Source organism: Balaenoptera ricei, chromosome 19, assembly GCF_028023285.1.
Source record: "Balaenoptera ricei isolate mBalRic1 chromosome 19, mBalRic1.hap2, whole genome shotgun sequence".
NCBI classification, from domain to species: Eukaryota; Metazoa; Chordata; class Mammalia; order Artiodactyla; family Balaenopteridae; genus Balaenoptera; species Balaenoptera ricei.
In genome coordinates, this window is record NC_082657.1 from 5,277,993 (window position 1) to 5,350,081 (window position 72,089).

Consider the following 72,089-nt stretch of genomic DNA (forward strand, 5'->3'; position numbering starts at 1 on the left):
TGAGGAACCATGTGTTTTCCAAATTAGCTGCACCATTTCACAATCCAACCAACAGTGGATAAGGTTTACAGTTTCACTACCTCCCTGCCAACATTTGTTATTTTCTGTTGTTTTTTAAATAATAGTAGCCATCCTAATGGATGTGAGGTGGTATCTCATTGTAGAATGTTTTTAAGATGGGAAATCGACAAGTAAAACTATCAACTGGGTACTGGGATATTTAGAGGCTGAAATATTTTGCATTAAGTGATATCTCAATTAGTTTGAGGGAAGACAGGTGTCAGTTCGGACTCCCATGTCCTCTACTGAGGAAATATATGTATGGTGGAATCTTCACATTTCTAGAATAGCAGAGGAGGAGGGTGTGGGTGAATAAACTTTTTGTTTATGTGGATTTTTCCTTAGGAAAAGATCCAAGGGAACAAAACAGGAAAATCAAAAAGTGGGGGAAATGGACAATCCCTCAATCACACAGAAAGATTAGAATATACCCTTATTTGTGATTGCTAGATTTGAGAATCCAAAAAATTTAAAGGAGTTTCAACAAATGGACAATATATTCAAACTTGTGTCAAAAAATATATATATAAAGAACATTTTTCAGCAGTTGTTAGACCACAAAGTTTCAAACACTAAAAAAAATTTTTAATTAGACAGATAATATTTTATCATCAAATAATACCACTTGGAAAACTGTACATTCAGAAATTTTAAAATATTGAAAACCTTAAAGAGTCACTATTTGTTTAGATAATTAGAATTTATGTATATGAAAAGATAAGAAAATTCTTGTGTCAACCTTGTGATATTTATTTAATGAAAAAAATTATTTAGAGGAAATAAGATAGCTGCAAATTCACATATTAGAAGTTCACTGGACAATCCATGTCCTATGGGTCCAATTCAAGAATTTTTAAAGAAAGGTATACTGTAAACCCAACAAAAGGCAAAAATGAAAATTATATTAAATATAACAAAATGTTCTTTTGAAATATTAGCTTTAAAATGTGCAAAAGGCTTCCCTGGTGGCGCAGTGGTTAAGAATCCTCCTGCCAGTGCAGGGGACATGGGTTCGAACCCTGGTCCGGGAAGATCCCACATGCCGCGGAGCAACTAAGTCCATGTACCACAACTACTGAGCCTGTGCACCACAACTACTGAGCCCACGTGCCACAACTACCAAAGCCTGCACACCTAGAGCCCATGCTCCACAACAAGAGAAGCCACCGCAATGAGAAGCCCGCACACCGCAAGGAAGAGTAGCCCCTGCTCACTGCAACTAGAGAAAGCCCATGTGCAGCAATGAAGACCCAACGCAGCCAAAAGTAAATAAATTTATTTTAAAAAATAATAAAATAAAATAAAATGTGCAAAGACACACTTGAACAATACTAATCATAGTAGATGACTATTGATAGAGATTTTCAAAACCTGTAGAGATTACTAAGAACAACTTTATATTAATTAATTTGAAAATTGAGAAGAATGATTTCTACAAATATAGATCACTAAAACTGAATTAAGAAGAATTAGAAATGAGAGAAACATAAATAACTTCAAAACTTTGAAATATTCAACAAGACTGATTGCTTTACAGGAAAATTTCCCACATTTGCAAGGTACTGGCAGTTCTCTTCATTTACAAACTTTTTTCAATACAGAAGATATGAAAATGTGTAATACTGCTATTATATCCCTCATGTTAAGACATCAAAAAAAAAGCAGTTTGACTTCTGAAGTTTGATGCAAAATGGATCATTAAAATACACAATGTGACTGATATATGTTATTCTAGTAATACATGATATTTTAATATGTGTGGTACTACACAGCCTGCTGTGGTGTGAACCATGAGAACACTGACTTCCATTATGCCAATAGCTTCAGAGAAGCACTTGAAACACTTCAACACTCAGTTACATTTATAGAAATCTACAACACAACATTGTAAATCAACTATACTTCAATAAAATTTAAAATAAAGTAAAATAAAATAAACATACACCCAGCATATAGGATCAGGAGGAAAATTAATCTGATCTATAGTATCCATCAACAATGAATATAGAACTCTATATTGATGGTCAAATGTTGAGAGTGTTATGGACTTATATACACTACCAAATGTGAAGTAGCTAGCTAGTGGGAAGCAGCCGCATAGCACAGGGAGATCAGCTCGGTGCTTTGTGACCACCTAGAGGGATGGGATAGGGAGGGTGGGAGGGAGACGCAAGAGGGAGGAGACATGGGGATATATGTATATGTATAGCTGATTCACTTGTTATAAACCAGAAACTAACACACCATTGTAAAGCAATTATACTCCAAGAAAGATGTTAAAAAAAAAATGTTAACAAGCATTTCTGTTTAGGTCAGGAATAAATCGAGAATTGATCTCTGAATATCACTTCTACTCAAGAGTATAGTAGAATTTGCAGCCATTTACAGCCAGTAGGTCAGAAGCATGGGAGGCCTAGGACCTGTGATTGGCATCTGAAGTGGGGGTAAAGGTTGTGCAACTGAGTCCTTAATTCTTTGGAGTCTGTACTTACTCCAAGTAGTTGGTATCAAAATTCAATTGTAGGACACCCAGCTGGTGTCCGAAGAGCTGGAGAATTGCTTGGTGTGGGGAAAACCCCCATACGTTTGTTGTCAGAAGTGCTGTAAGTGAAACAGCTCACCCTATCACTGATCATCAAAAAAGATCTTACGGGACTTCCCTGGAGGGCCAGTGGTTAAGACTCTGCACTTCCATTGCAGGGGGCATGGGTTCAATCCCTGGTCAGGGAATTAAGATCCCAAATGCTGCATGGCACAGCAAAAAAAAAAAAATCAAATCAAAATGAATTAAATACTTAAGTGTCAGACCTGAAACTGTAAGACCCCTAGAAGAAAACAGGGGAAAAGCTTCTTGACAACGGCCTGTGGAATATTTTTTTTTTAATTTGACACCAAAGCTAATTAGACAAATGTGACCACATCAAACTAAAAAGTTTCTGCACAGCAAAACAATCAATCAAGAGTGAAAAGGCAGGGACTTCCCTAGTGGCGCAGTGGTTAAGAATCCACCTGCCAATGCAGGAGACACGGTTTCCAACCCTGGTCTGGGAAGATCCCACATGTTGCAGAGCAACTAAGCCCATGCACCACAACTACTGAGCCTGCGCTCTAGAGCCCACGAGCCACAACAACTGAGCCCGTGTGCCACAACTACTGAGCCTGTGTGCCACAACTACTGAAGCCCACACACCTAGAGCCTGTGCTCTGCAACAAGAGAAGCCACCACAATGAGAAGCCCACGTAGCGCAACAAAGAGTAGCCCCCGCTCACCACAGCTAGAGAAAGCCTGTATGCAGCAACAAAGACCCAACGCAGCCAAATAAATAAAATAAATAAATTTATTTTAAAAAAAAGAGTGAAAAGGCAGGGACTTCCCTGGTGGTCCAGTGGCTAAGACTCCACGCTCCTAATGCTCCTAAAGGAGGCCCAGGTTCGATACGTGGTCAGGGAACTAGATCCTGCATGCCACAACTAAGACCCGGTGCAGCCAAATAAATAAATAAATATTTTTTAAAATAATAATAAAAAAAGAGTGAAAAGGCAATCTACAGAATGGGAGAAAATATTTGCAAACCATGTATTTGATAGGGGGTTAATATCCAAAATATGTAAGGAACTCAACTCAATAGCAAAACCCCCCAAATAATCCAATTAAAAAATGGGCAAAGGACCTAAACAGACATTTCTCAAAAGAAGACATACAAATGGTCAGTAGGTATATGAAAAGTTACCCAACATCACTAATCAGGGAAAAACAAATCGAAGCCACCATGCTATATCATTTCATACTTGTTAGAATGCTTATTATTTATTTTTTTAAATAAATAAATTTATTTATATATTTATTTATTTATTTTTGGCTGCATTGGGTCTTCGTTGTTGCACGCGGGCTTTCTCTAGTTGCAGAGAGCGGGGGCTACTCTTCGTTGTGGTGTGTGAGCTCCTCATTGTGGTAGCTTCTCTTGATGTGGAGCAAGGGCTCTAGGCACACGGGCTTCAGTAGTTGTGGCACGTGGGCTCAGTAGTTGTGGCTCGCGGGCTCTAGAGTGCAGGCTCAGTAGTTGTGGTGCACAGGCTTAGTTGCTCTGCGGCACGTGGGATCTTCCCAGACCAGGGCTCAAACCCATGTCCCCTGCATTGGCAGGCGGATTCTTAACCACTGCACCACCAGGAAGTCCCTAGGATAATTCTTAAAGAGACAAATGATAACAAATGTTGCCAAGGATGTTTGAGAAAAGGGAACAGTGGTACAGCCACTATAGAAAACAGTATGGTGGGTTCTCCAAAAATTATAAATAGAACTACCATATGACCCAGCAATCCCACTGCTGGTTATATATCCAAAGGAAATAAAATCAGGATCTCACAGAAGTACCAGTACTCCTATGTTCATTGCAGCATTATTCACAGTAATCAATGTATAGAAACAAATTAAATGAGCATCAACACAAGAATGGATAAAGAAAATGTTTTATAAACATACAATGCAATCTTATTCAGTCTTAACAAAGAAGGAAATCCTGTTATTGTTCAACAACATGGATAGCCCTGGAGGACTCTATGCTAAGTGAAACAAGACCGATGGAGAAAAATACTGTATGATCTCACTTTTATGTGGAACCTAAAATAGTCAAACTCATAGAATTAGAGTAGCATGTTGGTTGCCAGGGGTTAGCGGGAGAGGGAAATGGGGAGATGGTGTTCAAAGGGTACAAAGTTTCAGTTACACAAGATAAGTTCTGGAGATCTACGATATGGCATACTACTTATAGCTAACAATACGGTACATGGTAGTACTCATGTTACGTGTTCTTACCTCAAAAAAAGTGCCCCTCCCAAACTTATTGCTAGACTCAACTGGTGACACTAGGCAATTCTATCAAATGTATGAAGAAGAATAACAGCATTTCATGAAGAAATATACAATTTCTTCCAGAAAATAGACCATGAATATTTTAAACTCAATTTCTAAGACTACTATTACCATGGTAACAAAAATAAAGACATTTGAAGAAAGCAGTAACTACTAACTAAATCCCACATAAAAATATGCAAAAATTCTTACAAAATATTAGTGATAGAAATTAGCAATATATAGAAAGAGGGACTCCCCTGGTGGTCCAGTGGCTAAGACTCCAAACTCCCAATTCAGGGGACCCAGGTTCGATCCCTGGTCAGGACACTAGATCCCACATGCTGCAACTAAAGATCCCGTGTGCCACAACTAAGACCTGGTACAGCCAAATAAATAAATATTTAAAACAAACAAACAATATACAGAAAGAACTGTACACGATGACCAAAAGGGGTTCACTTGAGGGATGCAAGGCTGTTTTAATGTTTAAAAAACAATCAACATAAATCACAGTAGCAACAGATTACAGTGGAAAAATCATAGCATCCTATCAATTGATGCAGAAAAAGCATTTGACAATATTCAACACTCACTTTGAGCTTTGAGAGAAACAGGAATAGAGGGAAATTTCCTCAACTCAATAAAGAACACCTAAGAAAGCTTACCTTACAACAAACATCATTCTTAATGGTGAAAGACTGAATGCTTCCCCCACAGAGACTGGGGATAAGACAAGGACGTCCGCTCTTACCACTGTTAGTCAACATGCAATTAGAAGTTACAGCCAATGAAATAAGGGAATAAAAGGAAATAGAAGTGATAAACATCAGAAAGAAGATATACTAGTGTATCCATCAGCAGGAGGTATCGTTGTGGTGGTGGGTTGAATAATCACCTCCTGCCACCAAAGGATAGCCACATCCCCACCCCTGTAACCTTCAAGTGTTAAGGATCTTGAGATGAGAGATTATCCTGGATTATCCGATAAACATGGTATAATCACAAGGGGTTGAATAAGAAGGATGCAGTTGGACTTAGTCACAGAGAAGCTGCTACTGTGGTGGAAGCAGGACGGAGATAAAAGATATTAAGATGGTACCTGGCTGACTTTGACGATGGATGAAGTGACAAAGCATATAAGCAGTCTGCAGAATTTGCAAAGTGCAAGGAAATAAGTTCCTCCCTGGAATGTCAGGGTTACGGTTCTGTTAACATACCCATTTTAGACGTCTGACCTGAACTGAAAGAGAATAAATTTTATTGTTTTAATCCACCTAGTTTGTGGTAATTTCTTACCGCCTGATGAAATAAAATGTATATTTTAAGGCAAGACAAGAAAAAAATTAACATAAAATTCTCTGTTCGGGCCTCCTCCCTCCCAAATGTGCAGCGTGCACCTGCATTACACATTAACCACAACTCCTCAAACTGGGAGTGCCTGCCCAACCAACCGGAAAGGTCAAATTTTTTTCCTTTCTTTTGACACTAGCAATTTAACTTCTTAAAAGAATAGCGTTCTTTCCCAACTCTGTAGGGGGTCATGGTGACTTGCTGCTCGCGTTGTATGTACTTACCTGGACTACGTATCCTTGGTGAACTTTATGTAAAATATCAGTATGTCATTTTGATGCACGATCCTTTGTCTCGAAAATGTGTACGACTGTACCTTGAACGCTAACAGCTGGAACAGTTCTCAGAGCTTTCTGAGAATCTGCTTCCTGGATTATAGCCCTCAATTTGGCGTGAATAAAATTCCCCTTTTTTTTTCTTCTTGATAGATAATTGAATTTTCGTCAACAAGCCGCATTAGGAAACTAATGAAATGATATATACAGACAAGTCCAAGTCCAAGGAATCTACGAAAACCTCTAGAATAAGTGAGACTAGTAAGTTCTGAGGATAAAAGATCAACATTCAAAAATCTATTGTATTTCTATATAGTAGCAATTAACACATGGAAACAAGTTAAAAATAACATGTCCGATTATTCAAAAAAGAAAAAGTAGAAATGTGTTAATCAAACAAAACGTTGACGAGATTTTGATGCTGAAATCCATAAAATACTGGTGAAAGAAACCAAAGATCAGACAAATAAATAGACATACTACAGCCATTTATTGGAAGGCATAACATAGAAATGATGTCAAATGATCGCAAACTCATAGGCTTAATGCATTTTCTATCAAGATATTTTGTAGGCACAAACAAGATTTTTCTAAAACTTATATGGAAAGGCAAAGGAACTAGAATAGCTAAAATATCTGAAGAAGAATAAATTGGTTGGAATCACTCATTCAATTAAAAACTTCTAATAAGATAAAAAGTAATCAAGACTGATATTTGTGAAGTGAGACATACAGAATGATGGAACAAAACAGAGAACCCAGAAACAGCCCCACACAATTACTTCCAACTGAGTTTTGACAAAGGTACCAAGAAAACTGAATGAAGCAAGAATCTGAAAAAATTATACCATATCAACTGATCTTCCATACTAGGAAAAAAAAATGAAATAATCTCCACCAAAACTTCACACCTGTACAAATATTAGCTCAAAATTGGTCATAGCTTTAAATGTGAAATGTAAAACCATACTACTTTAAACTATAAGAGATTTAGAAAAGAAACCATAGGATAACATCCTCAGGATCTATCTATATATCTACCTAAGTTTTAACATATTTTGACTTGTAATTTTATTCTGCAGTATGCAATATTTCAGACTAAACTTGAGACTTAGTTATTCCTCATGTGAATGCTCTCATGTGGATTCTGTTGTGAAAAGTCTTGAAGAAATTTTAAATATTCATTACGTTTGTAAGGTTTCTTTCCATTATGAATTCTTTGGTGAATCCTGAGGGGACACTTGCTTAAAGGCCTTTCCACATTCAGTAAATTTCCCTGGTTTCTCTCAGGTATAAATCCTCTCATGACATCAAAGCCATGAACGTTTAATAAAAAGCCTTCCCACATTCATTACATGTGTAAGGCTGCTCTCCAGTAGGAATCTTGCGATGTTCTGTAGTTTTGATCTACGGATAAGAGCCTTTATACACACATTATGTTCTTGTGGCTTCATCAAAGATGTATATTCTGATGTCTAGTCAGTTGCGAAGTCTGTACAAGTCCTCTGTCCTATATGTTACCCTGATGTAATTTCTCTTTAGTGTGGACTCTCTAGTGTCAATCCATGCTTGAACTTGTATTATTTTGCCACACTCGTTACATTGGTCAGGTTACTCTCTAGCATGAATTCTCCGATGACTTACGAGGCTTGAGTTTTGAGTGAAGACCTTGCCACACTCACTGCATTGGTAAGGTTTCTCTCCAGTGTGGATTTTCTTATGTCTGTTGAAGTTTGAGCAATGAATAAAGGATTTGCCGCACTGATTACATTTGTAAGGTTTCTCTCCGGTATGAATCCGGCGATGACTAGGAAGGCTTGAACTCTGACTGAAGACCTTGCCACACTCGTTACATTTGTAAGGTTTCTCTCTAGTATGGGTGACCTGATGGTAAGTAAGACTTGAATACACACCAAATGCTTTGCCGCACTCGTTACATTTGTACGGCTTCTCCCCAGTATGAATTCTCCGATGACTGACGAGGCTTGAGTTTTGAGTGAAGACTTTCCCACACTCACTACATTTGTAGGGTTTCTCTCCAGTGTGCATGACCTGATGTCGAGTGAGGTGGGAGCTCTGATTAAAGGCTTTGCCACATTTATTACATTTGTACGGTTTCTCTCCAGTATGAATCCTGCGATGATTAGTAAGGCTTGAACTCTGACTAAAGACTTTGCCACACTCATTACATTTGTAAGGTTTCTCTCTAGTATGGACGACCTGATGATAAATAAGACTTGAATACACACTGAAGGCTTTGTCACACTCGCCACACTGGTAGGGTTTCTCTCCGGTATGAATTCTGCGATGACGTACGAGGTGTGAACTGTAACTGAAGCCCTTACCACATTCCTCACACTTGTGATGTTTCCCTTTCGTGTGGATTCTTTGATGTCTAGTGAGATGTGAGCTCTGATTAAAGGCTTTGCCGCATACATTACATTTGTAAGGTTTCACACCTGTGTGGATTACCTGATGGTTAGTGAGTTGTGAGTCATGATTAACTGCTTTGTCATACTCATCACATTTGTAAGGTTTTTCCCTAATGTATGCTTTCTGGTCTTGTGTGAGTAATGAAGAATGCCAGAAATCATTCCCATATTCATTAAAAATGTTGGTTTGGACACTCGGAAGAATTCTCTGAAGTATTGAAAATGAGGAACCACTGTTGTTAGACTTCTCAACTTGATGATACTCATAAAATTGCCCTTCAGTTGGAAATAGCTGCAGTTCAGCCAGATGTGACTGAAAGCTTAATCCGAGCCTGTTTTCAATAGGCTTGTTTCCTTCATCTCTTCTACCATGTTGATCTCTTCTACCAGTGAGATGTTTTTTATGGGTGACAGGCACTCCTCTGTAATTTCTTTTGTCACTTCTCCACTGGTACTCAAAGTCACGCATATTTCTCTGGATTTCCCTATAGCCATAGTCCTCAGTCTCACAGCTTTCGTGTCTTTCCAACAACACTGTTTGCAACATTTCCCCTGTATGACTGTTCTCTTTTGGTGCTGATTCCTTGATCACACATTTAAGAGAGGTATCTACAAGACATAAAGAATCGTATGTCTCCTATTAATTACAGTTTGGAAAGAAATATTTCATATTGAAGAACATAATATTATACCAGAAGTACTACATATTTTGAACAGTTAAGAAATGTTGCAACCATGATCTTCAGTTTTTAGGAACACAAAGGGAATGAGATTCTTTTATAAAGAAAGGGTGGGACTTCCCTGGTGGCGCAGTGGTTAGGAAGCTGCCTGCCAATGCAGGGGACACGGTTCGATCCCTGGTTCGGGAAGATCCCACATGCCACAGAGCAACTAAGTCCATGCACCACAACTACTGAGTCCGAATTCTAGAGCCCACAAGCCACAACTACTGAGCCCATGTGCCACAACTACTGAAGCCCGCGTGCCTAGAGCCCATGCTCCACAACAAGAGAAGCCACCACAATGAGAAGCCCGCGCGCCGCAACGAAGAGTAGCCCCCGCTCACCGCAACTAGAGAAAGCCCACGTGCAGCAACGAAGACCCAACGCAGCCAAAAATGAATAAATCAGGAAAAAAAAAAAAGAGAGAAAGGGTGATTACATGTATTTCAAATTAATTTTAGGGAAGCCTACTTTAAAAAATCACTGGCTGAAACACCCACAGTGTACCCATGTTAGCCCTGAAAGAAGGGGTATTTTTGTACCATGACCCCAAAGCACATACCACTTCACAGAAAACATATGGCGGTTTCAGATTTGAAGAGATAAAGATATTACACATATCTACTGCATATCGATTGTGCACCAATAAATGCTAAAGCACAGTACTCTAATGGTAAATAAGCCATAACAATTTTAACTAATGAGTAATATAAATAAATGGCAATTTAGAAGTGGAAATGAAGTTTAATAAAACGATGTTATAAAAATACAGTAATTCTCTGAATACCAGTTATAAAAGTCGTAGAACTATATTTACTCAGAATGGCCATTCTGCAACACTAACCAGTGATGTGAGTCAGTTATACTGCATGATACCCACTGAAAAGCCATCATCTATAAGTCATAATTAAAATTAGCAAACAGTGATAAAACATGATGGAAAAGAATGTATATATGTGTAGGCATAACTCAGTCACTCTGCTGGACAGCAGTAATTAACACAACATTGTAAATCAACTATACTTCAATTAAAAAAGAAAGAAAATTAGTAAATAAAACATTCTAGTAACCTATGATAAAATCAGGGTATAAATAATAAGTAACCACCATTACACAAAACTATTGTTTGTGAAATTCTCAACAAATCCTTCTGAAGAAAAAAAAAAGCAAGGGCTTCTGTTCCAGAACCAACACAAAACGAGAACTGAAATTTACATTAAGACCACTGACTTTTTGAAAGAGAAAGACAAATACCATGTGCTATCACTCATATGTGGAATATAAAATATGGCGCATGGGACTTCCCTGGCGGTCCAGTGGTTAGGACTCTGTGCTTTCACTGCCGAGGGTGAGGGTTCAATCCCTGGTTGGGGAACTAAGATCCTGCAAGCCACATGGCAAAAAAAAAAAAAAAAAAAAAAAAAAGGCACAAATGAAACAGAAACAGACTCACAGACATAGAGAACAGACATGTGGTTGCCAAGAGGGAGGGTGAGTGGGGGAGATATGGATTGGGAGTTTGGGATTAGCAGATGCAAACTACTATATACAGAATGAATAGACAACAAAGTCCTACTGTACAGCACAGGGAACTATATTCAATATTGTGTGATAAATCATAATGGAAAAGAATATAAAAAAGGATATATATATATGTATAACTGAATCACTTTGCTGTACAGCAGAAATTAACACAACACTGTAAATAAACTATACTTCAATGTTTTTGGCCAAGCGGCTTGCGGGATCTTAGTTCCCCGACCAGGGATTGAACCTGGGCCCTCAGCATTGAGAGTGCAGAGTCCTAACCACTGGACCTTCAGGGAATTCCCAACTATACTTCAATTTTTAAAAAGTTTTTTAAAAAAGACACTGTTAAGAAAATGAAAACACCAGCTACAGACTAGGGGAAAATATTTGCATGATAGATATCTCATCATGGACTTGTGTCCAGGTTATACAAAGAACTCTCAAAACTAAGAAAACAAACAATGTGTTTTGAAAAATAAGCAAGGGAACTATATTCAATAACCTGGGGTAAACCATAATGGAAAACAATGTGAAAAAGAATGTATATATATGTATAACTGAATCACTCTGCTGAACAGCAGAAATGAACACAACATTGTAAATCAAGTACACTTCAATTAAAAAAAAAAGAGAATAAAAAAAAAGTTAAAAAGCGTAGAGGCTAGGGAGTAATGGCATGTGGGCAGTGTTTGTACTTGCCAATCTGTGGGAAGATAAATGTATTCGGACACTTAAAACGTTGACTTAGGAAAAAAGAGAAACTGACTTAGCAAGTAGCATAATATTGTCCCATTCTTAACTATAGGACATGGGGCAAAAAGGAAGAGATCTAAAAGGGAGGGAGTGCAGGGACTTCCCTGGTGGTCCAGTGGGTAAGACTCTGCGCTCCCAATGCAGGGGGCCTGGGTTCGATCCCTGGTCAGGGAAGTAGATCCCGCATGCATGCCGCAACTAAGGAGCCCGCATGCCGCAACTAAGACCCGGCGCAGCCATCAATCAGTCAATCAATGGGAGGGAGTACAATGATGAGGGAAGAAACCAGGTCTAGAAACACAGAGTAGAATAACTGCTGCCTGGGGTTGGGGGTTATGGAAATGGGGAGAGGTTGATAAAAGGGCACACAATTTCCGTCATAAGATGAATAAGGTCTGAAAATTTCATGTAAAACGTGATGACTATAGTGGATAATACTATAAAACTGAAATGTGCTACGAGAGTAGAACTTAAGTGTTCTCCCCAAGAAAAAAAAAAAAAAAAGTAAGTATGTGAGGTAACGTATGTTAATTAACTTGATGGGAATCCTTTCACAATGTATATGTATATCAAATCATTGCGTTGTACGCTTTAAATATATTACAATTTTATTTGACAACTATACCTCAATAAAGCTAAACAAACAATTTAAAAAATTCACCCACTGATTGTCTCCTTCTGAACGCACAGAGCGTAGTATAATATGCAGACATCTAGCTCTCTTCCAAGAACTACTGAATCAAAAGCACAGGGGTAGAAAAGAGGGAACTGGATATTTTAAGTTTGCCATAAGATTTTAAGCATTTTTAAGCTCTGGAATCACCCTTTATCATGAAATGGGAAGATCATACGAAGAAAGGACAAGTTCAAAGTCCTCATGCTACATTATGAAGCTTTTCATTTCTGAGTCAACAGGGCTTTGATCTCAGGCAGGCAGTGTAGGGGTTCCCAAGAGACACACAAAGGAAAATGCAAAGATACCCAAGGACAGGTCCTGACTTCTGGAGGGAAGTTATCCTCACCCAGGGAGAGCAGGTTCCTGTAGGTCTCCAACATCACGTCCCTGTACAAGGCCCTCTGACCAGGGTCCAGGCATTCCCACTCCTCCTGAGAGAATTCTATGGCCACATCCTTGAATGTCAACTGTGCCTGAAATGAAAACACATTTCACCAACAGGCCATGAGGAGAGTCCTTATTTTCACACAAAATGAGAAGAGGAGAGAGAGGGGAAAGGATCGATTTGACTGAAGTGAGTATTGTTACAGATCCACTTACGGTATTTTTGAGCAAGTTATGTGTCCCTAATTTTGGTTTATTATACTTTTCCATAAGAGGTTATGATAGCCTCTAAATCAGTGTGGATTTCCCATTTTTGTGGACAATACAAGAAACACATACACACAATCAACACAGGATGATCTGTATAGAAATGTGAGATACGCTCCTCACACCAAGTAATATTCAATGTCTAGAGGAACAAGAGCAGGAATGACATCTTCAAAGATGACAATGTCTATAGTGGCTTTAAAGAAACTGTGATGACAGCAACAGTAATCTCAAAAAGTGTTTGAATACTTCTCATGTGCTACGCATTCCTCTAAATACTCTGCATGTACTAACTTGTATAATAACATAATACCAAATTTAAAAATATCTGACCCAGCGATTCCACTACTGGGCATATACCCTGAGAAAACCATAATTCAAAAAGACACATGCACCCCAATGTTCACAGCAGCACTATTTACAATAACCAGGTCATGGAAGCAACCTAAATGTCCATCGGCAGAGGAATGGATAAAGAAGATGTGGTACATATATACAATGGGATATTACTCAGCCATAAAAAGGAACGAAATTGGGTCACTTGTAGAGACATGGATGGACCTAGAGACTGTCATACAGCGTGAAGTAAGTCAGAAAGAGAAAAACAAGTATCATATATTAACGTATATATGTGGAATCTAGAAAAATGGTATAGATGATCTTATTTGCAAAGCAGAAATAGGGACACAGATGTAGAAAACAAATGTATGGATACCAAGGGGGAAAAGGGGGAGAGTGTGAAGAATTGGGAGATTGGGATTAACACATATACACTACTGATACTACATATAAAATAGATAACTAATGAGAACATACTGTATAGCACAGGAAACTCTACTTAATGCACTGTGGTGGCCTAAATGGGAAGGAAATCCAAAAAAGAGGGGATATATGTATATGTACAGCTGATTCATTTTGCTGTACAGTAGAAACTAACACAACATTGTAAACCAACTCTACTTCAATAAAAATTAATTTAAAAAACTTAAAAAAAAAGATTTGAAAAGAATCTAAAAAAGAGTGGATATATGTATAACTGATTCACTTTTCTGCACACCTGAAAGTAACACAACATTGTAAATCAACTATATTCCAATAAAATTAAAATATTAAAATAAATAAATAAACAAAACAGAAACAGACTCACAGACATAGAAAACAAACTTAAGGTTACCAAGGGGAAAGGTGGGGTGGGGGTGGGGATAAATTAGCAGTTTGGGATTAACATACACACACTACTGTATATAAAATAGATAAACAACAAGGACCTACTGTATAGCACAGGGAACTTTACTCAGTAGTCTGTAATAACCTATACGGGAAAAGAATCTGAAAAAGAATGGATATATGTATATGTATAACTGATTCACTTTGCCGCACACCTGAAACTAACACAACATTGTAAATCAACTATACTCCAATAAAAATTATTTTAAAAATATATAAATAAGTAAAATTTAAAAAAAACATAATAAAAAGATCTGGTCGGAGAGAGGGGAGGGATAAATTGGGAGTTTGGGATTGACAATGCACACAGTGCTATGTTTAAAATAGATAACCAGGGACTTCCCTGGTGGCGCAGTGGTTAAGAATCCACCTGCCAATGCAGGGGACACGGGTTCAAGCCCTGGTCCAGGAAGATCCCACATGCCGTGGAACAACTAAGCCTGTGAGCCACAACTACTGAGCCCGTGCGCCTAGAGCCCGTGCTCCGCAACAAGAGAGGCCACCGCAATGAGAAGCCCGCGCACCACAAAGAAGAGTAGTCCGCACTCGCTGCAACTAGAGAAAAGCCCATGCACAGCAACAAAGACCCAACGCAGCCAAAAATAAATAAATAAATACATAAATTTAAAAAAATTAAAAATAAAATAAAATAGATAACCAACAAGAACCTACTGTATAGCACAAGCAACCCTGCCCAATACTCTGTAATCACCTAAATGGGAAAAGAATTTGAAAAAGAACAGATACCTGTGTATGTATAACTGAATCACTTTGCTGTACACTTGAAACTAACACAACATTGTTAATCAACTATACTCCAATATAAAATTTAAAACAATATTTTTAAATTAAAAAAAAAAAAAAAGATCTGGTCCCATCCATCTTAAGGTAGAGACAGCTGTGTCACAGACATTCTAAGAAATTTGCCTCAGGTCAAACTGCTAAAGATGGTAGAACAAACATATAAACCCAGGTGTTTAGATTCTGCATTTAAACGTAAAGAATTTAAGTCATATAAAAGCATCAAAGGTACATTGACAGAGGGTTCCCTGAGGAAACTTGAAACAAGTTCAAGGCTAACAACCTAGAACTACATAAAATGTCATCATGCAGACATGCACACACACGCACATACATGTTACTCGTTTTATAACTATTTAACTCATTAATGTCATAGTGTAGAAAAAATTTAACACAATGAAAAATACTTAAGATATAATTTCAACAACTAAATAATATATAACTTACTTATTTATTTATTTATTTTTAATTTTTTTGGCTGCGCCACGCAGCTTGTGGGATCTTAGTTCCCCGACCAGGGACTGAACCTGTGCCCCCCGCAGTGGAAGCGCGGAGTCTTAACCACTGGACCGCCAGGGAATCCCATACCTAACTTATTTAGAAATAACGGTATGTATTTTATAAAAACCACGGGCTTGTGCATCCAAGCACTCATGCAGACACATATACACACTTAAATTTACTGAAATAAGAGTTGTCTCTTGATGACCACAATGGAGCTTCTTCAAGTTCCACGTCACTGGGTCATCATGAGACAGAATCTAAGTGGAGATGACAGGCCCTGAGGGAAGGACCCGGGTGACTGTGACGGTACAGGTGTCAGGCGGGATACTTCAGAGTCAGACAAGATCGGCGAGTCCAAAGAAGGGCATTTCAGGAAGGTCAGAGAAATCAACTGACAATATGACTTTACCTGAGAAAGAGCCATTCCAGACTCCTCTTTCTTTCCTCTTCCTCGTCTTCCGGGCTTCTTCCTCAGGCAATATGAGTCTTTGAAGTCGACCTTGAAAGTGGAAAAGATGCTGTTGAATGCTTGGAATCAACACTCCCCCTTCCTGAGTCACCACCACACACACAGGGAAGACCTCAGCATGTAGAACAGACAGTCCCCTGCTGCCCACTGTCCCAGGAGGGGCTCAGGACAGTAAACTCCCACACAGAGTCCAACACAGGAGTTTCCCCACCCTTTCCTTCAGATCAGGCTCCCCTCCTGGTGAGGCCCTCACGTACACAGCAGCAGCGGGCACCTCAGCTGGACCCGACGACCCCCTGCAGGTCACAGACCAGCCCTGGTCCATCCCCACGCAGAGCAGAGCCCCCTTGCCTCCCCCAGAGGCTAATCTCAGCCTCAGGAATGGAAGATACAGAGCCCTGGCGCTCAGCGCAGGACACAGACCAGGATCATCTGGGGGCACTTTAAAACACTTCTGGGGCTATGCCCCACCCAACTAAATCTGAGGACACTCTTTGATGGGGGAAGGGTACAAAACACGTATGTGCAAAATGCCTCATCCATCTAACGTGAAGCCGGAGCTGAGCACCGCTCAGAGGGGGCAAGCCGAGCCCGTCTCCCACCTTCTTTCTGTCTCTTTTCGACCCGTGGTGAACTGCTGTCACCAGGACCCAGCCGTGGAAGGGGAAGGGGCAGAAGAAAACACGTCAAGCACGCATCATGGACCAGAGGTGGGGGGGAGGGTGTGGCTGGCATGTTAAATGGGAGGGGGGTGGTCAGAGAAGGCTCCACTCAGATGCTGACATCAGACCAAAGGCCTGGGGGAGGAAGCGTGTTTGCCACCTGCGTCTCCTGAGCCCGATAGTTCTAGGCAGAGAGACACCCCCGTGAGGGCCCTGAGAGTACAGACTTCATCCCTGGAGAGGGAAAGAGGGCTGGGTGGCTGGAGCAGGGTGAGGAGGAGGAGGCGGGCAGGAGGGGAGGTCCGAGAGGCACGGCGGGAAGCTGATGAGGAAGGGCCTTGGTCTCCAAACACGTTTCTCCCATCTCTCAAAAGAATTTTAGAAACTATGTATTGTTCCTCTCACTTTAAGTAAACATCTAATATTTCTTTTATCTTATACATTAAAACACTTACAAAGAATGTAATACATACTTCAGATCATGCCGAGATATTCACAGGGTCGCCCCTAACTGAGATGTGGAGGACGGCAGGGGGAACAGGGCTGGGGGAGGTCAAGACCAGTTTCGGACAAATTAAGCTGGAGATGCCTGTTAGACGTCCCCAGCAGAGATGTCGAGGAGACAGCTGGACACAGGACTGACAGTTTAAGGCAGAAGTCTGGATGGAGAGGATAAATTGCAAGACACGTAGGTGGTGCTGAAAGCCATATGACGAGATGATGAGGAAAGGCAGCGGGTATAGACAGAGAAGAGGTTCCAGGACTCAGCCTTGGGATGCACCCACATTCAGAGACCAGGGAGGTGAGGAATTCAGCAGAGGGAACTAAGAAGTGAACAGGGAGGGGAGAAGAAAATAAAACAAATAGGTAGACAGGCTTATAAAGGTTAGTGGGACGTCCTCAAAACCATGGAAAAAAAGTGTTTCAAGGAAGAGGGAGTGAGGACCTGTGCCACCTGCTGCTGACAGGAAAAGCAAATGTGCGCAGGAAGTTAAATACTGGATTTAGAAACGAGGTCATACACTGTTGGTGGGAATGTAAACTGGTGCAGCTACTATAGAAAACAGTACGGAGGTTCCTCAAAAACTAAAAAATAGAGTTGTCATATGATCCAGCAATCCCACTTCTGGGCATATATCCAGACAAAACTACAAGTCAAAAAGATACATGCTGGGGCTTCCCTGGTGGCGCAGTGGTTGAGAGTCTGCCTGCCAATGCAGGGGACATAGGTTCGAGCCCTGGTCTGGGAAGATCCCACATGCCGCGGAGCAACTGGGCCCGTGAGCCACAACTACTGAGCCTGTGCGTCTGGAGCCTGTGCTCCGCAACAAGAGAGGCCGCGACAGTGAGAGGCCCGCGCACCGCGATGAAGAGTGGCCCCCACTTGCCGCAACTAGAGAAAGCCCTCGCACAGCAATGAAGACCCAACACAGCCATAAATTAATTAATTAATTAATTTTTTAAAAATATTAAAAAAAAAAAGATACATGCACCTCTATGTTCATAGCAGTATTATTCACAGTAACCAAGACATGAAAACAATCTAAGTGTTCTTTGACAGATGAATGGATAAAGAAGATATGGTGTACACACACACACACACATACACACACACACACTCACACACAATGGAATACTACTCAGCCATAAAAAAAAATGAAATACTGCCATTTGCGGTAACAGGGATGGACCTAGAGATTGTCATGTTGAGTGAAGTAAGTCAGAGAAAGACAATATATGATATCACTTATATGTGGGATCTAAAATATGACACAAGGGGCTTCCCTGGTGGCACAGTGGTTAAGAATCCACCTGCCAATGCAGGGGACATGGGCTCGAGCCCTGGTCCGGGAAGATCTCACATGCAGCGGAGCAGCTAAGCCCGTGCGCCGCAACTACTGAGCCTGCGCTCTAGAGCCTACGAGCCACAACTACTGAAGCCTGTGCGCCCAGGGCCTGTGCTCTGCAACAAGAGAAGCCACCGCAATGAGAAGCCTGCGCACCACAACAAAGAGTAGCCACCCACTTACCAGAACTAGAGAAAGCCCGTGCACAGCAACGAAGACCCAACACAGCCAAAAATAAATAAATAAATTTATATTAAAAAAAAAGAATCCACCTGCCAATGCAGGGGACACAGGTTCGAGCCCTGGTCCGGGAAGATCCCACATGCCGTGGAGCAAATAAGCCCGTGCACCACAACTACTGAGCCTGTGCTCTAGAGCTCACGAGCCACAACAACTGAGCCCGTGTGCCTAGAGCCCGTGCTCCGCAACAAGAGAAGCCACCGCAATGAGAAGCCCGCGCACTGCGATGAAGAGTGGCCCCCGTTCACTGCAACCAGAGAAAGCCCGCACGCAGCAACAAAGACCCAATGCAGCCAAAAATAAATAAATAAGTTATAAATAAATAAATAAATAAATAAAATACGACACAAACTTATCTACAGAACAGAAACAGAATCATGGAGAACAGACTGGTGGTTGCCAAGGGGAACTATATTCAATATCCTGTATTAAACCATAACAGAAAAGAACATGAAAAAGTATATATATGTATATATATATATAAATGAATCACTTTGCTCTACAGCAGAAATTAACACAACATTGTAAATCAACTACACTTCAATAAAATAAATTAAAAAAAAAAAAGAAACGAGGAGGTCATCAGTGACTCTGAAGAAGAAAGTGTCAGTGACACGGAGGATGCGAAAGCTTAATTGGATGAGGTTCAAGTGAAGAACTGAAGAATATAAACAAGTTTTTAGGGCCTTGTGCTCTGAAACAGAGCACAGAAAAGGGGTACTTACTAGAGAGGGAAATGTAGTTAATAGAGAATGTCTTGTTTTAAAGACGGAAGAAAGGAGTGAATAAAAACTTTGGGGAGGGTGTTTAAGATGGACAATACCACCATTACAAATGACCAAAACACTGGGGTTAACACATACACACTACTATGTCTAAAATAGATAACCAACAAGGACGTACTGTATAGCACAGGGAACTCTATTCACTATCTTGTACAAGATAGTGAATAGAGTTATTCTTTTCTATAACAGAAAAGAATCTGAAAGAGAATATATATATATATATATATATATATATATGAATAACTGAATCACTTTGCTGTACACCTGAAACTAATACAACATTGTTAATCAACTATACATCAATAAAAAAACACAAACAAAAAAACAGTACAAAAACAACAACAACAAACGACCAAAACAATTGCTGAGATAGGCAAACTGAAGATGCAGTGGAGGAAGGATGCCATACTGTCTGGAGACTGTGAGTGGGGCTGGCAACTGGGGCACAACTGCCAGGTCAGACACACCAAGTGCTACCTGTATGCCCTCTGGCGTGGCCTTCATTCTGGGGGCCTGATTAGCCTTCATCACAAGTGAGGGGGGAGCTGACCAGGAGCAGAGGGGGAGGGTGGTCAAGCTGAGAGTCCTTCACTCAGATCACTCTCCTCCCTCTCAAAAGGTGGCAAGGGCAAGTGCAAGTTCCGCCAGGATCGCAGTGAGCTGATCCACAGGTGGCTGCCACAGGAGGAGAGGAGAGATGCACGTTAGCAAAGAAAGAGGCTCTGCTCGGCAGAAAGAGAAGAGGCCTCCTGGCTGCCCAGACTCCGCAATGGAGGAAGGATCCTGGTGTGTAAATTCTCACTTTGCTATGACATTGGCTTAAATGGTCACAGCCCCCAATCCCAGGGTCTTGGGACTGTGCAAACTGAGGGTTGGACAGCAGGAAGTGTGTGTGTCTGAACAGAACATTAGAGAGGAAGGCGGAAGGCCTGAAGGGAGGGGACACAGGAGAGGCACAAATAGACAAACCATGTTTCCAACCTCAGGTCACTCACCTGCGGAAGCATCACCTTCGCTGTTCTAGAGAAGAGAGCAAAGGGAGAGGGAGAAGGGTGCACTGAGGGCAAGTGTGTTGGTCGGAAAGAAGATACCCTTTCTCTGAATATGAGCCCACCGGCTCACCCTGTTCTATACTAGTCACTGCTGAAGAGAGGGTCCCCCCGTGAGGATGAACAGAGCTTCCCCTTGTCCAATTCCCGAGTCTCCCTGCCACTACCAGGGCTGTCGCCCCCGAAAGCCAGCACTCCCCATCCTCTCCCCAGCTGCCTACCCAGGACCTCGCGCTCCCCCTCGTTGAAGGTATATCCTTGTTGCAGAGTGAGTTTGGAACATCTGGCCTCTGTGCTCCCCCAGGTGCACGGTGACGCTGCGTGGCTGGGTGGGTGGTGGTACGTGTGACCAGCAGAGAGTAATCCCCACTGGCCCAGCAGCAAGGAAGCTAGGCTGTATCTTTTCAAGGAGAGTGTGACCTAGACCTAGAGATCCTCATACTAAGTGAAGTAAAGCCAGACAGAGAAAGACAAATATCATATCGGTTATATGCGGAAGCTAAAAAAAAAAAAGAAATCGATTATATGTGGAATCTAAAAAAAAAAGAAAAATATACAAATGAACTGATTTACAAAACAAATAGACCCACACAGAAAACAAACTTATGGTTACTGAAGGGGAGAGGAGGGGGGAGGGATAAATTAGGAGTTTGGGATTAAAATATTCACTACTGCATATAAAACAGACGACCAATAAGGACCCACTATATAGTACAGGGAACTATACTCTATATTTTGTAGTAACCTATAAGGGAAAAGAATCCGAAAAAGTATATATATATATATTCTTATATATATATATTCTATATATATATGTATAAAACTGAATCACTGTGCTGTATACCTGAAACTAACACAACTATAAATCAACTATAGTTCAAAAAAAACCCAAAAAGAGTCCCAAGGAGGAGCCTTTCTGCTTCAGGTGTTTCGCTGGGGTGTCGCTGCCCTCTGATTTTTCACAGATCTTTCCCTGCATCATGGCCCCCTTGTAAGCTCTCTTTTCGTGTTTTGCCTACCCACTCCCAGTAAGTTCTCCCTAATGGAAACCATCTGCCAGCTGAGCTGTTGCCCTTCTGGAATCAGACGCTCTTACAAACTCCCATGGGGTCTCACAGCCTCCCCAGATACTCCGTGATGGACCCCGCTCCTGCTATGAAATCCCACAAGCCCCAATAACTCATGAACTCACAACGGAATAACACATAGAGAGACACCCAAGGACCTACTGAAACAAGACATCATGTCTTCATTCATAATGACTCCACCCCAAACACTGGCACGACCAAAATCTACCAAAGAAAAAGAGATGTCTACAAGGATGCACATGCCCCACTGAGACGCCAACATCTTCCAGAAACACTCCGAATTCTCACGTGAGTCTTCCAAAATGCGTCTGAAACCTTTTAGCCTTGCGACTCAAAATAACCCCAGATACCAAAGGTACCCCCCAAATATGCTCTGAGACGTTCCCTATAAATCCTCTGGGTTGGGCAGTGATTCCTGCAAACCCCACGGAAGTCACCGTGTGGAGTGGGTGTTGGGGGGCGCCCGCTAGATCCAGCCCCTCAGGACCAAGGCACCCGTCCTCCTGCACCCACAGCTCCCTGTGGGCTCAGCACAGGCCTTGGTTCTAACGTTGCGGGATATCGTTTCTCTCGGCCGAATCCCACTTCCGTCATTCCTCAAGCGTGCCCATGAGTTTCCCCGTTAAACCCACATATGCAAATCTCAGTCTTCGCATCTGTGTCCCAGTGAACCTGACCTAAGACAGTGGCACCCCAAAACGCGGCCCCGTAACTACCCATTAACCCATTTCCACGTGCTCTTCGCAGATCTTAGACTACCTTGCCAACGCTTCCACACACCCCTTTAATCCCGCAAACACACTTCGGACAGATGCACACACTATTCATTGGGCTTATCGAGAGGCCCACTCTAGCTTCCACGGCCCTTCTGTAGAGGCCTACGGACTCCCCTCCGCTTCCCCCCTTTTCTACTCCGCCTCCACACGAACAAACTGGACTGAAAATCACAGGGACCTCTGGACACAGACAGTGCAATACTGCATGCAAACTGCAAACAGAAGGACACTGGGCCTTCAGTATGGAGGCCAAGAAGTGAGCCCTGCTGGGAACACCTGCCCGCAACCGGGGACAACACGCATTCCGGTTTAAAAACTGTTGAGGGAATTCCCTGGTGGTCCAGTGGTTAGGGCTCCGAGCTCTCACTGCCGAGGGTCCAGGTTCGCTGCCTGGTCGGTCGAGAACTAAGATCCCACAAGCCGAGGGGTGTGGCCAAAAAAACCCCCCAAAAACCCACAGCTGAAAATTGGCTGTAGTGAGTTCAGTGAGGACGTCACAGAGAGAGAGACAAGCCCCAGATCTCTTCGAAGAGGCTACCATTGTCTCGTCTTCTCCCACTCACAGCAACTTACAAGAGTCCCTACCTCTTAAGCGGGTGCCTCTTTCATGTCCCCTTAGATTCCTGACCTTCTCCCCACCTTTGCTGAAGGGAAATTAGCGTCCCTGACTCTGAGAAGGTGAGCTGGTGGAAGGCAAAGCTCCTGCCCAAGATGGTAACTGGTCCCTGGTGACACGCACAGTCTGGAAGCCCTGGGGGTTAAAGTAAGACAATGACACAGCAGGCCGAACGTGGGGACACCTCAGCACACTGGGTGAGGGCACCAGGTACTCAGGGATTTGCTCCTTTTTGAGTAAAATAAGGAAGCACAGGAGGTTTAGATTAACTGGTGTTGAAATTTCCAGAAGCAACATGGCACCCATCCTCATCCCTGCCTCTTGATCTATGCTGAGGAGTACTCAGCCCAACCCACAGCCCGAGCGTCGAAGCCCAACCCCAACGTAAGAGGCAGCAGCTGTTCTGTAAGCAAGATAGACTCTGTGCCCTCCAATGCAGGGGAAACGGGAACAACTGAAAATAATCAACAGAGAAGAGCATTTCTGTTATGAGTGACCGATCTGGAGACAATAAAACCAGCGTTAACGTGACAGATATTGACTGGTGAAGGGAACCTCACATGAATGGCCTGGAGGGGTGGCGACACATCTCTAAGCCTAGACCTAAAGGAGGAGAAAGGGCCAGAGCCAGGACGATTTAGGGACACAGGGTAAGAGCAGGGACTTAAGACAGAAAAGGTTTTGGTGTCTGGGACCAGAGAAACGGCAAATGTGACTGCAGCAGAATGAACCGTGAGAACAGGGTCAGCGCCCAGGATGAGGCTGGAGACCCTGGCGGGGCCCTGAGGAGGACACAGGGCTGAGCAGCCACAGGGAGGAGTCGGGATTTTGTCCTGATGATGAGGAGAGCTAATGGAGGATTCAATGCCAGGTAGTGGCATGATTTACCTACAGACTTACCCCTGATAACTCTAAGACAGGGATAAGCCCTCGACAGATGGTCTCGCTGTCTGAGCCCGTGCCCCTGCTTCCAACCTTCTCCCCTCCGCCCTCGTTTTGGAGGATTAGGACCCATTAAAAAAATTCTCATGGCGACTGGGCACTCCATCCAAGAACTGCCACAGGCAGACACACGGTGAATCTTACTAACCATTTCAGGGGTTGGTATCACTCAGATTCAGAGCTGCTGCTTTAGCCCATCATCTCCTCGTTGAGGTGGGCTCACGGGGCCCCGGAGAGGGGGTCATTTCATCAAGTTACTCTGAGAAGGTCTGAGCTGAGTAAGCAGAACCAGACGGAACTGAATTGTGAAAAGGTGGCCTGGAGGGGCCAGTGGGCAGAGTTTAGCCTTATCAATCTCCCTTAAAAATTCCGGGACTGGGACTTCCCTGGTGGCGCAGTGGTTGAGAATCTGCCTGACAATGCAGCGGACACGGGTTCAGGCGCTGGTCTGGGAGGATCGCACATGCCACGGAGCAACTAAGCCCGTGCGCCACAGCTACTGAGCGTGTGTTCTAGAGCCCACGAGCCACAACTACTGAGCCTGCGCTCTAGAGCCCGTGCTCCACAACAAGAGAAGCCACTGCAATGAAAAGCCAGAGCACTGCAACTTAGAGTAGCCCCCACTCACGTAACTAGAGAAAGCCCGCGCGCAGCAATGAGGACGCAACGCAGCCATAAATAAATAAATAAATAAATTTAAATTAAAAAAAAAAATTCTGGGACTTCCCTGGCGGTCCAGTGGTTAAGAGTTCACCTTCCAACGCAGGGGGTGCAGGTTCGATCCCTGGTCGGGGAGTCGGGATCCCACATGCTTCGCGGCCAAAAAACCAAATCATAAAACAGAACCAATATTGTAACAAATTCAATAAAGACTTTAAAAATGGTCCACATCCAAAAATCTTAAAAAAAAAAAATTCCAGGACCATCTTTCACATGCCTGAGCAAAGGCAACTTCTATTTCAAGGTTTGATCACATTGATCTCAAGCAATGAACTCCTCTTTTCCAGAAAAATCACAGTAAAACATTTATAAAGTACATAATTCTGAACATAGCAATTGCTGCTGACAGCACTGCTAGAGGGTCACCTACAGAAATAAGCTCTGAGCAAATTTCTCCATCATGAACTGCTGGGCTCTGTTGGAAGAAGGTTCCAGGTCAATCCAGACCATCCTTCAACATTTGCAGAGAGCGGACAAGCGGGACTTGAGGGAAACATCTACTTGGTAGCTCACAGCTCACTATTTTAATAGGTCACATAAAAATTTAAAAAATGGAATTTTACGGTAGCAGGTTAAACTAGGTTTAGACTGTTAAGACAAAAGATCATTGACACCCTTACCAAAGTATACATTGGAAGAAGCTAAATTTATTTACTAGAGTCCAAAGAATGTTTCCAACAAAGAGCAGAGAGCCTGCAGGCCTCAGTCTGTACTGGACACAATTTAAAAGGGAAATAGTGTAAAAATTGAAGGAAAAAAAAAAAATCTAATGAATTATGTAGTCAAATTTTTTAAAAATGAAAGTATGTCATATTTTGAAAAGAATGCCATGAGCTGCTTATAGAAGGCCACCAGAGCTTATGTCAGAAGTTAAAAATTATTTATAGAAAAGTGTAAACTGAATAAACAAAGATTTCTTTCAAGCTTCAAAAAAAGCAATGTATTAACTGTAAAGGAATTAGGAAGAAAAAAGTAAATCTATTATGAAAAACAGCACTTTTAATGTTCCTTTAAAAAGGCACCATGGGGACTTCCCTGGTGGTCCAGTGGTTAAGACTCCACGCTTCCAATGCTGGGGGCACGGGTTCGATCCTCGGTCGGGGAAACAATATCCCACATGCTGTGTGGTGCGGCCAAAAATAAAAAAATTAAATAAAAGCTTTAAAATACAAAAAATAAAATAAAAAGGCACCATGTAGGGAATTCCTTGGCAGTCCAGTGGTTAGGACTCTGCGCTTTCACTGCAGGGGGCATGGGTTTGATCCCTGGTCGGGGAACTAAGATCCCGAAAGCTGCGAGGTGCAGCCAAAAACAAACAAACAAAGGGCACCACATAGGGACAGTCATTTCTTGCCCTCCTTTCTCATCTCCCTGACCCTCTACCCCATGCTAGGAAAAGGGAAGAGGGTGACCCACAACCGAGTCAAATCACTGCTCCGTCAACTGCAAATGGAAGTTATCTTCTGATACAAATAATTACAAAATGCACAAGCCTTTTAGAAAGGAGTTTTGCAAATGTCATTTTCATGCATATTTTAACCACATTTTCAATGCAGTATATTAGAAGTCACAAATAAATATATCTCGCCACTTCATCACCCACATCCAATCAGCTCACCACTCATCTGGCTCCTTCTCTTCACAGCTACCTGTTTCCCTCTCCCATTATTTCTGTTGGCTGTTCTGTGTTTCCCTCTTAGGTTTCTGCTCATTTTGGTCTCCTCCCCTGTCCTGCCGTTTCTCCCCTTCTCTGTCTTATTCCTCCTCTCACACCTGTTCTACTCCATTTTTGCAACTTGTTTCCCCTCTTGTTGCTTTCTACCCAGTCTCCCTGGATAGTCTCAAATCTTCATGTATTTTTGCCTCTTTCTTTTCCCCCATCTTTGCTCTCTGTTATGTTCGCTCTTTTCCTGTTACACCCGACACGTCCCCACCCTCTGGCACCCCCGGCTTGCTCTGCTTCTCTTGTCCCCCGTTGCCCCTTCTTTCTGTACCAGCTCAAAGTTGCTGTCTGCCCAACTCTTTTATCCTTTTTCCCCACTCTGGGTAAAATGCCCCGCGTCCCCCTTTATTATCCGCGCTCGTCTTGCTGATCAAGGGCCTCCTCTCCCTATTTTGCTCCCCTTCATCTCCCTAGAGGACCCTCCACACACACTCTAAATAATCTGTATCTTCTTTCCTCCCCCTGCTACTTTCTCAGCTTGTTCTTTCACTCCGTGAAACAGAATAAGGAAAACCTCATCAATCTGGAGGCTTTAAGGGAAAGCCCTCAGGCACTACCACTAGAAGTCAATTACAAACGCCAACAGGAAGACATCAATTACAGATCTCAAACAAGAATTATTCTCCTAGCCGCCCAGCAACAAACCCAGCCAATGGGAAACGCCTCGTGAACTCCAAACTCTCCGCTTCCCTCCAAGGGACTTTTGTTCAAAACAACCACTCCCAACTTCCTCCTTTTTCTCTATAAAGCAACATTCCTCTCCTTGACTTGTTGGACTTGCCTATGGTGTTTTGCTACCGTCTGCCTGTCATGTATTGCAATTCCTTAATAAACCCATTCTGCTGATAAAATAATTGGCTGTTCTATTTTTTAGGGCAGTAACTCTGTCTCTTTGCAAGTTCATCCATCTATCCTTCACTTTGCCATCTATTTATGGTTCTCCCTCATTCCTCTTTTCTCATTTTCCTCATTCTCTCAGTGGGTCTGTGCCTCGTTCACCCAGGAATGGGATGTGTGGATGAAGAATGCCTCCTGCCATACCATTAAACAAAGGACGTTGCAGCCATCAAGCCAAGAGCCACTGCAGCCACCCCGACTGTACTCCCTAAGGGGATTCAGGGTGGAGAAAAGCAGGATGCCGGCCCTAGATAACTAAGGTGCGTACCAAAGGAATGATTTCAGTGAGCCCAGACTCGCATCTTCCCATACACAGAAAAGCACTAAATTCATTAACTGGAGATGTCTGGTTTTCTTAAATTAACTAATCTTTTGATGTTCTCACTACCTGGTTTTTGTTGCAAAACTCCTATATACCCTGGCTCCTCCCTTACCTCTTGGGAGCGGTCCCTCAGAGCGATCTGAGAGGCTGTCTTCTGGGCTTAAGTCCTCAGATCTGTCTGCCAAATAAAACATAATTCTCACCTTCTAGGTGGTGTTTTTTTTTTTTTTTTCAGTCAACAGATGGGATTAGATGCCCGCCTATTAATTCCACATTAATAGAGCACATTATCCAGTGGGGTAGAATTCGGGACAGAAAAACTCTGGGTGACTCAAGACAGGCCCTTTTTTAGCCTCTTCCCCCAACGTAAGGTGAGAAGAGGCGGTGACTAACAAGGGGAGGCCTGGGGAGCGGAAAGACCCGGCTGAGGAGTGTGCGAAGTGAAGGGAAGTGGGTGTGTTTAGGAACCGGGGCGGACTCTCCAGAATCCCAGGACCATAAAGAGGACGCGGCCTCTTCTGCAGCGGGGCAGTTGGTGCTGCCCTCCAGGGGCCGAGAGGGCGAGTCTGAGGGGTGCGCAAGGCAGGGATTCAGCTCGCGCATTTCAAAAAGAAAGAGAAGCGGCACCTCCCCACCCCCACCCCCTCCCCCCTCTCACTGGCGACGTCTGCATTTACTTTGGGTGGAGGAGGAGTGCCAGGATTTTAAGATCCTGATAGACCCTCAGACCCAGGTATGGAAGACGGGGTAACGCAAAGCGCAGGTTTAAACAAGAAAGATGAAACTCACGATCCCGTAGGGCGACCTTCGCTCCGCAGTAACCGCTTCCGGGGTCTGCAGGAAACTGCGCATGAGCGCCAAGGGAAGAGGCGGGGCAACTTGGAGGCGGGGCCTGGGCTGGGCGGGAACGTAGAGACGTAAAAGAGGCCGGGCTTGGGCGGGCCCAAAGCAGGGGCGGGGCCAGGGTTTCGCTTTCAGTGCCTCTGGGTTTTCAGGGTTTGGAAGTGCTTGCGTGTTTCTTCTGTGTAGCCCTGTTGCTTCCTGCTTACTTTAAGTTACTGTTGAAACAGCAGGACACTGTCGGGCCCTACCGGGTACAGATCCTTTCTATGTCCCCCTTCTTGTTTATCGTAAATAGGCTTCAGCCTCCTAGACCTTCCCTCAGTACCAAAAGGCAGATTCACATAGTTGCTAATCAGAGAAGTAAGGGAATGCAGAAGCAAAGCAGGAGCAATCAAGAAATAATACTGCAGAGATTAAAGCAGGATCCTGGTTCCTTCTGAAGGAATATATATATAACAATATTTTTGAGTTCTGCAGGAACTCAGGCCCCACTCAGGTGGAGGATGGTAACTTAAGGCTAAGCGCAAGATTCCTGGACCCCGCCCTGTTACCTCACCACCAACCAATCAGAAGAAAGTCACACACCCTGCAGCCCTCACTCCAAATTTTGCCTATTAAAAACTTCTCCCTGAAAACCACTGGGGAGTTGTTTTTTTTTGCACATTAGCCACCCTTTCTCCTTGCTTGGCACTGCGGTAAAACTTTCTCTCCTCCAAACCCTGACGTTTCAGTTTGGCCTCCCTGTGCATCGGGCACACGAACTTGAGTTTGGTAACACTATCTCCCACAGTTTTAAGGTAAAAGCTACAGTTGTGCGGGCCACATATGTTGGAACCTAAGATGTCTTCCTCTTCGCAGTTGAAAACGGCTTAAATCAAAAACTATTTTTGTGAGCATGTTGGAGTCCTGCTAGTGAGGCTGAAGCAACACTGTGGTCTGGGGAACTGATGTGGAGTTAAAGTGGAGCAGGACCCTATGGGGCCCTCCTGGGTACACGTCCTTTCTGTGTCCCTGGTTCTTGTTTGTAGAAAATAGTCATCATTCAGCCTCCTTGACCTTCCCTGAGTTCCAAAGGGCAGATTCAAACAGTTGCTAATTAGGGAAGGGAGGGAATGCAGAAACAGGGAGGAGCAGTCAAGAAACAATAGTGCAGGGCTTCCCTGGTGGCGCAGTGGTTAAGAATCCGACTGCCAACACAGGGGACACAGGTTCAAGCCCTGGTCCGGGAAGATCCCACAGGCCGTGGAGCAACTAAGCCCGTGTGCCACAACTACTGAGCCTGCGCTCTAGAGCCCACGAGCCACAACTACTGAGCTTGCGTGCCTCAACTACTGAAGCCTGCGCGCCTAGAGCCCGTGCTCCACAACGAGACGCCACCGCAACAAAAAGCCGGCGCACCACAACGAAGAGTAGCCCCCGCTCGCCGCAACTAGAGAAAGCCCACGCGCAGCAACACAGACCCAACGCAGCCAAAAATAATAAATAAATAAATTTGTTTTAAAAAAAAAAAGAAAAAGAAACAATAGTGCAGCCTTGGGGCAGGGTCCTGGCTCCTCCTCAAGGAACATATATAATAATATCTTTGAGTTCTTGTGCAGGAACTAAGGCCCCCACCCAGGTGGAGGATGGTAACTTCAGGCTGAGCACAGGATTCCTAGAGCACCAACCCTGTTATCTCACCACCAACCAATCAGAAGAAAGTCACACACCCTGCAGCCATCACCCCAAATTCTGCCTATAAAAACTTCTCCCCCAAAACCATCAGGGAGTTCGAGGATTCTGAGCATGAGAATTCCGTCCTCTTTGTATTGGTGCCTTTACAATAAATGCCGCATTTTCCTTCACCACATCCTGGTGTCAGTAGATTGGTCAGTAGATTGGCAGCTGTGCTCAGGTGAGCAGACCCAAGTTTGGTTAGGTAACAACAGGAGAAAAAGAAATAAATTTTAACTCGAGCACATGGAGGTTTCATAGGGACCTAAGAAGGGGCCAAAGCAGGCAGCTTTTATACTTTTTAGACAAAGAAAAAAGATTTGCGAGGAATTGGCAGGACAAAGAAACTTACGCTTTGGGTGCTCAATTAGTGAAGAATCTAAACAGAATTTGAGCTTGGGGTAGTAAATTAAAGAAGTAGTAAGGTTTATACAGGCATCTCGCCCGAATTTGCCATCTCTGGCCATAAGGGTTGTCCTACCTCCAGATGCGTGGAATGAACCTTTCACATGAAAGATTTATTTCCTGGTTTCAGGAGATAGAAAAGGCGGGTCAAAGTGTCTCCCTTGCATTGGCCGTTTCTTAAGTAGCTTTAATTCAAAATAATCAATACACCATTGAGGCACATTTTGGGGTGGCCCACCCTGGGCCCCAACATCTTGTCATATCAAAACACAGATGCCAATTATTAAAGATTTAAAAATATGAAGGGAGGGGCTTCCCTGGTGGCGCAGTGGTTGAGAGTCTGCCTGCCAATGCAGGGGACACGGGTTCGAGCCCTGGTCTGGGAAGATCCCACATGCCGCGGAGTGACTAGGCCCGTGAGCCACAACTGCTGAGCCTGCGCGTCTGGAGCCCGTGCTCCGCAACAAGAGAGGCCGCGATAGTGAGAGGCCCACGCACCGTGAGGAAGAGTGGCCCCCGCTTGCCACAACTAGAGAAAGCCCTCGCACAGAAACGAAGACCCAACAAAGCCATAAATAAATAAATAAAATAAATTTAAAAAAAAATATGAAGGGAGTTCCCTGGTGGCCTAGTGGTTAGGATTCCAGGCTTTCACTGAGTGGCCCAGGTTCAATCCCCGGTTGGGGAACTGAGATCCTGCAAGCTGCACAGCACAGCCAAAAAAGAAAGAAAGAAAGAAAGAAAAACATAAGGAACTAAGTTTTTGTTGTTGTTGTTTGTTTGTTTTTATTTTTGGCCACGCTGAGCAGCTTGTGGGATCCCCGACCAGGGATCGAACTCATGCAGTGAAAGCACGGAGTCCTAACCACTGGACCACCAGGGAATTCCCACAAGGAACTATTTTGACCTAATGATTATATGTTGATTATTATATGATTACAATATTAAACCTTGTTTAATTATTATATTATTATTATATTGAAACAGGAGGGAAGGAGGCAGGGAACAACCTTTGAAAGAATGACACAGCCCGAGGACAGGACATAAACTGATTAGAACCAAATGGGTCCAAAATGGTGGACAAGCCTACTTCCACTAGACCTTGAACCTCAGTATACATTCACATCAGCAAGCTAAATGACACACCCACAGGCGCCATGACAGTTCCAAGACCCACCATAAGGATCAGAAAGTGGGTGGTGGCCTAATTGCTGGAAATCCCCGCCTCTTCCCAAAATAGCTGGAATACTCCTCCCACTCATTAGCCTATGAAATTACCCACCCCTATAAAAACTGACAACCCCGTACGTACCCTGGTGCCTTTTCTCGCGTTCTGAGATGGCCCACACTCTGTCTGTGGAAGGTGCTTCTCTCTAAATAAATCCACTTCTTACCCATCACTTTGTCTCACACTGAGTTCTTTCTCACTGAATTCTGTGGGATCTCAGTTGGAAGACTGTGGGTTTTAGCCGGGTTCGAGTCCTGGCACGTGGGTTCAAGTCCCAATCTCAGGTGCCTGGTTTCAATACGACTATAATATTAAACCCTGTGACATAAAAATAGAGAATATACATTTTCTAGCACAGATGAAACAACTAAAATAGTTACCACTGCCAAAAAGAAAACAAATTTGAACTTAGATAAGGAGAGATTTTGTTTGAAAGGATGTACTAGAGAGAATGCTCCAACCTTATGATCTGCAAAAGTCTCAAAAGCCAGACAGACAAGAGCTTTTCTTTATAAGGAAGGATAAACAAGGCTAGAAAAACAAAAAAACAAAAAACAGGTGAGAGTGGGACTTACCTGGCGGTCCAGTGGTTAAGACTCCACGCTTCCACTGCAGGGGGCGCCCGCTCGATCCCTAGTCAGGGAACTAAGATCTACAAGCCACGCGGCAAGGCCAAAACAAAACAAAACAAAACAAAAAAAACAGGTGAGAATAGATGAGGATGTTGCATTACCTGTAATTGATCTGGGAATGTTTTACCCTGAAGTTGCCTACTCTTGGGCTGTTGTCATGGAAGGGTTGTTCACAGTGCTCAAAAGTGATCCAAAATTCAGGGCACTGGGGAGAGGAGAGGATCTTAAGTAAAGTTTGACTAAATCCTATTAACAAGCATTGTTCTGTAGGGGAGGAAAAATTCTCCTTTACCATCTTTGGATCTCTGACCTAAGAATTAAACTGCTATAAGACAGATTAACAGGAGAAACACATAAAAGTTTTATTAAATTCTCACTCTACGTGGGATCCTTCACAAGAGTGAAGACCCAAAGAAGTGACCACAGCAGGAAGCTTTTATACCTTTTAGACAAAAAACAATCAATTTGTGAAGAATTGACAAAACAAAGGGTTTGGGCTAGGGGCAGTAAGCGGTAAAGAAGAAAATAGAAAGATACGGATTCGTTTAACAAGATTTGTTTGTACAGATTTCTTGGCCCCAAATTTCCTGTCTCTGGTGATAAGAATGTCTTTCTTCCTCCTGGTACGAGGAGGGCACATTTTACATGGGAGATCCTGCTTTCAGGAAGACAATGGACGGTCAGAATGTCTTTCTTTCACTGGCTGTTCTTAAGTGCATTTAATTCAAAATAATCGACATGCTGAAGTGGCATTTTTTGGACTTATACATAGTTTGGTTTTCTTTAGTTCCTATTGATCAGTGGGGACAAACAATTCAGTAAATATTGATGAGACAAAGAATGGTGATTTGAAGGGTCTGTATCTGCCTCGTTCCTAGGTAAACAAGGGGACTCTCATGAGTCTTACTGAAGTCAAATGGGGAAGGGTAGTTCTTTGCAGTAAGCTGTTTCCTACATGTGGGTGGGGGTGAGTGGTTCTTTAACCTTAGCCATTTCCCAAAATTATACAGTTGGAGAAAAGTTCAACAGTGTCACCACATATTAATTCAACAAATTCAACACTGACACCAAGTAAAATTCCAGAAATAATAAGTACACATGCTATATCTGAACAACAGAACATTAGAAACTTTAAACTAATGATAATAATAACAAATTTGCCCAAGAACTTTGGTCTATATGCCCTTTGAATAGCATCGAAGGGTCCTGTGTCTTCATTGTGTTCTTGTTGTGTCCCTGTCTGATTGGAAAAACACATTCCTGTGTTTCTCTTTTATTCACACACAATACTTCTGACACTTTTTTAGAAATTTATTTATTTATTATTTATTTATTTATTTTTGGCTGCATTGGGTCTTCGTTGCTGCGCACGGGCTTTCTCTAGTTGTGGCAAGTTGGGGGCTACTCTTCGTTTTGGTGCGCAGGCTTCTCACTGCGGTGGCTTCTCTTGTTGCGGAGCACAAGCTCTAGGCACGCGGGCTTCAATAGTTGTGGCTCGCGGGCTCTAGAGCGCAGGCTCAGTAGTTGTGGCGCATGGGCTTAGTTGCTCCGCGGCATGTGGGATTTTCCCAGACCAGGGCTCGAACCCGTGTCCCCTGCATTGGCAAGTAGGTTCTTAACCACTGCGCCACCAGGGAAGTCCCTGACACTTCTAACATAGTGTTTTCCCCACCAAACAATCCTCTGACACCAGCTGGGTGTCCTACAATTCAACTCAATTTTGACGCTATCTACCTGGAGATAGCGTTGGATCCCACAGGTTAAGGGCTCAGTCCTACAAGACTGCCCCTCCTCCACTGCAGAGGCCAATTACAAGTCCAGATTGTCATCTGTGTTTCTGGCTGACCAGGTATAAATTGAAGGCTCCTATGACCCCCTCCTCTAGTTCAATTAATTTGCTAGAGTGGTTCACAGAACTCAGGAAAATAGTTTACTTGCTAGATTGCTGGCTTATTATAAAAGGATATAACTCGGGTACAGCTAAATGGAAGAATGCATGGAGCAAGGTATGTGGAAAGGGACTTGGTGCTTCCATACACTTTCTGGGTGTGCCTCCCTCCCAGCACCTCCACGTGTTCACCAGCCAAGAAGCTCTCAGAACCCCATACTTTGGGGATTTTTATGGTGGCTTCATCACATAGGCATGATGGATCATTAACTCCATTTTCAGCCCTCCTCTCTGTGGAGAATGGGGGCAGGAGGTGAGGGAGGTATGGAAAGTTCCCACCTTCTAATCATAGATTGGTCTTTCTGGTGACCAGCTTCCGTCTAGGAACCCACCAAGATTTGTCTCATTAGAACAAAAGAGATTCCTATCACCCGGGAAATTCTAAAGGATTTTGGAGCTCTATGGCAGGAATCAAAGACCAAATATTAGAACTAAAGATGCTCCTAGTACTCTTTTATCACTTAGGAAATTTCAAGAGTTTCAAGGGCTCTGTGCCAGGAACCAAGGGCAGAGACCAGTAAATGTATTTTCTATGATTTCACACTATCACACATAAGACATCATTGTCTGTTATAACACAACATTGTAAATCAACTATACTTCAATAAAATAAATAGAAAGGAAAGACATCATTATCTGTTGGAAGACATGGCTCTAAATCACCAAAGTCAGAGGTCTCTGTGACTGTTAAGTTGAACAAGAACCTAGGGGCTGGGTGGGGGAGGGAAGTATTGGGAGTTTGGGATTAGCAGATGCAAACTATTATATATAGGATGGATAAACAATAAGGTCCTACTGTATAGCACAGGGAACTATGTTCAATGTCCTGTGATAAACCATAATGGAAAAGAATATGAAAAAGAATATATATATATACACAACACATATATCTGAGTCACTTTGCTGTACAGAAGAAATTAACACAACACTGTAAATCAACTATACTTCAATAAAATAAAATAAAATAAACCTAGGAACTATAATAAGAAAAATATTTTTTCCCTTTGTCATTTTTCTGCTGATCATGGGGGAAAAAAATCTGAAGACAGCATCATGAACTTTATGGTCACGATTAGATTACAAGCAATATAAAAAAACAGGGGCTTCCCTGGTGGCGCAGGGGTTGAGAATCTGCCTGCCAATGCAGGGAACACGGCTTCGAACCCTGGTCTGGGAAGATCCCACATGCCGCGGAGGAACTAGGCCCGTGAGCCACAACTACTGAGCCTGCGCGACTGGAGCCTGTGCTCCGCAACAAGAGAGGCCGCGATAGTGAGAGGCCCGTGCACCGTGATGAAGAGTGGCCCCCTTTTGCCACAACCAGAGAAAGCCCTCGCACAGAAACGAAGACCCAACACAGCCAAAAATAAATTAAAAAAAAAAAAAAGTTACTCTTTAAAAAAAAACACCAAAAAAAAACAAAGTCACTGGGAGAAGGCAGGATCTCACCTGGGCACAGGTCTTTGGGCCGTAGCTTCTCCAAGGAACTTAGGAAGGGACTTCCTTGGGCCACCAAGCCCCCAAAGGGCATCTGGCACATACACCCGCACATGCGTCCAGGAACTTTATGTAGCCCCGCCCCTCGTGGGACCAGACTCCGCCCCCTGGCGTCATTCCCCAAGGCGCCTGCGCTGCTGTAGGTTCTGCCCAGATTGTATACCTCTGCTCAGAAGTCTTGTCTTAGTACCCCTTACCCAGGATCCAAACTTGCAGCAACAACTTGGTCCCTCTATCGACTCAGGGCTCTGATCACCCAACCAGAATGCAATCTGACCCAAGCCCACGGGAAGAAGCTGCAGGGTTCAGCCCGGTCCGGACGTAAATCTGTAGCACAAACCAGTCCTACCACCATCCCGCGCTGTACTTGATCTCCTCTCCCCCACCCTCACCCTTTCTGCCTCTTCTTTCCTGCCTAAACCCTCTGGCATGGACACACAGGAAAGCCGGCAGCCCCTCGGGGCCTGAATCCAGCGCGTCCTACAATCCGTGTGTCTCCGGAACAGCACCAGGGCTGGCCACACAGATTTACCCTGCACTGCATAAGCGTACAAGGCGCCCACAGGCCCTAGCTAGAGCTGCTCCCCCCACAAACTTCCTAGGTTTCTACTTCACACTTCTGGCCTAACACAGTTGTGCACACAAAGCTCAGCTGCCTGCAGAAGCTGCACCCAGGAGGCGATCTCCTCTGCCTAGCTGGGGTCTCTGGCCCTAACAGAATCCTCAGAAACCCTCTAAAATAACTTCTTAGATACGGAATTTGCCTCTGGAACCTCTCTGGTCCTCTCCCCATCCTCAGGTCCTCCCTTCTCAGAACTGCTTAGAGGAGAACTTAATTTAGGGTGGCTTCTGCTGCTGCTTACCCGGAACTGGTACTCAGAATTTCCAGTTTCCGGAAACCTGAGGAAGGAAGCCCTTCATTTTAAATTATGTTACCCAACACCACCCGCTGGCAAAAAGCTTTGACTCAAACCATTTTCAACTTAAGAGGAAAACATCTCAGCTTGTAATTTAAGTCGTCCTCACAACTCTAATCTTTTACCTTCAACTGTTTGAAACATTAACTTAAAATAGCGAGGAAGGGACCTCCCTGGTGGCGCAGTGGTTAAGAATCCGCCTGCCAACGCAGGGGACGTGGGTTTGAGTCCTGCTCCGGGAATATCCCACATGCCGCGGAGCAACTAAGCCCGTGCGCCACAACTACTGAGCCTGCGTTCTATAGCCCGCAAGCCACAACTACTGAGCCCCTATGCCACAACTACTGAAGCCCGCACGCTCTAGAGCCCGTGCTCTGCAACAAGAAAAGCCATCGCAGTGAGAAGCCCACGCACCGCAGTGAAGAGTAGCCCCCGCTCGCAGCAACAAAGACCCAACCCAGCCAAAAATAAATAAATAAAATATTAGATTACTTAAAAAAAAAAAGTAATACATGCCCATGATTTAAAAAAAAAAATAGCGAGGAAGCGGCTGGGTCCACAGGACACCAAACGGATTCAAAGAATTCAAAAGCATAAGTTCAGGTAATGCTGGGCAGAAAACCACTTCTCCAAAGGTCTGGGAGCGGGGCGGAGGTCCAGACCCTGCTCCCTCCAGGCCCCGCCCCACGTCGGCCCCGCCCCTGGCTTTCTGCTCAGTCCAGGCTACTGCCCACGCCCCGCCCCTCACCACGCCCCACCCCTCCTCGGCCCCGCCTGCTGCACGGTCGCGCACGCGCAGTTGCCTGCAAACCCGGAAGCGGAGAGAGGGGCACAGTCCTCGGCTTTTCTGGTTCAACCCGGGTCTTTGGGACGCCCCCAGGCCCCCGATCCGCCACACCCGAGGTTCAGGGGTTGTCACGTACGTTAAAACCCCTTCATCCGCTCGTTCCGCGCCTGGTAAGTCCCGGCAGCACCGTGAGACGTTCTAGGTCTCCGCCCTGGCCTTTCCGCCCTAGGTCCAGGTAGACACCGCTTGCCGCGTCGCTTTCCTGCTCAGAACCCTTCAGTGACTTCCGCAGGCTCGGATCCCCTCTCCCTCTCAGACGCGCTGTTTCTAGTCCTCACTCCGGAGGTGGATTCTCGTCCTCCCATTCGACCCTTCCCGGGCAGAGATGGTCGTGCAGACCCGGAGGCCACATCTTCTCCTTGGCCTTGGGGTCGTACAGACATCACCCCTCTCCTGACACCCTCCCCATCTACGCGACCTCGGGAGTCGGCCCGGCCCCTCCTCTCCCTAGTCATCCACTTTGCACTCGCCGCCTTGGAGATCTCTGCCCCACGCACTGGAACAGGTGACATGCACCCGTTCGGTGACACTCTTTGTGTTTGTTCTGGACAAAACGCATCCCACTGTCTGCGCTTGTCGTGGTGTGTTTACATTCCCGAAGCCCCACTGGAAAATGCACTTCGTGGGCAAGGGACATCTTTCTCTCTCTTCCGTACCTGTGAATGTACAGGGCAGGGGATGGAGCAGAGTCCGAGAGAGAGAATGAGAAAGACTGAGAGAGAAAGTAATAGTGAAAAAGAGAGGGTGAAATGGAGGATGGGGCAGGTGGATGTGGAGATACAGTAAGAGCAAAAGAGTGAACCAGAGGAAGAAACCTAGATAAAAAGGCACCTCCAGAAAGACAAAGGGAAGCAAACTGGACGAGAGGGAACTTGATGGGGTAGAAGTGGGAGCAGCAAGGGGCCGGTATATCAAACTGAGAGAGCGGGGAGGGAATCAAAGAGTTCAGGCCATGGACACCAGAGACACGTGGTGCTGGGACAGAAAGAGGGGCAAGAGGTGACAGGGAGAGCAGAGGGAGAAACAGAGCAGGGAGGAAATTCCCTGGCATTAATCCCTTAAATGCCTTCTCATTGCCCTCAGGACGAAAATCCAGACTCCACTGTACGACTTTATAGCTGGGAGCTCTGGAGGTGAGGTGACCCTCCGGAGTTGGTCCAATTCGAGGGAAGGAATAGGCTTTTCTATCCTGCACTGATCAGACATTGGACACTGGCTGTCCAATGAGGTGCCGTGATTTGGGGGCGGCAGCTCCCTGTGGCTGAGCCCAGTTTTCAAGGGGAGGCGGGGTGTTGAGCTGTGAGCCATCAGCAGCCAAACTCCTGGCTGTGAGGAAGCTCGTGTCTGGATCCTGAGGGGGTGGATTCAGGAGGTTTACTCTACATAGTAACTTCTGTGGGGTCTCTTAGGAGTGTGAAGTTCATCGACCCATAAGGGGTTAAAGGGAAAATTTTCACAGACCATTTTGGATGGGGGAATCTCATCATTACTGACCAAGCATTACTGAAGGTGTCACGTGGGTTCTGTGGGATACAGATGACATTTTGAAGGTTTCCACTGGAAGATACTGGAGTCTCGTCGGAATATGTGGATCGTTGGAGACATTACTCTTGCATTATGACATTATGGCAGTGCCTGACTTTAGGGCAAGGTCTCCAAGAAGGAATATATGGGATCCTGGGTTGGTGGGTGTCTTCCTGCCAGAACAAAAGCTACCGACGTTTGGAACGTGGTGTGGGATGCCATGGCAGAGTGTGCAGATCAGTAGGGGATTCTGTCCTGTAACATTGTGGGGTGCCCACTGGGAGCCTGTAGGAGTGTGGGGCGGGACTGGGGTCAGGTGATGGGGGTTTTCATTGGGGGGGGGGCTCGCTAGGGGTGGATCTCTGGGCACAAACCTGGAGGACCTGTAAGTCAGGACAGGACGGCATCCTTCGGCCACTGCCACTGTGTCATCAGTTTGTATCTCTGGGCAGTTATTTTGTTCAGCATATACAGATGGTGATATTGTCCCATCTTAAAAAGAAACAGCAAAAAAGAGCCCTTTACTACATTTGCCCATCCTTAAAACAAAAAATCTTCAATTAGCTACGTTTCCCACTCTAGTAAGTGCCCTTTCTTACTCTCCATTTCAGAACAAAATAAACAAGTAAAAAGTTGTTTATTTCACTGCTTCAATTCTTGCTTCCAATTCTCATTTGAAACCCATTCAGTCCAGCTTTCACACCCACTGTTCCACTGATACTTTGCTTATCTAAACGTATTTCTAAATCTAGTGGTATATTCTCAGTCATCATCTTGTCCTTTCAAAAACTTGTTGCACTCCGTCTTCTGGAAGCACTTTTTTCTTGGCTTTCACATCACAGTTTTTAGAAAATAAATTTAGCTAGCTACCAGCCGTCTGTTTTAATTTTCTTCTCCATGTTCACTTCTCAGTTTCCTGTGCCTCTTTCTCCGACCTCCCTGGTCCCTGACTGTGGGAGTATCTCTGGCCTTAGTCCTTGAATTTCTTTTCTCTGTCTGCACCCACTGTTTCTATCTCATGTCATAACTTTAAACACTGATGTCTCCTTTCACGTCTCCACCCAGACCTCTCCCCTGAAACCGCAGTCCTGTACCCAGCTTATCCAGCTGTCACCTCAGCATCTCTGCTGGGACAGCCAACTGGCATCTTCACCTTAATATGTCCAAAAATGACCCCCCCGAACCCTCCCAGATATGTTCTCTTGCCGTCCTCCACGTCTCAGTATAGGGCGACCCTGTACTTAGGTCCTGGGGCTTACGTGAGCATCTCAGCATGTTTTAAAAAAATACATTGCTTTACTCGCTAGTGTTTTAACTAATGACAAAAAAAAAAATTAAAAATAGATGTTTAGTTAAAATCGATAAGGGAATAATACATGGTTCTAAAATCTCCTGGGGTATGGGGAAAAAGGTTTGAAGACCACAGCCCTTTCTTATCTGCTTCCTTTAATACCCTTTAAAATATATATATATATATATATATATAATTGAAGTATAGTTGATTTACAATGTTGTGTTAGTTTCAGGTGTACAGCACAGTGATTCAGTTGTATATTATATCCATATTATATATATTCTTTTTCAGATTGTTTTCCCTTATAGATTATTACAGGATATTGAGTATAGTTTCCTGTGCTATACAGTAGGTCGTTGTTGGTTATCTGTTTGATACATAGTAGTGTGTATATGTTAATCCCAACCTCCTAATTTATCCCTCACCCCTCTCCCCTTCGGTAGTCATAAATTTGTTTTCTGTGTCTGTGGGTCTATTTCTGTTTTGCAAATAAGTTCATTTGTACCTCTAATACCCTTCTGATTTTTTCTCCTACTTGTCCCCTCCTCACTCACTCTACTGAAGCCGCACAGGCCTGTTGGCCCTTTCCGGGACCAGGACACTACCACTTCAGGGCCTTCCCATGGTGTCCCTCTGCCTAGAAGCCTCTGACCCTTCACTTGCAGGTGGCAAAATCCCTTCTTTCCTCAGGTCTTTGTTCTGCCATCACCTCTCACTGGCACCTTCTCTGGCTTCTCCCTCCTCCCCCGCCCCCCTAATCACATTCCAGCCACGCCCTCACCCCTACTTCCGGTGCATATCGCCTGCTCTGCATGTTTCTCTGCTGCTTCCCTTCCCCGTCCCCTTCCCCTGGCTGGATGTGCATGACAGCAAGACCCCAGGAGACAGCAGAGCCACAAGGTGGGAGGCGGGCTGGGCTTGCCTCCTCTGAGCGGTGCTGAACTCTGGCGTCACAGTAGATTGCTGCGGCATTTTGCAGATACATCTTTTGTGCCTCCTGACCAGAGATTTCCCTTCAAAGAGTCATGTGGAATGGAACCTCCATAATGTTTAAAGTGCCTCCGGTGATTCCGACCTGTATCCAGCTTTGAGCACCAAGGCTCTGAGTCCTCCATGTATGAAGCTGAGATCAGCCCATGATCCAGAGAGGTGAGGGGGCTCTGTTCTGAGTGGAGTTTGATCAGGGCTGGTCTGTGACCAAGGGGAGGGTCCATCCATCCCCGAGACCCCCTGCTACAGCGTACGTGGGGGCTTCAGGAGGGGAGCGAGATCTGAAGGAAAGGGTAGGAAAACTCACCTCTTGGTCTCTGTGTGGGAGTTTACTGTCCTGAGCCCCTCCTGGGACAGTGGGCAGCAGGGGACTGTCTGTTCCACATGCTGAGGTCTTCCCTGTGTGTGTGTGGTGGTGACTCAGGAAGGGGGTGTGTTGATTCCAAGCATTAAGCAGCCTATTCTTGACACTCAGGATTGACGTCTCAAGACTGATCTTTGCCTGAGGAAGAAATCTGGAAGAGGAGGAAGAGGAAAGAACAGAAGTCAGGAATGGCTCTTTCTCAGGTAAAGTCATATTCTCAGTTGATTGTTTTGTCTGTCCTTCCTGAAATGCCCTTTTCTGGACTCACTAATCTTATCTGACTCTGAAGTGTCCTGCCTGACACCTGTACAGTCACAGTCACCCGGGTCCTTCCCTCAGGGCCTGTCATCTCCACTTAGATCCCGTCTCCCCATGACCCAGTGACCTGGAACTTGTGAAGAGGCTCCACTGGGTGTAGTCCTGGGCAGGGCTTCACACCCATGGACTGGAGACGTGGTGTCAGTGCTATTGGGCAGCAGGGATTGTTTAGGGCCCCATCTGGATGCAGCGTCCGCTCTCTGTCAACCAGGATAAAGAAGCTGCACTATATATATATATAGTGCTCAAACTTCCAACAAAGCAGCAGCTTAGGTACTAGGGTGTAAAGCATCCCCTTCCCTATCTCCATGCCTCATGTCTCAGTGGGGAACCACTGTTGCAGGTTTTGTGGCAAGACTCAGCTCAGATCTTGTAAGATTGCATTTCACATCATTATGCAATTTTAGGGAAAATTCTTCATTGAATGTTTGTTGTAATATTTCATTCTGCAAATTTTAAAAACACACACAGTATGTGTCTAGAAGTGGTTTTCACATTATTAAACACAGATGCAGCTTGATCTTCATTGGAACTTTCTCTTAATGAAGACTCATGGGACCTTTACAATTTCTTGCCGACATAAAGAACGTGTCAGTGGCTGCCTTGGAGCAGGCTGACTTCTCTGCAGATGTCTGACGATTTCTCTGGGCAACCTGTGACTACTGGGTCAAGAATGGTGCATGTCATATTTTGATAGATTTTGTCAGATGTCCCCCCCTAAAGCTGCAAAGGTTCCTTCCCCACCACCAACGTGTGAGATTTTCCTCAATGTAAGCAAAACTTGATACTGTATTCTTTTTGTATTTTGAAAATTTGGGGGAAAATGACAATCCTTTGTATTTCCATTTCCAACTACTTGTGAGTCAGGTTCATTCTTTTATGGAAATAAAACATGGATCTTCATACTTTTGCTCAGTTTTCTTTTGATATATTTTTAAAAGCTATTTTATATTTTGTAGTTTAATTCTTTACACATGCCCTGGTATCCTTCTTAGTTTAGCATTTCTTTGCAGTGAAACATAAATCTTTCCTTCTTGCCCTCTGCTTTCTGATCTTGCTTGAGAAGGTCTCACCTCGCATAATTTTAAAATACTGTGTTCTGTATAGTCCTAATCGTCCCTGTTTATAATTATGTCTTTTTTTTTTAATTGAAGGCAAGCTTTTTTTCTTTTCTTTTTTTTAAAATTTAATTAATTTATTTATTTATGGCTGTGTTGGGTCCTCGTTTCTGTGTGAGGGCTTTCTCTAGTTGTGGCAAGCGGGGGCCACTCTTCATCGCGGTGCGCGGGCCTCTCACTATCGCGGCCTTTCTTGTTGCGGAGCACAGGCTCCAGACGCGCAGGCTCAGTAGCTGTGGCTCACGGGCCCAGTTGCTCCGCGGCATGTGGGATCTTCCCAGACCAGGGCTCGAACCCGTGTCCCCTGCATTGGCAGGCAGACTCTCAACCACTGCGCCACCATGGAAGCCCTATAATTATGTCTTTAATTTGGATTTAACTAAATCTCTAATTTGGCTTTTTTGTGTATATCTTGCAGCTATTTTATTTCATTCATTTTAGTTTCAGATATTACCCACACTTGTGCATACCCCCCCCACACACACACATTCACGCATGTCAATAGGTTCACATGTAATTTGGCAAGGCCCACCATTTTGTTTTTCTCTTCAAAATTTTCTCTCTCCTAAATACAATGCAGACTTTTTATTTGAAATCCCACATTCCTTTTGCCTTTGAATTGCTCTGAATTTCTAAATCCCTGAGGTCTTTACGCCACCACATCTTCCAGCGAAAAGTAGGTTTTCTGGTCTTGGATTGCGTCTTTGTTATATCCTTCAGTAAAGTTTTTAAAATTTCCTCACATATGTCTTATGAATAGGTGTCACAGTGAAATCGCTAATGGGAATTTGCTTCTCCCTCTTCTGGTCCCGGCTTAGGCGTCCTGCGCAGTGGGGAATGGCAGGAGCCTGCTGGCCCACTTGCCTCAGCCTTACCTTTAGTGGAAATGCCTCCACTGCTTCCAATGATTGTGATGCTTGGTGAAATAGTTTTGCTTAATAACAGTTCCTTTAATTTCCTACTTGGCATAATTTTGGGGGGGTTAGTTTACCATATCCACTTTTTAAAAAATTTATTGAAGTATAGTTGATTTACAATGTTGCGTTAATTTCTGCTGTACAGCAAAGTGACTCAATTTTATATATATATATATATATATATATATATATATATATATATATATATATATATATATATATATATTCTTTTCCATTCTGGTTTATCACAGGATATTGAATATAGTTCCCTGTGCTATACAGTAGGACCTTGTTGCTTATCCCTACTTGGCATCATTTTATTTATTTGTTTATTTTTTTGGCTGCATTGGGTCTTCTATGCGGCACGCGGGCTTTCTCTAGTTGCGGTGAGTGAGGGCTATTCTTCGATGCGGTGCACGGGCTTCTCATTGTGGTGGCTTCTCATGTTGCAGCACATGGGCTTCAGTAGTTGCAGCACGTGGGCTCAGTAGTTGTGTCACATGGGCTTAGTTGCTCCACGGCATGTGGGATCTTCCCAGACCAGGGTTGAACCCATGTCCCCTGCATTGGCAGGCGGATTCTTAACCACTGCGCCACCAGGGAAGCCCGGCATAATTTTAATCATCCAGTATTTCTTCAAAGGTCTACTGCCGTGATAAACATTTTTTCTATTTAATCTGCTAAATTAACCTACAACATTAGTAAATTTCCTCATCTTGAATCACTTTTTTTTTTATTAGTGGAATAAACTCCACTTGACTTTTGTTGGTGGCTGAATATCTGAGTTAAATGGATAGACCTGTATTTATGTTTTTGCATGTATGTGGACTCTGTCATGCTTGAAGATATCACTCATACTCTAGCTCATCCAGGTACTGAATATCACTTAGTGTGTAGAACATAATATGTATCTCCTCCACGTAAACAATCCTGTGTTGAATAATTTCATTTGTATATTTCTTCCATTGTCCTCAAAATGGGAAATCTACAGTGATTCAGTGGATCTGATATCCTCTGCTGGAAAAATATAATAAAATTAGGGACATATAAATTACTCAAAATGATCTGTCACTTCAACTGAATCAATCCTTACACCTCTTTCCTACTCACATTTTGTGTGAAGACAAGAACTCTCCCCATGGTCTCTTAGTGAAACATGCTTTTTATTTCAGGCACTGTTGACATTCAGGGATGTGGCCATAGAATTCTCTCAGGAGGAGTGGGAATGCCTGGACCCTGCTCAGAGGGCCTTGTACAGGGACGTGATGGTGGAGACCTACAGGAACCTGCTCTCCCTGGGTGAGGATAACGTCCCTCCAGAAGTTGGGATCTGCCCTAGTGAGTCTCTTGAGAACCCCTGCCTTGCCTGACTGAGATTGAAGCTGTGTTGACTGTGAAATGAAACGCAGGATAATGCAGCATCTGGAGTTTAACCTTCCCCTCTCTTTAGATGGTCACACACATCAGATTAGTAGTGGCTCCAGAAGATTAGTAAAAACAAAATCTTATGGCAAACTTTAAAAAATTTCCAATTCTGGATCCACTCTTATCGCTGTAGTTTTCATTCAGTAGTTCTTGGAAGACAACTAGGTTATCTTTTTAAAAGATGCTCCTTAAGCATTCAGAATGAGACAGTGAGTGAACAGATTTGTGAAATATGTTTTTAGACACATCTGTAATGTCCTCTCAAAAGAACAAAGGGCTAGAATTGTATTCTGGAAAAGCCACAGCACATTATGTTCCTCTCTTATAAGCAGAAAACTCTTTTTCTGACCTGAATATTATTTAAATTTTGGAGCAAGGGAGAAAGCCCCAGAATGTGGAGAACAAAATGAAAGAAGTGAAAAAAGTAAGTGGGTGGGAAGGTATCAAAGGTGTGAACATCGGTAAGAGCTCAGAAGGGCAAAGAGGAAGCCTCACCATTAATAGTGTTTGGGAAAGTCCCTGTAAGTGGGAAAGTTCTATGGGAAAACAAATGTTTATTTCTTGTGAGCTGTCAAAGGAAATTTTTCTTCCCTTCCACTATTTGCTTTCTTCTTCAGACATGTAAAAGTTCATCCTTCCAGCCTCCAGGGTTGCTCCAGCTCATGCAAAGACCAAGGCAAAATTTTGATCATGACCTATGACACTCTTTGTGGGGCACTGGGAGGGCTGGTTATAAGAGGTCCTCTTTCTTCTTTGGTCTCATTCTATACCCAGTTTTCAGTCCACACAGATCAGAGCTGAAGCCTCCCCAGTCCTGGCCCCAGTTCTTCTCCAGGTTCCGTTCCCATTTCAATACTTGGGAGACCTTCTCATGGGATGGGAAAACATTGCCATCTGGGGCCCCAGGAGAGTGCATGGGGCTATCTCAAGTCCTCTCTGCCTCTTTAGGACCTCCAGCCGTTTCTTCAGTTCTGCTTTTGCCACACATCAAGGAGTATGTGTAACAGAAGTGGTGTGGGTCTTTTGATCCAGCAGTAAAATTGCTTTTACTCAGCGGGAGTATATGCAGTATCATACCATACCTTGAGTTCTGGTGTGTTGTGCTTTTGTTTCTTTCTTAGAGTATTTTCTAATTTCCCTTGTGAGATCACCTCTGACGCATTGGTTGTTTTAAGAGTGTTTTAAAATTTCCATATATTTGTGAGCTTTCCAGTTTCCCTTAAGTTAATCATTTCTATTTTCATTCTACTGTGGTCGGAGAAAATATTTTGTATGATTTCGGTCTTTTTCAACTTATTGAGACTTGCTTTATGGTTTAATATATGGTCTATCCTAGAGAATGTTCCATGTGCACCTAGAGAAGAATGTGTATTTTGCTTTTACTGGGTGGAGTGTTCTATATATGTCTGTGAGAGCTAGTTGGTTTATAGTCTTGCCCAAATCCTCTGTGTCCTTACTGAACTTCTGCCTGGCTGTACTCTCTATTAAAAGGGGGAAATGGAAGTCTCCAAATGTTATTCTAGAACTGTTATTTCTTCCTTAAATTCTGTCGGTGTTTGCTTCATATATTTGGGGGTCCTCTTGTTTAGGTGTGTATATGTTCATATTTGTTGTAATTCCTTGTTATCCTTTTTTTAAATAAATAATGTCCTTCTTTGTCTCATAAAAAATTTTGACTTAAAGTTTATTTTGTCTGATAATAGTATAGCACTCCAGGTCTCTTTTGGTTACTATTTGCATGGAATTTGTATTAGTTTGCTAGGGCTGCCATAACAAAGTAGCACAGCCTGGGTGGCTTAAACATCAGAAATGTATTTTCTCACGGTTTTGGAAGCTAGAAATCTGAGATCAGGTTGTCAGCAGAGTTGTGTTATCCCAGGTTATTCTCTTTAGCTTGAGGCTGGCTGTCTTTTCCTACCCGTGTCTTCATATGGTCTTCCCTCTGTGTGTGTCTGTGTCATAATCTCCTCTTCTTATAAGGACACCAGTCATTGGATTAGAGCCCACTCCATTGACCTCATTTAACCTTAATTACTCCTTTAAAAGCCCTATCTTCAAGTACAGTCATATTTTGAGGTATTTGAGGTTAGGACCACAATTTTGTGGGGGGGACACAATTCACCCCATAATTTTGAGTGGGGACACAATTCACCCCATAACAGATTCATTTGCTGTTCTTTCATTTCTAACCTATTTGCATCTTTGTATCTAAAGTGAGTCTCCTACATATAGAATATAGGCATACCCTGGAGATATTGTGGATTTGGTTCTAGACCACTGCCATAAAACAAATATCACAATAAAGTGAGCCACGAATTTTTTTGTTTCCTGGTGCATATGAAAGTTACATTTGCATTATACGGTAGTCTATTAAGTGTACAATAGCAATATGTCTAAAAAAATGTACATACCTTAATTAAAAAATACTTTAGGGAATTCCCTGGTGGTCCAGTGATTAGGACTCTGTGATTCCACTGCAGGGGGGCACAGGTTCAATTCCTGCTCACAGGACTAAGATCCTGCATGCTGTGTGGCACGGCCAAAAAAAAAAAAAAAAAAAAAACTTTATTGCTAAAAAACGCTAATGATCATCTGAGCCTTCAGTGAATCATAATCCTTTTGCTGGTGGAGGGTCTTACCTGGATGTTTGATGGCTGTTGACTGATCAGGGTGGTGGTTGCTAAAGGTTGGGTGGCTGCAGCAATTTCTTTTTTCAAAATTTTATTTATTTATTTATTTATTTATTTTTGTCTGCGTTGGGTCTTTGTTGCTGCATGCGGGCTTTCTCTAGTCGCGGCGAGCGGGGGCTACTCTTCGTTGAGGTGCGCGGGCTTCTCGTTGCAGTGGCTTCTCTTGTTGCGGAGCACGGGCTCTAGGCGTGCGGGCTTCAGTAGTTGTGGCATGCAGGCTCAGTAGTTGTGGCGCACGGGCTTAGCTGCTCCACGGCATGTGGGATCTTCCCGGACCAGGTCTCAAACCCGTGTCCCCTGCATTGGCAGGCGGATTCTTAACCACTGCATCTCTAGGGAAGCCCTTCTTTTGTTTTTTTAAACATTTTTATTGGAGTATAGTTGATGCAGTTTCTTAGAATAAGACAACTAAGAAGTTTGCCTCATCGGCTGACTCTTCCTTTCATGTAGCAAGCAATGTTGTTTGGTAACATTTTACCCACAGTCGAACTTCTTTCAGAACTGGAGTCAGTCCTCTCAAACCCTGCGGCTGCTTTATCAACTAAGTTTATGTAATATTCTAAATCCTTTATTTAACATTTCAGTGGTCTCCACAGCATCTTCACCAGGAATAGATTCCATCTCAAGAAACCACTTTCTTTGCTCATCCATAAGAAGCAACTCCTCATCTGTTAAAGTTTTATCATGAGATTGCAGCAATTCAGTCACATCTTCAGGCTCCACTTCTGGTTCTCTTGCTATTTTCGCCACATCTGTAGTTACTTCCACTGAAGTCTTGAACCACTCAAAGTCATCCATGAGGGTTGGAATCAACTTCTCCCAAACTCTTGTAAATGTTGATATTTTGGCCTCTTCCCATGAATCATGAATGTTCTTAATGGCATTTAGTATGGTGGCTCCTTTCCAGAAGGTTTTCAGTTTAATTTGCCCAGCTCCATCAGAGGAATCACTGTCTGTGGCAGCTATAGCCTTACAAAATATATTTCCTGAATAATAAGACTTGAAAGTTGAAATTACTCCTTAATCCGTGGGCTGCAAAATGGATGTCGTGTGAGCAGTCATGAAAACAACATAAATTTTGTACATCTCCATCAGAGCTCTTGGGTGACCAGGTGCATTGTCTGTGAGCAGTAATATTTTGAAAAGAATCTTTTTTTCTGAGCAGTAGGTCTTAGTACTGGGCTTAAAATATTCAGTAAACCATGTTGTAAACAGATGTGCTGTCATCCAGGCTTTGTTGGTCCATTTATAGAGCACAGGCAGAGAAGATTTAACATAATTCTTTAGGGCCCTAGGATTTGGGGAATGGTAAGTGAGCATTGGCTTCAACTTAAAATCACCAGCTGTATTAGATCCTAACAAGAGAGTCAGCCTCTCCTTTGAAGCTTTGAAGCCAGGCATTGACTTCTCCTCTCTAGTTATGAAAGTGCTAAATGGCATCTTCTTCCAATATAAGGTTGTTTTATCTACATTGAAAATTTGTTTAGTGTAGCCACCTTCATTAATTATCTTAGCTAGATCGTCTCGATAACTTGCTGCAGCTTCTACATCAGCACGTGCTGCTTCACCTTGCACTTTTATGCTATGGAGATGGCTTCTTTCCTAAAACTTCATGAACCAACCTCTGTTAGCTTCAGACTTTTCTTCTGCAGCTTCCTCACTTCTTTCAGCCTTCTTAGAAGAGAGTTAGGGACTTGCCCTGGATTAGACTTTGGCTTAAGTGAATGTTGTGGCTGGTTTGGTCTTCTATCCAGACCATTAAAACTTTCGGCACATCAGCAATATGGCTATTTTGCTTTCTTATCATTCATGTGTTCACTGGAGTAGCACTTTTAATTTCCTTCAAGAACTTTTCCTTTGTGTTTACAGCTTGGCTGTTTGGTGCAAGAGGCTTAGCTTTTGGCCTGTTTCAGCTTTCAGTATGCCTTCTTCACTAAACTTAGTTGTTTCTAGCTTTTGATTTAAATTTAGAGATGTGTGACTTTTCCTTTCACTTGAACACTTGACCTAATTTCAATATTGCTATGTGTCAGAGAATAGGGAGGCTGAGAGAGAAAGAGAGAGAGAGAGATGGGGGAATAGCCAGTCAGTGGAGCAATCAGAGCACAACTCATTTACTGATTTAAGTTAGCTGTCTATATGGGGTGCAGTTCGTGGTACCTCAAAACAATTACAGTAATAACATCAAAGATCACTGATCACAGGTCACCAAAATGAATATAATAATAATGAAAAAGTCTGAGATACTGCAAGAATCACCAAAATGTGACACAGAGACACAAAGTGAGCAGATGCTGTTGGAAAAACGGTGCCAGCATATTTGCTCAACACAGGGTTGCCAGAAACCTTCAATTTGTAAAAAATGCAATATCTGTGAAGCGCAATAAAGAGAAGTGCAATAAAAGGAAGTATGCCTGTATAGTTGGATCCTATTTTTTTAATCCCTGCTGCAAACCTCTACCCTTTAATTGGAGTTTAATCCATTTACATTTACTGTAATTAGTGATAAAGGAGGACCTCTGTCACTAGCTGTTTGTTTTCCATGTGTCTTATATCTTTTCTCCTCAAGTCTTCCATTACTGCCTTCTTTGTGTTAGATAGGTATTTCCTAATGTACAATTTTGATTCCTTCCTGTTTCCTTTACTATACAGTTGGCCCTTGGATGATGTGGGGGTTTGCGGTACTGACCCTCCACACAGTTGAAAACTGTTTATAATTTATAGTCAGTCCTCCGTATATGCAATTCTTCTGTATATGTGATTTCTTCTTATCTGTGGTTCTGTATCTTATCTGTGTTTATTTTGGTTTTTTTTGTTTTTTGGTTTTTGGTTTTTTTGGCCATGCTGCACGGCTGTGGGATCTCAGTCCCTGACCAGGGATTGAACCTGGGGGCCACAGCAGTGAAAGCTCCGAATCCTAACCACTATAACCTGGCTTTTCAATGTGTCTGCTCTTTGCCCCAACTTTAATCTCTTGCCCCAAGTGTCAGCAGCTAATACATTTCCCTTTATATATGGTTGTTTTTTCTTTTTCCTTTTTATTTGGCCATGCCATGCAGCATGTGGGATCTTAGTCCAACCAGGGATCAAACCCATGCCCCCTGCATTGGGAGCACAGAGTCTTAACCACTGGACCACCAGGGAAGTCCCTAAATATGTTTGATAAGTGCTCCCTGCATAGCATCTCTGCCCTGGGAGAGTTTTGAGTTATGCAACATTTTCCAATTCTCATATTATGTGTTCCTTTGAATATAAGTCCTTTTTCTTGTTCTTAAGGGAGAAATCATTAGATTTCCACAGTCTGTAATTTTGTGTAATTGTGGTTACTTACTATTTACCTGTTGGTTTTATCTTGGTTTATTAAAATTTTTTATTTATTAATTTGTCATTTACAGATTATGGATTTCAGTATCTAGCATAGAGTATGACTGCAGTTCACCAACTGTTAATGTTGTATAATGCCTATTCTGCTTGAATATAGATAGTTTTAGAGTAGATATTCAGAATATTTTGTCACACCAATGATATTTTATTAAATTCTTCCTGATTTTGCTATTACCTTTTTAGTTTTTCAATTTGTAATTTTCATATATTTATCTTAATCATTATGTTTTTTTGGATTATTTATCATTACTTCATATGGTGCTATCCGTTAGCACTTATTTGCATGCAATAATTTATGTAGTAAATCTGCATTTGTATAATACCTGTTTCTCTTCAAATATGAGACAACCATTTGTCTACTGCCAATTGGTGTGTTCTTTGGTGTGGTAGTCAAAGAATACACTTTCATAGATTATGTAAGTTTACATAGTGTGAGTGATTTGGTTTTAGTGTGTTTGAAAGTAGGCTTCACTTAAAATAATTTAAAATGCATGTATATTTTATTAAAGGATTCTATTTACTTTCTATTCTTAAAGATTTATAGAGTTTGGTTAAGAAGTTTTTCATCTCTTCAATGTAAGTATTACTTTTAGTGTAATATTCATCTTCCAACTCTACTTAATATGAAGACTATGGTTATCTTTCAGATATCTCCATTAGTTTTATGACCAAGGAATTACTAAAGAAGAAAAACATTAATAACAGAGAATTATACCAACCAGTGGTCTTGGGAAGACATGGAAGCCATGGTATTGAGGATTTTGACTTCAGCAAAGTCTGGGGAACTGTGTATGAATTTGAGAATAAGTGTGGATGTGAAGAAAGAAATTCCAAAGGAGAGCTTATGACAGATAACATAAATCACACTGGTAGAAAAGATAAACAATACAGCAAATCCTGGATTAACTTACCTTTAAAACAAAGTGTTCCTTTAAGAAAAAGTGCATGTCAATATTTAAAAAATAGGAAGTCATTTATAAAGAATTTGTTAAAAATTAAAAATAACATAGTTTATGCAGGAAACAAGTATACAGAACATTTTGAAAATAGAACTGGATTAAGCTTTCAGTCATATCTGGCTGAATTGCAGAAATTTCAAACTGAAGAGAAAATTTATGAATGTAATCAGGTTGAGAAGTCTGTCAAAACTTGTTCCTCAATTTCATCACTTCAAAGATTTCCTCCTAGTGTCAAAACCAACATTTGTAACACATATGGAAAGGTTTCTTCCTTCATTCCTATTTATCCTTCATTGCTTACACAGCAACAGAAAACAAACATTAGAGAAAAATTATACAAATGTAATGAATGTGGAAAGACTTTTATCCATCATTCAGTCCTTACTAGTCATCAGAGAATTCATTCTGAGCAGAGACCTTACAAATGTAATGAGTGTAGTAAAGCCTTTAAACAGTTCTCAAACCTCACAAGACATCAGAGAATCCACACTGGAGAGAAACCATATAAATGTAATATATGTGACAAGGTCTTTAATCAGAATTCCCACCTTACAAATCATTGGAGAATTCATACTGGAGAGAAACCACACAAGTGTAATGAATGTGGTAAGGCTTTTATCAAATGTTCAGACCTTTGGCGTCATGAGAGAATTCATACTGGAGAGAAACCTTATAAATGTAACGAATGTGGTAAGGGTTTTACCAAACGTTCATATCTTTGGGATCATCAGAGAATTCATACTGGAGAGAAACCATACAAATGTATTGAATGTGGCAAGGTTTTTAGGCAGTGGTCTACCCTCAGGATTCACCGAAGAATTCATACTGGTGAGAAACCTTATAAATGTAATGAATGTGGCAAAGCTTTTAAGCAGTGCTCACACCTGACTAAACATCAGAATGTACATCCTGGAGAAAAGCCACACAAATGTACTGTGTGTGGCAAGGCTTTTATCCACATTTCAAGTCTGGTAAAACATCAGAAAATTCATACTGGAGAAAAACCATACAAATGTAATGAATGTGGTAAGGCTTTCATCCAAAGTTCAAGTCTTATGGAACATCAGAGAATCCATACCGGTGAGAAACCTTATAAATGTAATGAATGTGGCAAAGCCTTCACTGTGCGTTCAAGCCTAACTAAACATAAAAGAAATCATACTGGAGAGAAACCTTACAAATGTAATGAGTGTGATAAAGCCTATACACAATTCGTACACCTTACTAGACATCAGAAAATACATACCAAAAAGAAAAATCATGAATCTAATGTACCTGATAATGCTTTTATTCAGAGCTCAAGCTTGGAGGATCATCAGAGAATTCATGGTAGAGAGAAACCTTACAAATGTAATGAATGTGGCAAATCCTTTAACTGGTGTTCACGCCTCACCCGACATCAGAGGATCCATACTGGAGAGAAACCATATAAATGTAATGTATGTAGCAAGGCCTTCAGTCAAAACTCAAACCTAACAATTCATCAGAGAATTCATACTGGAGAGAAACCTTACAAATGTAATGAATGTGGTAAAGCCTTTAAGCAGTACTCAAGCCTCACCAGACATCAGAATATACATCCTGGAGAGAAGCCACACAAATGTAATATGTGTGGTAAGGCTTTTATCAAACGTTCACACCTTTGGGGTCATGAGAGAATGCATACTGGAGAGAAGTCATACAAATGTACTGAATGTGGCAAGGCCTTTAGACAATGGTCTGACCTTAGGATTCACCAAAGAATTCATACTGGAGAGAAACCCTTAGAAATGTAATGAATGGTGTAAATCATTTAACCATTTTAAACAACGGACTATAATCAGATAACTTATACTAGGGAGACTAAGTCTCTAGTCCTAGATTAATCAATTTCAGATGTTAAGTTCTTCACACAGTTATTAAAAGTCAAAATCATTTCAAATTTATGAAATGATGGGTATTGGTAGAGCAAGGAGATCGTTGGAAATGTACCATTTCCTCTTTTTAAAAATACTTTTATCATATGAAGTTTCTTGAAAAGGCTGTATTACTATTGATGTTTTTCAACCTGAAATTTAAAATTTATTGATGTTATGCCTTCATCACTTGCTTTTATGTGTTACCATGATGGGCTCTGCTAAGGGATCATTAAGATAAAAGGGTCTACTTGTATTAGGTGGGGATCATTCATATTCATGTTTTCTGAAGGAACAGGACACTGAATTTTAACAAACAACATTGTGTTTTTGAATGAGAGCTTGGGAAATATATGTAAAACAATGATGTAAATCATAATAATTTCAGATCCTCTTCTACAGATTTGTTGGTACAACAGAGGACCCACTGGATTACCAGTGCTCTGCCCATTGAGGGTGAAACAGAGCAGTCCTTAAGATTAAGAGACTGAGATTTTCATGAGAATAGGATGATAGTTTAATAGGGACTGCTTATGTGGTAGAAATAATGGAGAAGAAATGATGGTCCTCCTCTCTTTTCAAATAAAATAGCTGATGTCAAAGATGAGAGAGGGGCTTCCCTGGTGGCGCAGAGGTTGGGAGTCTGCCTGCCAATGCAGGGGACACGGGTTTGAGCCCTGGTCTGGGAAGATCCCACATGCCGCGGAGCAACTAAGCCCATGGGCCACAACTACTGAGCCTGCGCATCTGGAGCCTGTGCTCCACAACGGGAGAGGCCGTGACAGTGAGAGGCCTGCGCACCGTGATGGGGAGTGGCCCCCGCTCGCCGCAACTGGAGAAAGCCCTCACACAGAAACGAAGACCCAACACAGCCAAAAATAAATAAATAAATAAATAAAATAAATTTTTTAAAAAATGAGAGAAAATATAGTCTTATTCTTAGTAACTGAAGAGAACAATTATCAGAAAGGAGAACTTAATCAAAACACCCAGAATGCAGTGTACATGTGTAAGATTCATGTTTAACCACTGTATCACTTTGATACCATTTTACTCAAAATGTGTCAGAGTTGTCATGTTTCATTAATACAATTTAATCATTTTAAAACTCTAAATGAATTTTTTTCTATCTTATCAAGCCTATGCCACATCACTGTGGTACTTCGTAACAAATACTAACAGTACATCTTTAGGACGTTAAGGTTGAAAGGCACCTGCAACAATTTGTTTGCATGATGGAATCAAACAACATACAATTTTATGAATATATATTCACAACATCCTTGAGTTATTCTTTCTACACTCTGCCCCTTGGGTATTTATGTGGATATGATTTAAATACCATAGCAGTACAACTTTAGACTCTGCCCTCTTTAACATTTGAAGTACTATTTGTAAATGTGCACCATACGATTATATTTCAACGTGCCCCGTTTTTTGCCTGCATAAGACCCATGGCTTGCAATGCCTTGATTTATCAGTACACAAGGTAAAAAATAACATATTAAGCATATGAAGTGTTAGGAAGTAGGAAATTTAAGGAATAAAGATAGGAACAGTATTTTATTCTTGGAGCTCTTACTGGAGTAATTTGAAAAGATCACTGATCATAAGTTTCCCCTTAAGAATGAACAGACTTGGGACTTCCCTGGTGGTGCAGTGGTTAAGAATCCACCTGCCAATGCAGGGGACAAGGGTTCGAGCCCTGGTCCGGGAAGATCCCACATGCAGTGGAGCAACTAAGCCCATGTGCCACAACTACTGAGCCTGCACTCTAGAGCCCACGAGCCACAGCTACTGAAGCCCACGTGCCTTGAGCCTGTGCTCCGCAACAAAGAGAAGCCACCACAATGAGAAGCCAGTGCACCGCAACAAATAGTAGCCCCCACTTGCTGCAACTAGAGAAAGCCCCCGCGCAGCAACGAAGACCCAACGCAGCCAAAAATAAATAAATAAAATTAATAAAATTTTTTAAAAAAGAACAAACAGACTAACTTAAGGAGGAAAGGTTGGTTTATTTTGTTTTATTTATAGGCCAACTAGGAACTGAACATATGGACCCCACCCCCTCAAAAATAGTTAATTGCACTTTTGGATATCCCACAGATATAAGATGGACCCTCCAAAAGTTAATACAGAAATCTCTTGTAAAATGGAGTCGGGAGGCCAGAAGGGGGAGCTCTCATGTCCTCCCACTTGACATCAACTGCAAAGCCAATAGGAAGAGAAGTTTCTTCCATCCACCTGGAGAAACGTTACTACTTCACTACCCAGCAGGAGGAAGGAATCATTTATCCTTGCCCAGCAACAGCCCAGCCAATGAGAAACTGTCACAACTCAGCCAATGGGAAGCCTTTATACTTTGAACTTCCAGTTTCCTTTAATGGACTTTTTTTTTTTTTTATGACAGCCCTTCACAAGTTCCCCTTCTCTTCTATGAAAAAGTTTCTCTCCTTTATTTCTCCAGACTTGCCTGTGGTCTGCCATAGATTGCATGTCCCGAATTGCACTTCTTTGCTGTTTCTGAATAAACCCACTTTGCTTGTAAAATAACTGGCTGTTTTATTGTTTTAGGTCAACAACTAGAACCCAAAATCTGGTTTAGATGTCAAGACTGGTAATGCTAGACACCAAATGAGGATGAAAATGTTTTAAACATAATTAGACTTTTTGGATACAGCAGTGCAGGCTTCCCAAGTTGGCACAAAATGGCTTGAGAGAGCAAGGAGAGGAGACCTGTTTTAGGTTTATGTAGAGTTTATGAGTCCTGCAAGAGGTCTGATTTTCCTGGGGGCACCAAACAAAGGGGCACCTTGGCTTATAAGCTTCCCCATTGTAGAGGATAGGGAGGACACAATAAATATGTGCTTTTTTTTTTTTTTTTTTTTTTTTTGGTATGTCAGTTGTACCTCAATAAGCTGTACTAAAAATGGGGAGAGGAGTTGAGGCTTAAAAGCTGTCTATGGTCAGTCTCATTCCACCGTGAGGGATTTGTGAAGTAGTCGGCAATCTGCAACCTGGAAGAGGACGCTCACCAGAATCAGACCATGCTGACAGAATAATCTTGAACTTTCAGCCTCCAGAACTGAGATCAGTCAAGATGGTGGAGTAGAAAAACCTTGAGCTCACCTCATCTCATGGGCACACCAAAGTCACAACTATTTACAGAACAACCATTGATGAAAAAGACCAGACCAGCCAGAAAAGACCACTAAAGACATAAAGAAGGAACTATAACAAGATGGCTAGGAGGGGCAGAGTCGTGATATAGTCAAGTCTCAGAGCATTTGGCTTAGAAAGCCAGTGGGGCTTTCAGGAGTCCCAGAAGGCTGGGGGAAACAGAGACTTCACTCTTAAATGGCACACACAAATTATCACATACTCCGGGACCCAGGGCAAAAGCAGTAATTTGACAGGAGCTTGGGTCAGACCTACATGCTGATCTTGGAGAGTCTCCTGGAGAGACAGGAGGCAACTGCAGCGCACCCTGTGGACATAGACACTGGCAGCAGCCACTCTTGGAAGCTCCTTCTACAATGTGGACAGTGGTGCTGGCAAGTGCCATTGTAGAATCCTCCCTCTAGCTTATTAGCCCCAAGACCCTGCCCTGCCCTGGTGCAACAGCCTGTAGGTACCAGTGCTGGAACACCTCAAGCCAAGAAACTAACTGGGCAGAGACACTGCCCCACATATCAGCAGATAAGCTGCCTCAAGACCCCCTGAGCTCACATCCACCTCTGGACATGGCCCTGCCCACCAGAGGACCCAGGATCTAGCTCCACCCACCAGTGGGCAGGCATCAGCTCCAGAATCCTCTGGGCCCTGACCCTGTGTTCTAGGAAGTCTGCTGTAGTCTCTGGACCAGCCTCATTCACCAGGGAGCAGACACCAAATATAGGAAAACCATAGTCCTGCAACCTAAGGACCCAGCCTTCTCAACAGGAGGCCAATTGTAAATATATATGCACCCAACTTAGGAGCACCTAAATACATAAAGCAAATATTAACAGATATAAAGGGAGAAATAGACAGTAACAATAACAGTAGGGGACGTTAACACCCCAATTAGATCAATGGACAGAAAATCAATAAGGAAACACTGGCCTTAAATGACACATTACACTAGATGGACTCTCTCTCTCTCTATATATATATATATACACATACACACACACACACACATATAACATTCTATCCAAAAGGAGCAGAATACACATTCTTTTCAAGTGCACATGGAACATTCTCCAGAATAGATCACATGCTAGGCCACAAAACAAGGCTTGGTAAATTTAAGAAAATTGAGATCACATCAAGCATATTTTCTGACCACAGCCCTGTGAGACTAGAAATCAACTACAAGAAAAAAACTGCAAAAAACACAAACACGTGGAGGCTAAACAATATGCTACTAAACAACCAATGGATCATTGAAGCAATCAAAGAGGAAACCAGAAAAATACCTGGAGACAAATGAAAACAAAAACATGATGATCCAAAACCTATGGGACACAGCAAAAGCAGTTCTAAGAGGGAAGTTTATAGTAGTACAAGCTGACCTCAGGAAATAAAAATCTCAAATAACCTAACCTTACACCTAAAGGAACTAGAAAAAGAAGAATAAACAAAACCCAAAGTTAGTAGAAGGAAAGAAATCATAAAGATCAGAGCAGAAATAAATGAAATAGAGACCAAATAAACAATAGAAAAGATCAATGAAACTAAGAGCTGATTCTTTGAAAAGGTAAACAAAATTGATAAACCTTTAGCCAGACTCATCAAGAAAATAAGGGAGGGGGCCAAATCAATAATATCAGAAATGAAAAAAGAAAAGTAATAACCAACACCACAGAAATACAAAAGATCATGAGGCTGCTACTAACAACTGTATGCCATTAAATGGAAAACTGAGAAGAAATGGACAAAGTCTTAGAAATGTACAATCTCCCAAGATTGAACCAGGAAGAAATAGAAAATATGAGCAGACCAATTACCAGTAATGAACTTGAATCAGTAATTTAAAAACTCCCAATAAACAGAAGTCCAGGACCAGATGGCTTCGTGGTGAATTTTATCAAACATTCAGAGAAGAGTTAACACCTATCCTTCAACTATTCCAAAAAACTGCAAGGAAATGAACACTCCCAAACTCATTCTAAGAGGCCAGCATCACCCTGATACCAAAACCAGACAAAGATATCACACACACAAAAAAAAACCCCAAGAAAATTAGAGGCCAATATCACTGATGAACAAAGATGCAAAAATTCTTAATAAAATATTAGCAAACTGAATCCAACAATACATTAAAAGGGCCATACACCTTGATCAAGTGGGATTTATCCCACGGATGCAAGGGTTTTTTAACATCTGCAAACCAATCAGTGTGACACACCACATTAACAGATTGAAGAATAAAAATCATATGATCATCTCAATAGATGCAGAAAAAGCTTTTGACAGGATCCAACATCCATTTATGATAAAAACTCTTCAGAAAATGGGCATAGAGGGGACAAACCTCAACATAATAAAGGCCATATATGACAAACCCACAGCTAACATCATACTCAACAGTGAAAAGCTGAAAGCATTTCCTCTAAGATCAGGAACAAGACAAGGACGTCAACTCTCACCATTTTTATTCAACATAGTTCTGGAAGTCCTAGCCACAGGAATCAGAGAAGAAGAGAAAGAAAAGGAATCTAAATTAGAAAGGAGGAAATAAAACTGCCACTGTTTGCAAATGACATACTATACTTAGAAAATCCTAAAGATGCCACCAGAAAACTACTAGAGATCATCAGCGAATTTGGTAAAGTTGCAGGATACAAAATTAATATACAGAAATCTGTTGCATTTTTACACACTAACAATGAACTATCAGAAATAGAAATTAAGGAAACAATCCCATTTACCATCTCATTAAAAAGAATAAATACTACTATACATATATAAATATAAATATAAATATAAATATATATATATATTTTTTTTTTTTTTAATTTTTTTGGCTGTGCTGCATGGCTTGGGGGATCTTAGTTCCCTGACCAGAGAGCGAACCCAGGCCCATGTCAGTGAAAGCGTGGAGTCCTAACCACTGGACTGCCAGGGGATTCCCCAAAATACTACTATATTTAAAATAGATAATGAACAAGGACCTACTGTATAGCACAGGGAACTCTACTCAATATTCTGTAATACCTAAATAGGAAGAGAATTTGAAAAAGGAATAGTTATATGTATATGTATAACTGAATCACTTTGCTGTATATCTGAAACTAACACAACACTGTAAATCAACTATACTCCAATATAAAAAATTTTTTTTTAAAAGAATAAAATATCTAGGAATAAACCTACCTAAGGGGATAAAAGAGTACAGGTACTCTTAAAACTATAAGTACTCTTAAAACTATAAGTCACTGGGACTTCCCTGGTGGTCTACTGGGTTAGACTCCACGCTCCCAATGCAGGGGGCCCGGGTTTGATCCCTGGTTGGGGAACTAGATCCTGCATGCATGCAGCAACTAAGAGCTTGCATGGTGCAACTAAGTGTCCACATGCCGCAACTATGAGCCCACATGCCACAACTAAAAGATCCCACATGCTGCAACTAAAAGATCCAATGCAGCTGGAGTAAATAAATAAATATTTTTTAAAATATCTTTAAAAAAAAACCTATAAGTCACTGATGAAAGAACTTGAAGACAACACAAACAGATGGAAAGATATACCACGATTATGGATTGGAAGGATTAATATTGTTAAAATGAACATACTGCTCAATGCAATCTGCAGATTCAATGCAATCCCCATCAAAATACCAAGGACATTTTTCAGAGAACTAGAACAAATTTAAAAATTTGTATGGAAACACAAAAGACCCCAAATAGCCAAGACAATCTTGAGAAAGAAGAACAGCTCAGGAGGAATCACGCTCCCTTACTTCAGACTATTGTACAAAGCTACAGTAATCAACAGTGTGGTACTGGCACAAAAACAGACAAAAAGATCAATGGAACAGAATAGAGAGCCCAGGAATAAACCCACACATTTATGGTCAGTTAATCTACAACATAGGAAGTAAGAATATATAATGGAGAAAAGACAGTCTCTTCAATAAATGGTGCTGGGAAATCTGGACAGCTACATGTAAAAGAACAAAATTTAGGACTTCTCTGGTGGTCCAGTGGTTAAGACCCTGTGCTTCCAATGCAGGTGGCACAGGTTCGATACCTGGTCGGGGAACTAAGATCCCACGTGCCATGTGGTGTGGCCAAAAACAAAAAACAAAACAAAACAAAAAACAAAAATGAAAATTAGAACATTTTCTAACACGATGTACAAAAATAAACTCAAAATGGATTAAAGGGTTTCCCTGGTGGCACAGTGGTTGAGAGTCTGCCTGCCAATGCAGGGGACATGGGTTCGAGCCCTGGTCTGGGAAGATCCCACATGCCGCGGAGCAACTGGGCCCGTGAGCCACAACTACTGAGCCTGTGTGTCTGGAGCCTGTGCTCCACAACAAGAGAGGCCGCGACAGTGAGAGGCCTGCGCACCGTGATGAAGAGTGGCCCCCACTTGCTGCAACTAGAGAAAGCCCTCGCACAGAAACAAAGACCCAACACAACCATAAATAAATAAAATAAATAAATAAATAATTAATTAAAAAAAAAAAGGATTAAAGACCTTAATGTAAGATCTGAAACCATAAAACTCCTAGAAGATAATGTAGGCAGAAAACACTTTGACATAAATTGCAGCAATAATTTTTTTTTTGGACCTGTCTCCTAAAGCAAAGGAAATAAAAAGAAAAATAAACAAATGAATTAAAACTTAAAATTTTTTCACAGCAAAGGAAACCATCAACAAAATGAAACGACAACCTACTGAATGGGAGAAACCATTTGTAAATGATATGTTCAATAAGGGGTTAATATACAAAATACATAAACAGCTCATAAAACTCAACCTCAAAAAACCGAACAACCCAATTAAAAAATGGGGAGAACACCTGCATAGACATTTTTCTAAAGAGGACACACAGATGGCCAACAGGCAAGTGAAAAGGTGCTTAACATTGTTAATCATAAGAGAAATACAAATGAAAACCACAATGAGATATCACCTCATTCTTGTCAGAATGTCTGTCTTCAAAAAGAACACAAATAACGAATGTTGGCAAGGATGTGGAAAAAGGAAACCCTCATACACTGCTGTTGAAATGTAAATTGCTGCAGTCACTTTGGAAGACAGTATGGGAGTTCCTCAAAAAAACTAAAAGTAGAACTACCGTATGATTCAGCAATTCCATCCTGGCTGTATATCTGAGAAAAATGAAAACAAAATTCAAAGAGATACGTGCACCCCAATGTTCATCACAGCATTATTTACATTTGCCAAGATATGGAAGCAACCTAACGGTCCATCAACAGATGAATGGATAAAGATGGCATGGTATATGTATATAATGGAATACTACTCAGCCATAAAAAATAATGTAATTTTGCCATTTGCGACAACATGGATGGACCTGGAGGATATTATGCTATGTGAAATGAGTCAGACAGTAAAAGACAAATACCATATGGTAGCACTTATATGTGGAATGTAAAAAAAATAAAATAAGCTAGTTAATATAACAAAAATGAAACTGACTCACAGATATAGTAAACAAACCAGTGGTTTCAGTGAGGAGAGGGAAGGGGGAGGGGCAAGATTGGGGTAGGGGATTAAGAGCTTAAAACTACTATGTATAAAATAAGCTACAAGGACGTATTGTACAATATAGGGAATACAGCCAGTATTTTATAACAACTATAAATGTAGTATAACCTTTAAAAAATGTGAATCACCAGGTTGTATACCTGTAACTTATATAATATTGTACCTCAACTGTACTTCAATAAAAAACTTTAAGAAAAGCTGTCCAGTGCTTGCTTCGGCAGCACATATACTTCCAAGCATAAGGGAAAGCAAATGTTTAAATAAGCAGTTCACCTCCTAGTTACAGAGTGACTTCACTTACGTGCAGGAGTTTGCTAAAATCAGGTACCAAGTCACTTACAGAAACAAGTTTATCAACATGTGTGATATTTTCCAAAGTAAGAATATAGGAAAAAATATGTGTGTATGTCCCCTCTGTGTGTGTTTGTAGAGAATAAGAACACAGGGAACTTATCTTTCATGGGAGGAATAATCGCAGACCTGTTCTTGTCACTGAACTTCCAGTGATGTACTCCCCAGCTTGGATTCATTCCAGTTTGTAAAGTCAGTAAAAGTCTTGAGTTGAAAGCTTCCATGGAAAGGCATTTATAATTCAAAAGTCCTCATACATTCAAAACCCAGACCTTGCTTTTGCTCCTTGGATGGCACTGCCTTGGGGCCTCCTCCCTTTGTTTTGCTCTGCACACAGAGAGAGGAGGCAGAGCCAAGGAAGATGAAAGTTTCTGACACTAATGCCTGGCAGGACAAGTCTGGCAACTTCCAGAACAATGCAAATTAAATGGCCAAATTACTCACTTTTCCCAAACTGAAATGACTTCTTCACCAGAGGTGGTTATACTTGGTGTAAACTTGCCAAACACCACTGTAACCCATTGGGGGGCAGCTGTAGTTTAGCTCTATTAAGTTTCCAGGTGCTGCTGGAACAGTATTAGAATTAGCCCCCCAGGTTCGGTAATGGATGGTGTGAGGTGAGGGATATTCTTGTAGGCTTCCTGCTCAAGGGAAGTTTGAGGTTTATTTTTAAATACTTAGAAAGAAACAACACTTCTTGTTTTTTGTCTTCAGAAATGGACAGATTTTCTTGAGGGTGGTAGGGATCATGGTGGGATAGCTGTCCTTGTTTTGTTTGGATGAATCACCAAGAAACAGAGAATGTCATGGTGGGAAGGCACCCTGAGGACTTAGGCCAACCCCATGTGTTAACAATGAAGGGAGAGAAGCCTTGGTGAGCAGCGGCAGCTCTGGAAGTAACAAGACCTTAGATGGAAGCCATGAGTGAGGCACATGTTAGTATTATGTCTAACATGACTAATTTTTCTGTGTCATATTCTCTTTTATGATAGCCTTTTTTTAAAATAAGCAAAATCTTATATTTAAACAACAGCCAGGAAAAATCAACTTTTCAGTTGACCTCAGTTACTGCTAAAGTTTAGTTTCTGAATTTTAGTCCCATGTATGAATAATTACATGTGATCATCAAATGATGGGAGCATTGTTGAGTTCTAGTTAGTTGAATTTACTTGTCTTCCAGTTGGTCTGAAAATCACTCATTCCTAAGTTATAACAGCTGTTGCTGTGAGGCAATCATATGTGGCTTTTATATTTTTCACTGGTTCTGAGTTTTAATTTATTCTAAATTATTATTTGGAGTCTACAATTGAAATGCTCCCAAATACACTGTATTCTTTAAAATGTAGCTGAAAATATATGGCATTTATACAATGATTTATAAACCTTATTTCCATGAATTACAAGGGAATAATGTATGATGCTTACACACATTTGTGTGTCAGGGAAGGTGAATGTTCATTTTCCTTTAGCCTGTATTCTTCAAACTAAGAATCAGAGCGTTGACTAATTTGTTTAGTGTGGTTTTTTGTTTGTTTGTTGTTTTTGAAGGAATAAATATTTAAGATACTTTTTATACAAAAACAAATATGATTTTGAAGATGGACTTTTTAAAACTGTATCATACATTAAAAACTACCAAACATATTAATAGCAAAAACTTTAAGCACTTTTTAAAAACTACTGCAATTACATGGTTATACACACATATACCTTTTTCTCTATTTACAATAAACAACTGTATAACAGACAAGTCAGATTCCATCAGACTTTCTTATAAAACCAGTCTTATAGCAAGAGCAAGTAACTTGTCTGGAGCGTGTGTAATTTAAGAAGACAGAGTAAGAGGAAGCATGATTATTGCTGAGTTACTCTTCCTTTCACCACAGTCATCAAGTTTGTTTTCTGGATACCAACATTAATTAATTGAAGCAACAATGTTTACTGTGTTTTGATCAATAGTTTTAAAAAGAGAAACAGAATGGGATGGAATGGCATGAAACATAATAAAACAGAAAATACCAGAATGCATGTAGTAGAGGTGAATACTGTTACATGTAACCCTAATTTTAGTCTCATGTGTAGATATGAAAGTGTTATTCTGGATCACAATGTAAAATTTATGTCTTTCTGAGGGTCACAATAAAAAAATTTTTAAATTCTCTTTGTCAAAAAAAAGAAAAGCTGTCCATGGTCAAATGTCAAAAACTGGAGTAAGACTCTTATACAGCACATAATATTTACTGTTAAATATCTTGATTCCTTGGTTAGGAAAAACCAGTTTTTCTCACGTTAGTAACTTCCTGCATACACTTTCCTGCTGCACACCTAGGACCCTTCACCCAGTACAACTGTCAAAAGTGCTTCTGAAATACTGTTTAGATAAATTGCCTAAGATATTTTTACACTAGTTTCATGACAATGCATCAGGCAATAAATATAATTAAATAATTTTACTAGAAGAGCAGTTTTTCAAAGGCTATAAAAATCTCAATTTGTGAGTATAGCATTATATGATTCTTTCTAACTCTAGTAAACTTTCTTTTTTTAGAAAATTTTCCTTACCATTATATTTTTCTTCCACATCTTTTAACCCACTTTATAGATTTAATCTACATTTCCCTGTGTAACTACAGTGAAAAATTTTAAAGATATATGAATTAAAGATTGTTTTTGAGTTTGAAACATGAAAATGTACCCAGGACAATAAGAAGTACAAAGCAAATGCTCTATAGGTATGAAGAATGAGAGTCCTTTTATATCTTTAGTTCAATGAAAGAAGTGGGACAATACAAAATGGTGAACTGAAATCTATTAAGTTGGAACTAGGAGGCCTTTTGATACCCCACAAATCTAGTACTGGGATTTAGGGAACACAATATTTATTTTACCTTAAAAGCATCTCCAATTCTTCCGTTTATTATCATTGCCATAATAATCATCTCTGACGTCCATTCTTTTTAATTGAAGTATAGTTGATTTACAGTATTATATTTGTTCCAGGTGTACAGCATAGTGAATAAGTATTTTTGTTGATTATACTCCATTTTAGGTTATTACAAGATAATGGCTATAATTCCCAGTGCTATATAGTATATCCTCATTACTTATCTATTTTATATGTAGTAGTTTGTATCCCTTAATCCCATGCCCCTATTTTGTCCCTCTTCCCTTCCTTCTCCCCTTTAGTAATCACAAGTTTGTTTTCTATATGTGTGAGCCTGTTTCTGTTGTGCATATACAGTCATTTATACTATTTTTTAGATTCCACATATAAGTGATAATGATAATACAGTATTTGTCTTTCTCTGACTTATTTCACTAAGCATAATATTCTCTAGATCCATCCATGTTGCTGCAAATGGCAGAATTTCATTCTTTTTTTATGGCTAATATTCCATTGTTTACATATATTCCACATCTTCTGAATCCAGTCTTCTGTTGATGGGTACTTGGGTTATATCCATGTCTTGGCTACTGTAAACAGTGTTGCTATGAACATTGGGGTGCATGTATTTTGTCAAGTAGTGGGTTTTTTTTTTTTTTCTTTTGGATATACACCCAGGAGTGGAATTGCTGGATCACATGATAGCTTTATTTTTAGTTTTTTGAAGAGCCTCCATACTGTTTTCCATATGGCTGCATTATGGTTTTAGGTCTTACATTTAGGTCTTTAATACATTTTGAGTTTATTTTTGTATATGGTGTGAGGGAATGTTCTAATCTCATTGTTTTCCATGTAACTATCCAGTTTTCCCAGCACCACTTGTTGAAGTGACTATCTTTTCTCCATTATGTATTCTTGATTCCTTTGTAATAGATTAAGTGACCATAAGTGAATGGGTGTATTTCTGGGCTCTCTATTCTGTTCTATCGATCTATGTGTCTGTTTTTGTGCCAGTACCATACTGTTTTGATGACTATAGATTTGTAGTATAGTCTGAAGCCTGGGAGGGTGATACCTCCAGCCTTGTTCTTTTTCCTCAAGATTGTTTTTGCAATTTGGGGTCTTGTGTGGCTCCATATGAATTTTAGGAGTCTTCATTCTAGTTATGTGAAAAATATCATAGGTATTTTGATAGGTATTGCATTACATCTGTAGATTGCTTTGGGTAGTATGTGCATTTTAACAATATTAATTTTTTTCAATTCAAGAACATGAGATATCTTTCCCTTTCTTCGTATCATCTTTACTTTCCTTCATAAACATTTTAGAGTTTTCAGAGTATTGGTCTTTCACCTTCTTAAGTTTTTTCCTAGGTATTTTATTCTTTTTGATTTGATTTTAAACGGGATTTTTTTTTAACTTTATATTTGTGATATTTCATTAGTACTGTATAAAAATACAACAGATTTCTGCATATTAGCCTTGTATTTTGCAACATTTTTGAATTCATTTATCAGTTCTAATAGTTTTTGGGTGGAGACCTTAGGGTTTTCTACATATAGTATCATGTCATCTGCAAATAGTGCCAGTTTTATCTTTTCCCTTATAATTTGGATAGCTTTTGTTTTTCTTGTCTGATTGCTATGGCTAGGACTTCCAATACTATGTTAAGTAGAGGTGGCAAGAGTGGGCATCCTTGTCTTGTTCCTGAATTTAGTGTGAAGGCTTTCAGCTTTTCATCTTGAGTATGATGTTGGTTCTGTGTTTGTCATAAATGGCCTTTATTATGTTAAGGTATGTTCCCTGTATACCCACTTTGACGAATGTGTTGATCATGAATGTATGTTGAATTTCGTCAAATACTTTTGCTTCATTTACTGAGACTGTCATGTGACTTTTATTATCTTTTTGTTAACGTGGTATATTTCATTGGTTGATTTGTGAATGTTGAACTGTTCTTGTGTCCCTGGAAAAGTCCAGCTTGATCATTGTGTATGATCGTTTGTATATATTGTTGGATTCAGTTTGGTAACATTTTGTTGAGGATTTTTGCAGCTATATTCAGCAAAGATACTGGCCCTTAATTTTCTTTTTTTATAGTGTCTTTCTTTGGTTTTTGTATCAGACAGGGTAATGGTGACCTTGTATAATGAATTTGAGGGTGTTCCTTTCTGTTCAAGTTTTGGGAATAGTTTGAGAAAGATAGGCATTTGTTCTTTATATGTTTGCTAGAGTTCCCCTGTGAATCTCTCTGGTCCTGGACTTTTGTTTGCTGGGAAGGAAGATATAAAACTGTCGTGGTTCACAGATGACATCTATGTAGAAAGTTGAAGAGAATCAACAACAACTTATGGAACTAATAAGTGATTATAGCAAGATTGAAGGATACATAGTTAATATTATCCAATGGACTGAATGTTTGTATCCCCTGCCCCATTCACATGTTGAAATTGTAACCCACAATGTGATGGTATGTGGTGGTGGGCCCTTTGGGAGGTAATTAGGTCGTGAGGGTGGAGCCCTCATGAATGAGATTAGTGCCCTTATAAAAGAAACTTCAGAGAGCTCTCTTACTCTTTGCCATATGAGGATACAAGAAGACAGCCATCTGCAACCAGGAAGAGGGCTCCCACCAGACACCAAATCAGGCAGCACCTTGATCTTGGTCTTCTTAGCTTCTAGAACTATGAGAAATGTCTTTTGTTTATAAACCACCCTTTCTGTGGTACTTTGTTATGGCAGCCCAAACTGACTAAGATAGTTAATATACAAAACTCAATCGCTTTCCTGTAAGTCAGTAATAAAGAGTAATTTGAAATTGAAAGCTCAATAACATTTACACTAGCACCTAAAAAAAAAGACATACTGGGTATAAATCTAATATGATATGTATAAGATCTATATGAGGAAATCTACATAACTCTGATAAGGGAAATCAAATAACTAAATAAATGGAGAGATATTCCAGGTTCATGGAGAGAAAGACTCAGTATTTTCAAGGTGACAGCTTCTCCCAACTTGACTTATAGATTAAATGCATTCCAAATCAAAATGCCAGCAAATTATTCTGTGGATATCAACAAACTGATTCTAAAGTTTAATTGGAGAGTCGGAAGACCCATAATATCCAAAAACACGTTGAAGGAGATGAACGAAGTCAGAAGACTGACACTACTCAACTTCAAGGCTTACTACAAGTATACAGTAATCAAGAAATTGTGGTATTGGCAAAAGTATAGACAAATAGATCAGAGGAACATAATGAGAGTCCAGGAATGGACCTACACAAATAGAGTCAACTGATCTTGACAAAGAAGCAAAGGCAATACGACAGAGAAAAGGCAGTCTTTTCAACAAATGGTGCTGTAACAATTGGACATCCACAAAAAAAGAAAAGAATCTAGATATAGACCTTATTCCTTTCACAAAATTCAACACAGAATGGATTATAGATGTAAATGTAAAGTGCATAACTATAAAATTCCTAGATGATAACATAGGAAAAAGTCTAGATGACCTTTGGTTTCACCATGTCTTTTTTTTTTTTTTAATATTTATTTGATTTATTTATTTGGCTGCACCGGTCTTATTTTCGGCATGCGGAATCTTTAGTTGTGGCATGTGGGATCATGTTCCCTGACCAGGGATCGAACCCAGGCCCTCTGCACTGGGAGCATGCAGTCTTACCCACTGGACCACCAGGTAAATCCCCACAATGTCTTTTTAGATATAACACCAAAGGCACAATCCATGCAGTTAATAATGAATAATTTAGACTTCACTAAAATTAAAAACTTTTGCTCTCCAAAACACATCAAGAGAATAAGAAGACAAGCCACAGACTGGGAGAAAATACTTGTAAAACAGAATTCTAATAAGGACTGCTACTCAAAATACACAAAGAACTGTTAAAGCTCAACAATAAGGAAACAAACAAACTGATTTGAAAATGCGAAAAAGACAGGGACAAAAACTTCATCAAAAAAGATATACAGATATTTTCATAAGCATATGAAAATAAGATTAACATCATGTATCATGAGAGAGTTGCAAAACAAAACAACAATGAGATACCACTACACATCCAGTGGAATGACCAGAATCCAGAACAATGACAACATCAAATGCTGGGAAGCATGTTGAGCAACAGATACTCTCATTTACTGCTGTGGGAACACAAAATGGTAGATAGAGCCATCTTGGAAGACAGTTTGGCATTTTCTTATAACATTAAATGTACTCTTATCATATGATCACATTCCTTGGTATTTACACAAATGAGCTGAAAACTTATGTCCATGCAAAAACCTGAACACAAATGTTTATAGCAGCTTTATGTGTAGTTACTGAAACTTGGAAGCATCCAAGATGTGCTTCAGTAAGTGAATGGTTAAATAGATTGTGGTACATCCAGACAATGGAATATTATTCAGTGCTAAAAAGAAGTGAGCTATCAAGCCAAGAAAACACAGGTAAAAACCTTAGATGTATATTATTAAGTGAAAGAAGCCAATCTATAAGGCTACATACTGTATGATTCCAACTGTATGACGTTCTGGAATAGGCAACACTGTGGAGACAGTAAAAAGATCAGCGGTTGCTAACAGTTAGGGGGAAGGAAGGATGAATAGGTGGATCACAGAGGATTTTTAGGGCAGTGAACCTACTCTGTATTATACTGTAATGATGGGTATATGTCATTACACATCAAAACTGATAGAATATACACTAAGAGTGAACAATAATGTAAACTATGGACTTTGAGTGATAATTTTGTGTCAGTGTAGGTTCTGCAGTTTTAATAAATGCACCACTCCGGTGTGGGATTTGGATAGTTGTGGAGGCTGTGTGTATGTGGGGGCAGGAATTACAGGGGAAATCTCAGTACCTTCCACTCAATTTTGCTCTTAACCTAAGTCTGCACTAAAAACCAAAGTCTATTAAAAAACAACAACAGAAAAAACCCCAGAGACTTTATTATTAATGGCACAGCAGTCTCAAGAACATCCTGACTTCATCAGTTCCACTCGCCTCCCTAATTCCAATCAGGATGATATGGCGAGGCCCTGGTGGATATAGCACATGTAATGGGATTGAATCGTAGCTGAGGAACTCCGTGTAGAAAAACCCAATCTTTTAAAGGGAACCTGACCTACCATTTGCCCCAAAGGGAAACATCCTTATTTAACTGTACAGCAAACAAACCTGTCCACTGTCCCAGAGGGTGACACTGTCTCTTTTTTCCCC

At 41.6% G+C, this 72,089-nt stretch overlaps 2 protein-coding genes, 1 non-coding gene and 1 pseudogene across 8 annotated transcripts; 1 reads left to right on the forward strand and 3 right to left on the reverse strand.

Annotated features, from left to right (window-relative positions):
* Positions 1–7,125: 7,125 nt before the first annotated feature.
* On the reverse strand, positions 7,126–28,149 carry LOC132354212 (zinc finger protein 665-like). Its single transcript, XM_059905943.1, has 4 exons — positions 28,085–28,149; positions 16,246–16,335; positions 13,000–13,126; positions 7,126–9,581 (listed from the first exon to the last, which is right to left on the reverse strand). Exons 2-4 carry the CDS (start codon positions 16,258–16,260, stop codon positions 8,152–8,154), a joined length of 1,572 nt encoding a protein of 523 aa, XP_059761926.1. The 5' UTR covers positions 16,261–16,335; positions 28,085–28,149; the 3' UTR covers positions 7,126–8,151.
* Positions 11,448–11,520, reverse strand: TRNAE-CUC (transfer RNA glutamic acid (anticodon CUC)). The gene has a single exon. It is a non-coding gene; the product is annotated as a tRNA-Glu (tRNA).
* Positions 28,150–37,972: 9,823 nt separating the features above from the next.
* On the forward strand, positions 37,973–56,978 carry LOC132354194 (zinc finger protein 677-like). Of its 6 annotated transcripts, XM_059905908.1 has the most exons (6): positions 37,973–38,112; positions 41,385–41,485; positions 41,842–41,969; positions 42,286–42,377; positions 45,700–45,865; positions 52,674–56,978. In XM_059905908.1, exons 4-6 carry the CDS (start codon positions 42,363–42,365, stop codon positions 54,758–54,760), a joined length of 2,268 nt encoding a protein of 755 aa, XP_059761891.1. In that variant the 5' UTR covers positions 37,973–38,112; positions 41,385–41,485; positions 41,842–41,969; positions 42,286–42,362; the 3' UTR covers positions 54,761–56,978. The 6 variants fall into 6 exon arrangements, with proteins under 6 accessions (XP_059761891.1, XP_059761888.1, XP_059761892.1 ...); XM_059905905.1 differs by lacking the exon at positions 41,385–41,485 and having other exon boundaries at positions 41,800–41,969; XM_059905909.1 differs by lacking the exon at positions 41,385–41,485 and having other exon boundaries at positions 41,800–41,969; positions 45,700–45,826.
* Positions 48,534–51,186, reverse strand: LOC132353840 (tigger transposable element-derived protein 1-like; annotated as a pseudogene).
* Positions 56,979–72,089: the final 15,111 nt, after the last annotated feature.

Bases quoted from the DNA above. Each gene is read 5' to 3' on its own strand.
- LOC132354212 (XM_059905943.1), bottom strand. The intron at 9,582-12,999 runs GTGAGGATAACT...TATGTCTTGTAG, and splicing joins CAGGAACCTGCTCTCCCTGG to ATACCTCTCTTAAATGTGTG.
- LOC132354194 (XM_059905908.1), top strand. The intron at 45,866-52,673 runs GTGAGTCTCTTG...GTTATCTTTCAG, and splicing joins AGAAGTTGGGATCTGCCCTA to ATATCTCCATTAGTTTTATG.